This window comes from Homarus americanus, unplaced genomic scaffold (assembly GCF_018991925.1).
Source record: "Homarus americanus isolate GMGI-L3 unplaced genomic scaffold, GMGI_Hamer_2.0 scaffold11150, whole genome shotgun sequence".
Taxonomy (NCBI): domain Eukaryota; kingdom Metazoa; phylum Arthropoda; class Malacostraca; order Decapoda; family Nephropidae; genus Homarus; species Homarus americanus.
This window is the reverse complement of record NW_024720555.1, coordinates 2,031,846-2,103,934: the sequence shown is the minus strand read 5'-3', so window position 1 is coordinate 2,103,934 and position 72,089 is coordinate 2,031,846. Positions and strand designations below refer to the sequence as shown.

The window sequence follows — 72,089 nt, the reverse complement described above, 5'->3', positions numbered from 1 at the left end:
TGCTAGTCCACGGACTTGGCGCACCCTCATTCGCTGTCACGAGCATTCAGACTTTCACAAGGGCACGAAGGGCCTGCGATCATTGTGGTAACCCTGAGGCTTTGGAAGGGTCTCTAGTTGACCTGTGGCTCCCGTGGGATCCCTCTCATATGGGGCTCCTCAGGGGCGCCTATGAGGTCCCCAGAGGACCCATAGCTCTCATGGGGATTTCTAGTATATCCATAGGGCTCCTAGGGCCTCTGGTGGTCATGTATACCCAGGGGACCCTATAGGTATTCCCTCGTAGGGGCCCCTAGGAGATAAGTGTTTGTCCAGTGGGGTCTCCAGTGGCCCCTGGGTATTCCTGATAGTCCCCTGGAAGCCTCCTAATAGTCGATTGGTAGTTCCATGGGGCCCTGGGATACCCCTAGTTGTCTCGTGGCCTGGTAGGGCCTCTTAATAGACCAATGTCACTTGGGATCCATGGGGCCCTTGGGAAACCCTGGTTGTCCTCTGGTGCCCTGGAGGACCGATGTTCTCCCAAGGGGTATCCTTGATAGTTGTATGGGGCCCTGGAGGTCTCCTGGTAATCAATAAGCCCCTGGACTCGTTTGGTAGTTCCTGGGGTATCTCTAGTAATCCCATGAGGCCCTGGGGATCCTTGGTTGTCCCATAGGGCTCCTGGAGAACTCTGGTAGTCGTATGGGGCCCCTAGGAGACTAGAGATACTCATGGGGCCTGGGGTATCTCTGGTATTGCCATGGGGTTCTAGGCCTTGGGTCCTTAGTAGGCCCAGGGGACCCCTAGTTGTCACATGGGGCTCCTGGGATATTCCTGGTAGTCCCCATGGGGCTCATGGCTCGACCAGGAAGGGCCTAGTACACCCATGTGGCCCCCTTGGGGATCCGTGGTTGTCCCATGGTGTCCCTGATAGTCGTATGTGTATAGATATGTACATACCAAGATATGTGAACACGCCTGACACCAGGACTCTTGTTACCATTCATTGTACCATTTATTCACATGTCTGTATTACTACATATTATTATAGCATGTCTGATGTCTATGCTTATGTCTAATGCCTATGTTCATTTACTATGTCCCGATGTACTATGTCTGTACCGCGCTAGTCGAGTAATTAGAAGACCTCATTTATTGTCCTAGGAATGTCTAGCAACTCTCTTTGCCTGGCTAGCTAATTTCCCTCAGATCGGCCTCGGCCTACCTACGGTCCGGGGTCCCTAGTAACCGCTCCTGTATCGGTTGGCTATCACGCCCAATCTTGTACACTTGTTGAATATATCTACTGCTCGTGCCCTGGAGTTTCAAGAACCTTGTCTAGGATTACATCCACCACACCACATGGCGCAGTTTGAGTAGCTCCAACACGACAGTTTACAAGCCTCAAGAGCCGGCCCCGTCTGTTTCCGGCCCGTCTGTTTCCCGCCCAGAAGATATACTCCACAGTGCCCCTGGATTTAAAGTGCTTTGTGACCTTGTGAAGTGCCCTAAGTGAAGTGCAGTGCCTTTCATGTCTCTTTGCTATGTTTCTGCGGCCCTACAGGTAGCAGACACGCCTCCAGCCCAGTTTCCAAGACAGCACTTCCGGCATACACCCCCCATCCACGGAGGCTCGCAAGCCACTGCCCGCGTCCCCTTACCACCAGCATCTCGCCCGGGCGCGCGGAGGAATACACCGCCGCCAGCCGCCTCCTCTCACTTCACAAATATTACAGTCAGTACTCTTTTACTTGCCAGCCAGTTCCTGCACTTAAGCAAATCCATTGGCGAAAATATAGCACTTCACCTTATTCTCCTTGTCTTTCCCATCGCAACAATACCAAGCACGAGATGTCTGACCACGACGATTTGCTGGGAAATTTATATGAGGATTATGAGGAAGACGACGCCTCACAGACCCTCCCACCCCCCCTCACGCCTCACACGCCGGGCGCGCCAAATTCAAAGGATGGGAGCCAGGATATACGTCAGTTAATCCACTTCCTACAAGTTTCTCAAGAGAAGGAAGCCCAAAGACGTCAATTAGAGGAGGAAAAACGACGTCAAGAGGAATTGTCAAGACAGTCAGAGGAATCAGCTTACCGTCTTCAACTTCAACAACAACACCAAGCTGATAACCGCAAATTCCTGGACCTATTGGAATTGCTGGCAACGAGGACGACTTCACCAGCTGCCACAACCAATTCGCCAGCTTCAGCCTCTTCATCTATCCTTCAGACAACGCCTCCTCACACGTCACCTATCTCCCCTAGGTATGCCTCAGTGTCTTCTCAACCACCTGTTCCAGTCTCAACTCTCGTCGACCTCTCCGTGCCTCCTCCACCGCCTGCCGTCTCGAGTACACCCCTGCACAGCAAGTCTTCAGTTCCCAGTCCCCCACCTCTTCAATCTGATGCAACATATCAAGTATACCGTCAATGGCGACGTCGTTTCGAAGACTTTGCTGTTATGTCTGACCTCTACCGAATGCCCCCTCATAAACAACTCATCCAATTAAGATCGTGCATTTCCCTCGATGTTCAACGCCTCCTAGAGCACACGCTAGCCATCCCCCCTGACTCCCCCAGGTCAGTGACAGAGGTTTTAAACGCCTTGCAGAGTCATTTCCGTGGCCTCCGCAATGAAGCTTTGCGTCGTAGGGAACTGCTATCCTGCAAACAAGCTTCTGGGGAATCATTCTCAGACTTCTATGCACGACTTAAGGACCTAGCAACCGAGGTGGACCTATGTACAGGCGATCCTGTAACCTGTGCTGAGATCCAGCTCAAGATGATCTTGCTGATGGGTGTACGTGACGAGGACCTGCTTCAGAAACTCCTCACCCTCGACGCCGCCTCTTCCCTCACCGACTTCGTCACCTGTTGCAGGTCGTATGAGGCCACAAGAGAGGCTGCCTCAGCTATACACTCATCGCCATCTCAAGTCCACGCCGTCTCCACCTACAAGAGGAATCAACGCCAGATGCAGACGACGTCCTCCCCACAGCCCCCGTCACAGTCACCAGTTTCTTCTCCCGAATCCTGCAGAAACTGTCAGCACCAGCATGGTCCAGGAAAGTGCCCTGCGGCTGATAGTACATGTCGAAACTGTGGGTTTCAAGGCCATTGGCCCCGCACACCTCGATGTCCTGCCAACAAGGCCTCATGCAACGCTTGCAACAAGCAAGGACACTTCGCCAAGTGTTGCAGGTCCACCAAGAAGCCTCCATCTCCAGGTCAAAACGTCTCTTCACAGCCCGACAGAACGTCCACACCACCGTCTCCCAAGAACGACAAAGGATGCCGACGCGTGGATGATACCTCGAGTGACAGGTCCCCCAAGCCCGTCAATGTTCGTCTGTCCTACGGTACCAACTCTTCCAACCTCCTGATGATACCTGACACGGGCGCGGACATCACGGTGATTGGACCAACACACCTGGACGCCCTCAACATCCCCAGGAGTAGCCTGTCACCCACAGCCATGAACGACGTGCTCACAGCGGACGGGTCCCCGATGTCTCCACCTTTGGGTTGCTTCAAGGCAACACTACAGCTCGGTCCCAAGTCTTGCCTTGCCACAGTCCACGTCCATGAGGGCATCCAAACCCCTCTCTTGTCATGTGGCCATTGTCAGGACTTGGCCATCGTCTCATCCGAGTTCCCAAAGCCCATCCTCGCTGTGACACACCTCAACAGGTGTGCAGAGATACCTGTTTCAGCCATGACCACACCTGCTGCCGCCCGGGAGTTCTTTTTTCGTCAGTTCAGCGACGTCCTTGTCTCCAAGCCCGACCTCCAGAAGACGCCGCTCAAGAAGATGACAGGCCCCCCGATGAGAATCCACCTCAAGCCTGGCGCGACGCCTTTCGCCATCCACACACCCAGGCCTATCCCCTTTGCCATACGGGACAAGGTGAAGGCGGAGCTCGATTCTCTGGTGCAGCAGGGGATCATCAGACACGCCGGTGAGGAGCCCTCCGAGTGGTGCCACCCTATGGTCTTGGCACCCAAGCCTGTAGGTGTTCGCATCACAGTGGACCTCACCCATCTCAACTCGCAGGTCTCCCGTCCCGCCCATCCATCGCCTACGCCCATCCAAGCAGTCCGCAGCGTCACCCCGTCTGCAAAGTTCTTTACCACGGCGGATGCACTACATGGGTACTGGCAAGTCGACCTGGCGGAAGAAGATCGCCACCTCACTACATTCATCACGCCCTACGGCCGCTTCCAACACTGCCGCGGACCCATGGGCTTCGCAGCAACGGGGGATGCGTACTGCCTCCGTGGGGATATGGCTCTGCAGGGTGTCACCAACTGCGTGAAGGTCGTAGATGACATCCTGCTCTTCGACGATGATCTCCTGGCCCACTTGAACCGAGTTCATCTGATGCTCACAAGATGTCGTGCCCATGGTATCACCCTGAACAAAGATAAATTTGTGGTCGCCGCCCCCCAAGTTAACTACTGCGGCTACAACATCTCGCCAGAGGGGATCTCAGCTGATGAGGAGAAGGTCAAGGCCATCAGGGACTTCCCTACTCCAGCGAACCTGACCGACCTTCGCTCATTTATGGGCCTGGTAAATCAGCTGGCCGACTTCTCCCCTAAAATCGCCACATCAGCCCAACCTCTACGCCCCCTCATGAGCCCCAAGCGCTCTTTCCTCTGGACTCCTGACCACGACCTAGCGTTCAGGAATGTTAAGAAGGCGTTGCTGTCACCCCCAGCCTTGGCACCCTTCGACCCGTCCTTACCAGTGGTCCTCCAGACCGACGCCTCCCGTCTATACGGCCTCGGATATGCCCTCCTTCAAGACCACGGCCAGGGTAGACTGCGCTTAGTTCAGTGTGGCTCCAGGTTTCTGACGGACACGGAGACCAGATACGCCACCATCGAACTAGAGATGCTGGCAGTCGCCTGGGCTATGGCCAAGTGCCGCCTTTACCTGTTCGGCCTTGGGCATTTCACCCTCATGACGGACCATCGCCCGCTCATACCCATTCTTAATCACTACACGTTGGACGCCATCGAAAATCCTCGCCTCCAACGTCTCAAAGAGAAGACCGCCCCTTACGTCTTTACAGCTGTGTGGCGCGCCGGGAAGCTTCTGTGCATACCAGACGCCCTCTCCCGAGCCCCTGTTAGTCGCCCCACACCTGAAGATGAAGTCGACTGTACCACGGCCGCTGCTCACGTTCGGTCTTTAGTGACACACACAGCCACTTCTCTTGCTGACAAGACGACGACGACGCCCTCCATCGAAGACGATAGGACTCTCCAGGAGCTTCGCATCGCCGCCGCTCAAGACCCGGCATACGTCCAACTCCTCGACTACGTCTCCGCTGGATTCCCCACCAACCGCTACGACATTCACGCCTCCGCCCTCCCCTTCTGGAAGCTAAGGGATAGCCTCTATGCGGACGGAGAGCTGGTGTTGTACGGCCCCAGGATCGTCGTTCCCGCTGCCCTCCGCCGGCGCACCTTATCCCGCCTCCATGACAGCCACCGCGGCGTTGAAGCCACCAGGCGCAGAGCCCGTCAGACCGTCTTCTGGCCTGGTATTGACGCCGATATTAAGAGCACGGTTGAGGCCTGTGAGCCTTGCCAGCAACTCCAACCCAGCCAGCAACAAGAGCCGTACCTGTGCAATGACCTCCCAAAGCGGCCCTTTGAGTCCGTGTCCGCCGACTTCTTTAATGTGGCCGGAAAGTCTTTCCTGGTGGTCGCCGACAGGCTCTCTGGATGGCCCGTGGTAGTTCCCTGTGGTCGGGACACCACCTCTTCCAGGGTCATCCGGATGTTTTGTTGCTTCTTCCGGGAAGTCGGAGTGCCTCTCCGCCTCCGAACCGACGGTGGGCCCCCGTTCAATAGCCACGAGTTCAAGAGCTTCGCCGAACGCTGGGGCGTCCACCACATCGTCACCTCCCCTCATTACCCGCAGGCGAATGGCCACGCCGAGGCAGCGGTAAAGTCCGTAAAATACCTCATCCTCAAGACAGCACCGACGGGGAACCTGGACTGCGAGGAGTTCGACAGGGGCCTACTGGAACTCCGTAACACCCCTACCCCTGCCGGACGCTCTCCTGCCCAGGTGTTGTATGGCCGCCCCCTTCGTACTTGTGTGCCTGCCCACCCCCAGTCCTTCTTAGATGAATGGCAGATCAAGGCGGACGAGTGTGACCGCCGTGAGGCTGCCCGGATGGCCCAAGTGACAAGCCACTATGACGCCCAAGCCCGCCCCCTTCCCAGGTTGGCCGTCGGCCAGCAAGTACGAATCCAGGACCCGACGTCACACCGCTGGGACAAGGTTGGGGTCGTCATGGGCCGTGGCGAGCCTCGTTCGTACCAAGTCCGCCTCCCCAGTGGTCGTGTGTGGTGGCGAAACAGACGCCACCTCCGCCCAGTGCCACCCTCTAGTGACGAACCTTCCTCCCCGTCCCCTGTGTCCCCTTGCCCAGACCAGGAACGAAGGTCGTCAGTTGATCCTCCCATTGTCCCTCGCCGCTCCCCCCGACTCATGGAAAAAGAGTCCGTAGCCGCTCGAGATTGCACTACGAGCGTAAAGGGGGAGGGAGGTGTATAGATATGTACATACCAAGATATGTGAACACGCCTGACACCAGGACTCTTGTTACCATTCATTGTACCATTTATTCACATGTCTGTATTACTACATATTATTATAGCATGTCTGATGTCCATGCTTATGTCTAATGCCTATGTTCATTTACTATGTCCCGATGTACTATGTCTGTACCGCGCTAGTCGAGTAATTAGAAGACCTCATTTATTGTCCTAGGAATGTCTAGCAACTCTCTTTGCCTGGCTAGCTAATTTCCCTCAGATCAGCCTCGGCCTACCTACGGTCCGGGGTCCCTAGTAACCGCTCCTGTATCGGTTGGCTATCACGCCCAATCTTGTACACTTGTTGAATATATCTACTGCTCGTGCCCTGGAGTTTCAAGAACCTTGTCTAGGATTACATCCACCACACCACAGTATGGGGCCACTGGGGACCATTGGTAGTCCCATGGGGGTCCTGGAGGCCTCCTGGTAATCCTAATAGGCCCCTGGAGGACCCTGTACTCGTTTGGTAGTCCCATAGGGTCCCTGGTAGGCCCAATGGGAGACCCTTTGACTCATGGGGCCCCTGGGGGATCTCTGGTAGTCCCACTGGGCCCTGGGATCCCTGCTATTCCTTGGGACTCCCATGGGGCCCTTGGTAGCCCCTGGGGGACCCTTGGTAGTCTCATGGGCCCCTACGGAACCTCTGGTAGTCCTATGGAGATTCCTGGACATATACAATATGGACGACACCACGTGCCTCGTACACCATTGGAGGGGAGGGGGTTATTAATTTTACTTCTATTTCCAGCACGATGTAGTTTCAAGATTAGACACGATTTGGTAGAGTAACCCACTTAAGTCACAGAAAACGAATTCTTTTGTACATTAAAGAAAACATTATCATTTTACTCCAACACGCTGGAAAGCTTCAAATATAGGTTGGACAAAAAGGACTAGAACCGCTTAAGCTTCTCGCCAGAGCCGTCCCGAGGGATACGGGGTGGGAGTATGGGCGTATACACTTGGAAAATATGCGTCCGGGCCGTTGACATAATTACGCGTGTTACCGCTGTATTGTACCACCAAATGCAAGATAGTATTCACGGGAATACAACTAATATACCGCAGTTATTATCGTAGTCCTAAGGAGTAAAATGTCATAAACTATAATCTGGAAATCCACCATCATTTGTTCAAGAACTGATTAAACCAATCTTGGATCATCTTTCGATATGGTATCACCATCTTATTGATTATTTGCAAACTTAATATGCATGTCATTATTAAAATATTTAATCACATAGAAATTTTAAATCAATTTACCGTAAATAATAATTACTAGTCCACTTTAATCTCCCATAAACAACTCCAGTTAAGAGTGTGATGTACTGTACACAACATGTGGTTTTGTTTACAGTCTTGCTAACAGCTGACAACACGCTGCCTACCGTATAAACCCCTAACATTACCAACAACTGGCTGTTTACCAATTACTTGCCAATTATATTCAGCAAAGTTACAAGTTAGTCAATAAATATAAATAACAGATATGCTATATGGTTAAATTAAAACAAATGTAGGTATATTTTAGATATTACTGCATCAGCCGCTGCTCAGTCCTCTAGACTATGGGACAATTATTGAAGAGCTTCTCTTTTGTGTCGGCCCCATAATAAGGTGTTTTCAGGATCAGGTCAGGGGTCGAACACAACAGTTACTGATGAACACGAGTACTGTATCTATCAGGCTAGGGTCTGGGGATCTGCGATTTGGGGTAAAATTATCGTTTTGGCCATCCACCTATTTGGAAGTTGTTCGCATCAAAAAACCATCGGAAAACCCTAACCTAACCTAACCTAACCTAACCTAACCTAACCTAACCTAACCTAACCTAACCTAACCTAACCTAACCTTATAACCCTAAACTTCGCTAGATGACCGAAACAATAATAATACACGATTTTTATACTTTGTTACATGACCAGGTTAAGTTACCGTACATTAAATAGCTTAAACAGACGACCGTCCTATAGTAGGATGTAATCCATTATACAATATATACTTTCCCTCTTTTCACTTCACTTGGCATTGTTGAGAGTTATACTGGAAGACTAGAGTACAGGTATTGTGCAATACTGTCTTCCAGTCCAACGGTACCCACCTAAGAATGCTTTAATGCACCGAATGAAAAGCTTTCTGAATTAAAATGCATTTGTGGCAACAAGCTTATTCACAACTTTGCTTATATTTAGGGAAGAAATTAGGGTGAAGGTGGAGCTAACAACAGAAAGAGTTGTTCGATTTTGTTTATTTTTCCCACAGAACATAATAGAGCCTGACCTAACCAAAGAAACCTACCTAACCTTACCTAACTTTTTAGTTGAGGGTACCAATGAAAGCCACTTTTTTTAAGTGGCACGGTGAATTTTTTTTTGGGGGGGGGGATGTTAAGAGTATGGTCGGACCAAGACGCTCAGTTGTTGCACTGAAACAAAGAGCGGACAACAACACGCAACAAGACAGATTTCTTCTAACACAAAGCATGTAGAGACATCATTTTAGTGTCATGTGATCATCCTCCACACCTTGCCCACTACAGGGAATTTATGAAAGATAAAATAAAAAATTGCCGTATCATTTTTCTTGCTTATTATCACCCCAAGAATATCTGAGAAAAAACAAATGTAATCATACAACTCTCTCTGGTGTTAGCTGTCTGCTCCACTATTACTGAAATTAGTTGTACCACAAAGGAAATAACTTTTAATGATCTTGGGCTAAATTTGATTTAACTAACTTCAGAGTTCTGTTTAAACAGACTACAGGAATGGATCTCTGAACATGGTAAATCAAAAGGAACTTGAATGATATTTATAATGAATAAATATCTAGGCATCTTTTGAATCCTTCCAGAATCTTTGACAATTACAGCCCAGTCTTATATACTAATAACACTTGAAAATTACAACAGCTACAAAAATATTACTTTTAAAATCACAAAAAGTTCACACCTCAATCTGAACACATCTGTATCTATATTCTGAAATTACTGTCCAGTATTTATTTCAATTAGGTAATCCTCAGTCTAGGAATTTGGACTGTAATATGAAAGTAATTACCCCAGAAATGGTTTATAGAAAATGAACCAACCAAAACCCTAAAATATAAAAGACAGTACTGTAATGGACAATATGGGTGAACAGAAACTTTTTATTGTAAATTTATTACAAAAAGGAAAATGTGGAATAAATATGTAAGGCATTACAAATTATTGACAATTTTCACTGGTTAAAATGGGGCTCATATCTCTGTGAAGTCATAGAAAGCACTGGGCTATGGTGGCATCTTTTGTCATAAGATGTCTTAATGATCAAATAATAATTTACAAAAAACTGCATGCCATAAGGAGTACAGCTCCCTATAAAAGTGCAAACTTGGCTAACACTTAGACAATGATATAATATGTACTTTTAATTTACAATATGAACATATCACTAACAATCACATATGGTAGAGTATTAGAAATATCTCGGTATATATTTAACAAATGTTCTCTTGTAGGTCATCATGCCAGAAGGGAAGGAGGAGATATGCGAGGGCTGCACTGTGGTTATTCAGAAGGGCACTTACCTTAAGACATGCCGTGTCTTACGGGGCAGGTCAGTGATTGATGATTATAATTTTTACATGCACGCTAAATGGATCAGTCAAAATATGTCCATTGTAAATATGAAGATAGAATAAACTAGTCTTAACCGCATATTTATTTTTACAGGACCTATGCATTTGGTAAACGAGGTGGTGGTCAATTTACTTTAAATATTGAAGGTGCTCTTGGCTGCCTATTTGGGTCTTCCTTCAAAATGGAGAAGACATCAAACAAACTGTTCAAGATTCAAAAGACAGAAGACTTTAGTAGCTCTCTTGATATTGGTGAGTCTCAAATTTGAAATACTGTAGTGGCTTCCTTTACACTATTTAGACTGCATTTAGATAATTTTTTCACTTATCTCTTTAATGAGACAACTACTGCACTGAGAGTGAAAGTACTGTACCACACCTTAGGATGACATGACAGTGATTAAGCATGAATTAATTATTTATCAAATTATAACTATTGAATTGTCACTTATGAAAAATAAGAGTAGGCCACATTTATAAAACTGACTTGAAGGAAAAATAATATTTTCTACACAGTGATGGAGGGAGGGGAGGACAACCGTGACCTACGAGATGATGGCCGGTCCCAGAAGTTAACACCGGAGGAAATTATCCAGCTTAAAGATTCGGGGTTGACAGGAAAAGAGGTAAGAACAACAATTTTGCTGCCATCATAAACTTATCCATAGTCTTTATGAAAGGCTTTTGATTTAAGACTTGGGGACTAATTTTGCATCTTATGTTTTTAATGTGCTCTATTGAATATCCAGTTCAATTTTTCTACTAAAAAAGCAGCTGCTCATTGTTTCATCTTCATAGATGACATTATGGTCAGAGATTATGAATGCTACTGATCTTTAGTATATATATATAAATCACTGTGGGTGCGCATGATCTAGGTATATGCTGATAACCACAAGGAAAGAAGAAAACACGAAGTTCCCAAGCGCTTTCGTGTAATTCACATCTTCAGGGGCGAGTACAGACTGTCTGTACTCACCCCTGAAGATGTGAATTACACGAAAGTGCTTGGGAACTTCGTGTTTTCTTCTTTGCTTGTGGTTATCAGCATATATATATTTCTTTTCAGGTCATTCAGACAATCACAGAAAGTAGTACAACATTCAAAGATAAAACAGTATATTCCCAAGAAAAGTATGTAAAAAAGAAACAAAAGAAATATGATGAAATCATCGTCATACACAGACCATCTATACGACTGCTGTGTAATATGTATTACACTCAAGATCCACTTAAAATATCGTAAGTATTGGCTCGGCATTTTATCACCCCAGCATGCTTCAGTATTAGGAATGATTATGAGCACATGGCATTTCTATCTTTTATGAGTCTTCAAGTTTAATTGTGCAGGATTTTAATGATGACCCCAACAAGTTACATGTTGCTGCAGTGTTAGTTTTTAAACTGCAAAGGAAAACATATTGTACATACAATAAACCTTCGGTATTTGTGGGGGTTATGTTTTTAAAAAACTCTCACAAATGCAGAATTTATGAATTTAAAAACTTGGATCTTCAGTATAGGAAAAAGGGTTCTACTGAACATAGGGAGGAATGGTAAATGTTTAAGAATACTGCAATGACCAATACATTACATTACCTATAAATAAAAATAAATTACAAAGAATTATTTGTAACTTGCCTTTAACAATGATGATGATGGTGGTGGTGGAGGGGAAGTAAAAATGATGACTCCCCAGGAGATGCAGGTGGCTGACTTTGGGGAAGGAGGGGGCTTGATTGGTGTTCCTGGCTTCATCAGCAACACAAGGGAAACCAGAGAAGTTGTTGAGCCTCTGGCCACAGCTTCCTCTGGCAGGTATTCATGGTGGATGGTTTGATTTCATCAAGCAACTTCTTTTGTCAGTGACTCAGTGCACAATGTAGAAGTTCTTCCATCACTGACTGACATCCAATGTCAGATCATTCTCCATCACATTCAAAATGCAACTGGTGTAGTATGCTTTGAAGGCTGCTGCTATATCACCTTGATCTAGGGGTTAATGTATAGAAGTTGTATTTGGAGGCAGAAAAATCACTTACACCTTTAGGTGCATGAATTTGATATTGGGCGAGTGGTCTGTGGCATTGTCATTGATGAGAAGGAAGTTAAATACCAAGTTCTTTTATTTTAAGTTATTTCCACTCCATGGACCAAGCAGTCCTGAAAGCATTCAGGGAATAATGCTACAGTTACCTGTGTCCTCTTGTTTATGAGCCAAAACTTGGGCAAGTGTCATTTATTTTTACCCAGTGTGCACATGGGTTCAAGGAACTGTACAGATGTAGTGTAACATTGTGAATTGAACAATAAGAAACTTGCAAATGGTCAAGGTCTACTGTAAAGAAATATTCAACCCAGGAGTAATGCTTGCTTAAGGCTGTCTGTCATAGCCGATGATGAGTGTTAAACTAGGGATGTCGGCGGTGCCACTGAATGTGGTTGTGGAATCCAATCTGCAGACTATGACACACTGGGCAGAACAGCTCCGGGTAAGGAGTGCAATTGTGTTTCCTTTCCCTACGTGCACATCTGACTCTATTATGCTCGTTCTCGAGATGTAAAGTTGTGTTGATGGAGATGATATAATGAAACGGTTTGCCTGTGCAGCGAAGAGATTATCTTGACAGTCGGGGTGCGCTGACCCGACCACCACCACCAGCTTGGTCCTGATCGCCAAGTTCCATTGGCAAGAGTGGACTCGAGATGACCTTCGGGTGACCGTGAATGCAGGGGACTGCCAGAGCTCCAGTCAGTCGGAGTCTGCCTGACGCAAGTCACCCAACTGTGGTATGTGTAGGGTGAGCTTCCCTAGCCTTATGTTCCGCCAGACTAATCCACAAGGCAATAGGGAGGGGGTGGGGGTTGCAGTGGTTGGTAGGCGTCAGGGCGTATCCGCACGCAGGCGGGCCTGCACACCGTACCTCTGGGGCCCGCTGCTGCTCCGAGATCCCTTACAGAATTTGCCTGGGGTCGCAAGACACCCAGTTACCGTGCGTTGCCACGAGGAGGCACTGAAGGGTCTTGGTGATGGAGAGGCTGTGTACCGGCAGGGAAGAGACTTACACACTCTGCTCCCCCCTTTCACCACGAGGGCTAGCCGGCGACAGTAGCTGAAAGCGTAAGATTAGCAAGCAGAGCTGCACCTTAACACTAACTTAGCACTACCGCACTAGACGCATCACATCACCCTTATGAAAACTATGTACAGGGGGTCCCAACTTATGAACGTCTGACTTATGAATGGCCGCTGATACGAACGGGGTTAAGCTTGAAATTTACCGGGTACAGTATTTTATTTACCTGATGACTTATTTTTTTTTACTTTTATTTACTGTATTTTGGCATTCTATTTCTTCTTTTGACCTAAATTAAGAGATTTTAGATGTATCTTAGGCTTAGGATTTTAAACATTGTTCTATAAGTACAGTACGGTATGTACGTAGCGCGTGCTCCGACTTACGTACAAATCCGACTTAAGAACGTCCTCGGAGCCTGTGAGTAACCCGGGGACCCCCTATAATGTTTATCAAAATTACAGTGTAAAGTTTTAATTCAGATGTGAAATTAATGCTGTAGTCCAACAACCCCAATTCTGAATGTTTATGAAGTGTGTCTGTTTATGTTACACATATTTTGAAACCAAAGGATGATTTTGTATAAATTTCCTTGAGCAACAAATTTGATAACAGGGTATTGATTTAAAATAATCATCTTACAACATTTTAGTTTGAAGTTGGCCAGGAATCATTGTGGTCTCTTCTTCAGCAACCTTCGCCTTGATACGTTGTCTCAGCTGCTGTGTCATGTTAACGTACAGCCGGGTGGTTGCTTTGCTGTATTTGAATCCGGCACTCAGGGTCTAGTGACTGCTGCCATGTTACATCGTATGGGCACAACAGGACACTTGGTTCAAATATATCATGGAAATCACCCACAGAGGTAAGGCTTTTTTCATACTACCTCTTTTATTTATTATCTTGCCTTCCCCTCACAGATGTACACTTATCCTTATATTTTATAACTTGTTTTTATTTATTCAAGAAACTATCTTATTATCTACTTGGTCATTTACCCATTAAAATCTGGAAGTTTGAAACAGAAGACCTGTTTTATGACTATCATTGGGTATTAACTCAATTATAAGTAGTGTACTTCCAAAGCCTGGTGGGTTTGGTCCAGGTAACCCCCCCAAAATAAGGTGGCTGGGATTAGTCCCTCTACCCTATAGTAACCGTTACCCTCAAAAGAGGAAGACTACCGGTCCAATCGAAGCCTGGAGGGAAGTACTGGACACATCTCAATGCTGTTACTAGTGTTGGACTCTATTCCCACACTTACTTCCCTTCATGCCAGGGAAATAATCTAGGCATGGAGTAATCTGAAGTATTCCATCCAACTAAACCAGGCTCAGATGTAATGCTGTGTGCTAATTCATTGACCAAACAAAATTCCCAAAGAAAACTGCATTCTTGAAAGAAAAACAGCTGCAAGTGCACACTGTCATGCTAACATTAACCAGCCTTGCATTGAAAAATTTCAAAACAATATTCCCTGATAGTCACACATCACCTAACAGTTGTATGGCAACAAAGCTGTGTACTGTACCTTGAATATTTGTAAAGTATAAATACCACACACACAGTTTTCTGACTATATTCCTGGTTGCTCTTTACCAGCCTTTGTGGCGATTTTATCTGACGCTGTATCACCCTACACCAGAGATGCGGTAGACCTCATGAACTTCACAACACAAGAACTGGAGGTACTCTCATTTATCAACTTGACCAAACTACCAGAGGTTGCTCAAAAACAAGAATCTACTGCAAATGGAACTGAAGAAATGGAGATTAATTGTAAGTCCTATGATTATATAACAATGTTTATTCTTTGATGTGTGTAAGATTATCCATATTCAGTATAAAGTAGTATTCTCACCAGAGTATGGATAATTTTCTTAAGTCATCCTTGTTAATATTATTAAACATTTTATCATTGCTGAAAACTTAAAAAAAATTGGTAACTCATTTCAGCTAAAAATGAAGATGATAAAAAAGGAGAAGACATCGATTCATTAACTAGAGTAATAAAGGCAGAGAACTCTGAACAAGCGACGGAGAAAACCAGTGATGATGCAGAGGGTAAGAAAAAGGAATTTACAAGGCCCCGCAAGGTAAGTCATGTTAACGTGTCCTCCTTTTCTAAATTGTTGTCTTTTATTGTGAATACTGTACATAGAAGCTTCACTATATCAGACATGTTTTATGTTACAGCTGCTGCACTGTATATGTGTTATGCTGTAGAATAATAACTGAAATAAGTTCTTGTTTTTTTTTTCCAGTTTGTAAGAAGTCAAGTACAGGATGTGCAAGTATCATCAGCCGTGCTGCGTGAATGCATCGAAGGTCTTGTTGTGGCTTGTCGTCAGTACCCCAACAACATCACAAGAGATTTATTGCAGTACCTCAAACCTGGTCATCCATTTGTTATTTTCTCTCCTTATAAAGAGGTATGTATAATCACCATTTGTTCCTACACCTTGTTGAAGTTTTATGGCTTTATACACGATGTTTGGCTCAGTGGCGGATCTAGGATTTTAGTGTGGGGGGGGGGGATCGATTTAAAATGTTAAAAATCAAAATGTCAAATATTTCTCATTCTACTGGTGTATATACACATCAGTGCTAGTACAGTTAAGCTACAAACTCAGATATACAAGTAATTCTTTAAATGTTGTATAACGGGCACATACAAAAAAGTATTATTTTTGTCTGATCACAGTACAGTGGTCTGAGCCTCAAAAAAAAAAAATTCATTGGTGGGTGGGGGAAGGGGGGGATGCATATACCCATACCCCCTAAATCCACCGCTGGTTTGGCTGAATCACTAAGATATGAAGCACCATCACATCTCCACTTGGGTTTACACTAAAACAAAACATCTGTAACAAGCAACACTCATCTTACTTCCAAGAACAAATGCTTAATAGACTGCAGTAAAACCAACATTAATTAATACACACATTTATGTTATCTTGATAGTACTTATCCTTTTCAAGTTAGTCGACCCTTTGGAACCTTCTCAAGAGAGCAGGAAGTAGTTATTTTCAGTTTAAATTTGTGACAGGCTATATTTTGCTCTAATAACATGAAACTGCAGGTACTATTCTATCTGTGAATGATCATTTAAACCCCACTCATTACTACTTCCTCAGCCTCTGATGGAACTCTTTATGGAAATGAAAGCCCAAAATGGTACAAACCTACGACTTAGTGAGACGTGGTTACGACACTACCAAGTGCTGCCTCAGCGTACGCATCCAGAAATTAACATGTCAGGTGGTGGTGGATATCTTCTTTATGGCACAAGAATCATGAAGGAATAAAACGGTGAAGACATCTTATCATATTTTAAAAATCCACAATAGACAAGGCAAGGTTGTTAGGTGGCAACTATTAAGTATGGTCAGCAAGTACCCCTGTACAATATTCCCCTTTACAATTATGTAATGGTTATTCTTGGTCACTCAATGAATCACTACAGTGCTATTCCTTTTACCCGAATTCCAACTACTGTACAGTAAAACCCTCTTTACCCAGTCTCTTTTTAACCAGATTTCTATTTTATCTGGACTAACTTCTGTTAATCCAGATTGAGTCTGGATTAACTGGAAATAGTTCGGATCTACCCACATGGTGTCAAAACACTTTTGAATCACTTGAATCTATAACTTGCACTAATTTTATGTTATGATAAACAATAAAATTGATACAAAACACATCATAAAATACAATACTACATATTTTGTTAAAAAAGAGTGCTCCTTCCACTTTCAAATCATTCTCTGGGTGACACATTAGAGTTCAGCCAGGCAGACAATCAGCTGACTGCAAGGCGTGTGCGATTATGTCCATAATGTTACATCGGGGGAGTCGGCAACGCAACGCAGTTACAGCCTACTGCCTCAATGAGTCCACGCATACATTCACTTCCCACACACTGTATACACACACACACACACACACACACTCTCTTCATTTTTCTTATTTTAATTTTATAGTTTAATATTATATTTTCTTGACTTCTAAGTCACATTAAAGTGGTCTCTCAATTTTCACGGGGGTTACTAACACTCGGGTCTCGGGGAGATGTAACAGTATGGCTGGGAACGTGAGTGAAACAGAGGAGAGGCAGGAAGCTGCGGTCTGCTGTAGTGATGCCCGGCGGTTTCTTCCGGAAACTCGTTCGCGCTCAACTGCATATGAAATCGGTAATATACAGTAATACCTGTTGCAATGAAAATATATCTCTGATGAAAATCCATGAAGTCAAAATCACAAATAAAAAATCCACAAAAAAAGGAACTGCGCTGTATTGTAATGATTATTCGACAACTTTTATAGTTTCATTACATGTAACGATCACAGGCCACCTCATCCCCAATTTTTCCTTTCCCAGTGAGTCATGCTATCGCTGAACCAGATTTTGACCTAATGTTAATTATTGCATGTTCTTGTAGGCACGTCCGGGTATCAAAACATCGTTGGACTCGATGAGTTCGGATAAAAGGAATTGCACTATAGTATAGGAAAAGAAAATTTATTTGCCAATTCTCCTGTTCTTTGCAGCACCACTTTGTAATGTCACCCTTTATTAAAATCCTATTGTTGTTACCGGTGAATGCTGCTTTTATTTTGCATCTTCTATTTATCCAAGAGACACTATTATACAGTGTTCAAGTTCCATCTACTTTCCTGTTTGTATATGCAGTACTTACAGTTAACTCTTGTCTTTTAATTTGTTATTCCATAATTGTGAAGGAAGGTGGTTAATGAGACATTAATTTAATAGGCTCACCAAAGTGTAGAATTCTTGAACCTGTGAGAGGTGTGTTGTGGTATGTTTAACACTTGATGGTGAATGACCAAAGATGTTTGGGGATGGACTTGCTACATGTACAGTACAGGAGAAAAAAAAATGCCGAAAGTTATGTACAGAATGTAAGAATAGGCATATCTTGCAGAGAATAATGTTAAATTTGAGAACAAGTCGTTATCTACGAAGTTATACTGTGGAAGGATGGTGGGAAAAAATAATCAATGGAGGAAGTCCCTCATTTGTTAATAATTCCATGGGGAACCAAGACAACCAATTTGTTACTTCAAGATAAATCTTTAAAGGTTTTTAGCAATATTAAAGTATTAATATTAGGCTGCACAGCACAGTAAAACTTCAATTTTCTGGATTTATTATTGCATAAGATGGTCCAAAACAATGGAATTTTAAGTATATACTGTAATGAAACTACTCCTACCATCCCCTCACGGTACAGTATAATCTCGTAAACACAAACTGTAAGGGAACACCTGCTGGGTAATGTGAAGTTTGCCTTACTGTAGATTATATATATTTTTTATCTACACTACTCCCTAAGGTAGTAAGTATTACAGTGCTTTTTATATTTTCAGGAATTGTACACTACCAGGTAATTTATTGTGCAGTGAAACCTGTGACTTATGTGTTTTAACACACCAAACTGTAAACAGTAGTTACTTTCTCCCCAAAATGTAATCACTACAGTACAGGTAATCCGCATATATATAGTACAATAATTTAGATTGCAGCAAAAGTAATCACTGTCGTAAAATGTTTGGGAATTTGCCAATGGCGTACAGTACAAGAAACTTCTAGACGTGGAGAGAAGAGTTAGTTGATGCTTGAGCATGAGAGGGTGAACATGCACCTGCCTCTCAGTTGTATTGTACAGGTATAAGTACAGTCTTGTGTCATATCTATTTGTCTATATTTCATGTTTTTTAATCAATTTATATTGTATGATGCCGTAAATATAATTGTACTGGACTGTATGTATTTATAAGTCTTTTTATTAAGCTAAAGTGTTTCCTAAATAAAAAATCAGACCAATTACTCTCAAAATTCCTTCCCCACTAATTCATTGTTACTTGTGGGGAAAATGGGTTTCACATAATAAATAATTGTGAGGGTTGTCAGGAACAGAACCTTTGTGATAAATAGGACTACCTGTACTGTATCCTTTTTCACAAATATTTCAATAGTAGTATTTTGCCTTTACCCTTCAAAAAGTTAAAATCATTCACCTTTGATATAAAATGTCTCTCTGATAGCATTCCATCTAAGTCATGCACCTCATTAAACTAAAGGTCTTCACTTAGCTACACCAAAAGCAGAAGCATCCCTGACTCTCTTACTGACTACAGTGACCCCTCGTTTAACGAACACCTCGGTTAACGTAATTTCGATTAACGAACTGCCTTCCATAAGGATCTTCAATTCGGTTAACGAAAAAAAATTCGCTTAACGAACTTCTTACGAACCGACCTCAACATGTTTTCGCTTGCACTGACCGGGCAACCAGCTTTAGTATCAGTCCGCCAATACATTAATCGGTTCTAGGGCTTAAATTCCTTACTATTTTTGTAAATATCAAGAAGTTTATACTATTCAATAATTTTAAAAGTTTAATATTCAATTTTTTTGTCATTTTAACAATTATTGAACGAAATTGAAGGTAAAGTGACTAGTTTAATGCGCGGCATCCAGCCTCTTAACACAGCAAACAGGCGTCAGTCTCTCTCTGTTTTCACTGGAGGTAACATCTTGCTTGAGACTCTCTTCAACTAAATGCTTTTTGTCTGTGTTTCCAAGCAAATTATTGGTCATTTTGAAATATATTTTATATATTGACAATATATAATGCAGTGCAGCATTGATTTAAAGAAAATAATCTTGAATTAAACCAGAGAGCTAAAATTTTATGGGTAAAATGGCGCCATGGGGTGACTTCTCTTCCACCCCAATGCCTTCTTTTCTTCCTTCTCCTCCACCCCATTCTAAATCCCATCATCATCATCATCATCCAGGAGCCTTCTACATACACACCTCAAAGTAAGTGAACTTTTCTACCATTTTTGTTGAATTTAGGAAATTTTCGGTGAGCTGGGGCCATTGCAAGCCCATTGAAACAATGGTTTGGAGTTAGCGAGCGTTTGAGTTAACGAACGAGCCTTCTGGAGCAGTTGAGTTAGTTAACGAGAGCCACTGTATTTGCCTGTTAACTTGTGAAAGCTGGTCACATAAAATGATAAATGTCATTATTTTTATATTATCAAGCAATATATGAAACTAAAGATATTTTTTAAATAACAATTACAGTACATTTTAAATTAAAAGTTAAAAATTTAAGTTTTAATCATATAAAGCAGTGTGGCTAACAGTCACCATCCCTAGACCGTAGTTCAGTACGGGGTATTTTGTATAAAATATTGTGTCCTGATTTATATTTATTTCCTAGACAATAATCATCACTTGACTGTGCAGGGTAGTTAATATTTAGTACAAGTGTTCAGGGCTCTGTATTTGTACACATCCTAATCTGCCGAGAGTTTGTTTGGTGTCTAGGTTTGCATTGTTATGATCGTCAGTTGTTCATATGATACAAAAAATTTTAATTATGAATATTCATAACAATATTTAAGTCAAGATTATAATGGTAAACATTATTCAGCAGATTTGGTGACTTTCATTACTTAGATAAGTTAATAGAACATGTAATACAATACCTGTGAGCCAACCACGTCCTTTGCTTTTTTTTTATTATAATTTCCCAAAAAGTGTCATGAGTGAAATTTTTTTTTAAATTATGAGTACAGTATAAAGTTTTGTTCACTTTTTACCAATAAATAACAAAATGTCCACGAAACATTATAACTACAGGCATCCCCCGGGTTACGGAAGGTATGTCCTTGAAAATTTGTCCGTAACGCGAAACCAATTTTCCCTTTGACTTCCATTATATAATTGGAGATGCGTTCCCAAGGAAATATTTTTGGCAAAATGACGTAATAGAAGCACATTTATGCATGAAGATAATTTTTTTTAACACATACATTGATTATTTTAAGATATAATATGATAATAAATATACAAAACACTTGAATTTAACTTACCACAAACGATGTTGAGTGCTATGTAAGGTGAGATAAGGTGGTGCAATCGGATTTACTGGGAGGGAGACGAAGGGGCACTACCTACTGACTCCTGCCTCGCCTTGTACAGTATTGTAGCAACCACCAAGAAATCCACACAAAATAAATTCTATAATTTCTGTGAATTTTTTCTAATAGTATTGAAAAAATAATAAGTTAAAAAATTTATCCAATTTCCGCAAGGGCGAATTTTTGGTCCATATCCCGAATTTATTGGGAATAATTTCCCAGATCCTTAAGAGCGAATTTCCGTAACCCGGGGATGCCTGTACATTAAAGTCGACCAACATTTCACCCAAATGAGACCAATAGTCTAATAAGTTACAGTACTCATCAATGTGTCATACATTTAAAGTTTTTAGAAATTTAATTCAGTGATTCACAGTTGTTAAGTACTGGTAGTTTCATTAAAAATTCACTCACAGTAATTATTACATAAACACAACAATAACTTGTCAAAACAATGTGGGAACAATGTAAACACATGAAAAATGAAAGTACTGTACTGTGTGTATACAAAGTGACTGCTTATTTTCACCATACTACAGGTATATACAGTATTCATACATTTATAATCTCTGAGTTATTCTACCAAGGGAACTTTTTGTTTCTATAATATAATACCAAGTGTGATTTTTGTAAGAAATTTCTGCCCAATAATTGTGAACCACCATTCTGTAACCTGTCATAATTTGCCGAGACAACTGCTTCGCCACTGAGGTCACATCGTATCACTCCACTGTTAATTTGAACATCATAATAAAAATTCCCTGCACTGTTTTATGTTCTGGATGAGCAGTTGTCAGGCAATATGAAATACTGTACAGTACAGTACTTCCTGGACCAATACTGTCATTTCCAACTTTCCAATCCTTTTAATGTTTGGCCACATAGAGAATTGCTCCTCACACCTTATTTAACCTAAAGATTAACCAGGTAGTATTAGGATGCTCAATCATCAGGAGACATCAGCTGGTGAGGGAAGGCCGATATCTTTTATAATTACTGTACAACTTTAAACATTGTTCTTTGCTTAATATCTTCTTAAATTGATCATGAAAGTTCACTAAAAGAAAAAAAAACACTGAATTATTGTTTTTACAAAATCAGACAGTAAATACTTTTACATACACAGGAATTTTATTTTTTTTCCTGTAAATAACACAACAACAAGGTAAGGAAGATGGGGGGTGGACCAAAGACTTATGGTGTATTATATAACAAGGATAACCCAGGCTCACGCGTAAAGGGTCACGGAAACCCTACTTGTCAAAATAGATTTACTGACTGGAGAAATTCAAGTAAGGAAAATGAGTTGAATTTAAAAAAAATAAGTTGACAGCTGAGGGACTAAGGAGGAGGAACCTACCAAATCACCTGATAAATGACTTACACCATTAATATCTTTCAGAGGTACGGTATCTATTACATAACTTTCTAAGACGTATTATGTCTACTTAATGATTTGTGAAGATGTATTCAAAATGTTTTTCAACTAAACTGAAAGGACTGCCTAATGATAATTTACCCCTTGTTCATTATAACATCATTACTTCACCTTCTTCATTAAAAACTTTCCCAATTAATATACTGTACACTTTACTGAAAAATCTGATATTGGTACTTTGGGAAGTGTCTAGACCCACAACAACTCAAATTACTGAAGACAAATCTAAATATTGTCTCCAATTGCTCTTCCATTCAATTTATGCCACTTCAAATATACTTAGTATACTTCAAAACTATGTTTTGGATATGACTCCCAACCGAGTTCTACATACACTAGTGCACTACTGTACTTCTATGGTATAATTTAGTTTGAAGTATTATCTACAAAATGTGCTGCTTACAAAACTTGCTAAACAGATGTGCCATATATGGAGCATAAGTTGCTCTTGAGATGTGTTAGATATACAAAATTACTAATTGTTTAAGATGACATCAAATATCTACAAAGAATTTACAACTGGCACTAACTCACCAAAATGGGTTCACTGTGGCACACGGACACTTTTTTTATGGCACTCGTAGAAGAACTTTGTATGTGGTAGAACTCAACCTATGAACACTCAGGAATTTTGTGCAGGTTTCCTACCCAAAACTAACCGTTTCCTGACATCCACCATTTCAGCTGCAATGTAAAATAATATTCCTTTACACATACAACAAGAGAGACATGTGTTAAAATAACAAGCAAATTTTGGTAAAGAAAATACAGATACATTCAAAATTCTCATGTTAATAATTAACGATGAAGGGAGAAGGAATATATACAGATATGAGTTAATTCACAAAAATAGATAAAAATTACATATTGGCAAGAGGTTAAGTATTGTATCTTACTGGAATTACAGCAGTTATTAACAATATACATCTGCAGAATAATAAGAAAAATAAGATGATGATAATAAACAAAAACAGTAGAATCATTGTATAAATAATGTGCTAAGACATTGTTTGGCAGCAAGGATTATGTTCCCTCCTTAGTTGACAGCCTTGTGAACACTTTCTTCACTCACAAGTAACCAGCTCACCTCTACCTTCAACCTATAACACTGAGACAACAATTATCAGTGTTGTTCCATAATAATAAAGTGACAAATATTGGACCTTACTTTATAATAACGATCCTCAGAGGTAAAATTACATCAATGACTCGTCAACTGACTGGTACATCAACAGTGATGAGATACAGTAGTACCTAAATTATGAACAATAAAGTACAGTACATGGACACAATATGACTACAATACAAATAATCAAATAAAAATAAAAATAAAATACAAAATAAAGTTTAAAAAGAACACAATATCCCTGACTACCATTCACAAAAAATACCATACATCAACATTCTTATCTTGACTGAATCATTTAAAACCAAAGAAAAAAAAGTAAACTCCTTATTCATTTCCCTTCAGAGGTAACAATGTATGAATCATGAGCTGCAGTGAAACATACAAGGGCGAAAATTCATCAAGAATGGGATTTATCAGTGAGACCAATCCCAGGGAAATGCATGAAGAGTGGATTGAGATTTATCAGTGAGACAAATCCCAGGCAAATGTATGAGGACTGGGATTTATCTACAAGACAAATCCCAAAGACAGATTACCTATGACCCTCTGGATTACTATTAAACTGTCTATTTCCCAATACAGTATTATTTTTATAACACAAAAATCATGAGCATTGTGTACACGAAAACAAAGCTTAAAATTCACTTAAACACTTTTATGTTCTAAGAATAATTACTTTTTCCTATTATTCCACTGATCTAAACTAAATTCAAATGAAATCTAAACACTGTGATGACAAGTGATGGGTAGTATTTAGATAATAAAGACTGATGATTAAGGGTAAAATGGATAACTTGATAACATTAACCAAATATGGTATTATAGATTATGTATTAACTTTAACAACGTAGTTCTCTATGTGGAAGACTTGGGTGAGGAATAAATTTAGGTTCAAGACATAATTAAAATAAGTAAAGCACCAATTGATAGAACAGATCGGCTGCTACAATGTTAGTGGAACAGCTTGCTGGCTATCACTGTACAGTACATGCAGTAATAATGCAAATGTCATTTACTTGTCTATTAAGGAAGTGGCTTTGAATGTACAGTTTTTTTTAGGAATTCAAGGAATTTAGTTCAGAGCAACCCTTATTATGAAATATAGGGCTGTACATATCAATGGTCCATGCAATTTGAGGAATGCTGTAGTTAGTATGTGTAATTCCCAATGTCTGCTCTCTTTTCTATAACACTGTTATGATCAACCAAGCACAGAACTCATCCTACCTGACCGAAATACCACTGTTACAGTTTGCCACACATAAATACCCTGAAATGAACAATATCTGGAAGACCTGTTCATGACTGCAACACTCCATGATGGGCCTTACAGCTTATTATTATTAATCCCTTCTTAGCATGCTCAGGCTCACCCGACTGAACAATACACACACAAGCAATACATATTTAAGAGTTTACTCTAAGCAAGCACCTATGCACTTCTCTACAAGGTAACTCTGTAAAGCATCTAGCACACTGTGTTAGGATAGCTTTGGAAAGGCTCCACCTGAAAGGCACAACAATAATTATAATTTTGGATACAATGGATACTGACCAGCACAGGAATGGAATTAAAAAGCAGTAGAACCTTAATTATCTAATGCCGAAATCAGTGAGATACTGGGGAAAAGTCTTATTGTCTTTACCTCAACAGCTGGATGACACACTATACTGTAGTTATTACATTAAACTTGCACTCCAACTTCACTCATACTTCAGTGCGTTACACCACATGTTTGCTCCACTGTAGATTTTACACGTCTGAGAAATTGATGAAGTAGGAACAGAGTTCTTATCTAATAAACTATTAATGCTTTGTCTGCTTAAATGGGTTACACTATTACCTTATGAGAACATACAGTACTGTATTATGAGCTAGTTTGTCATGATATTTACATGTATATATTTTTATTTTGGGTTTCCTAGGCAGCCGTTTCAAATTCTTGGATTTTTTAATGAACTTTAGTACACACATGCACGCAAGCACAGACACACACTGGAGAAGAAGGAAACAGTCGAGTAGGCTTCCTTAGAATACTGAAATATGAGATATTATTTTGATTAGGTATTCCAAAAATTGTCAAAAAGAAAAAACAGAGACCACAATTACGAAGAAAAAATTATCTTTCAATTTCACCTAGTATTAATATTCAAGAGTAATACATAATAAATCATCAGATTCTCACTTTAAAAGCTGAAAAAATTCTGTATTTTTTATATTCATCTTCCTCTAAAACTTTAGGAAATCACAAAGACTACATTGTTATTTTCATCTTGGGTTGGAAAAGACAAATTTTTTAATGCCTTATCCTCAGATGGGAAAAGATAAATTGTTTATAAAAATGTGCCATTCAAAAACAGCAAATTAGGGAATGATGTCGTCCTTCTCTTGTGCATCATATACCTTAAGTAACAGACTAAAACACCATAGCAAAATATGTACGTAAGATACCGGTGTGATTTCAGTAATTGGCGTCTCCAATTCTATGAGTGGGTCTATTGTTAAAATATGTACAACCGTAGACTGAACTGATCCATGAACCAACACTTCTTCAGTTTATTGTGCAGAATTAATACCTAGCATGACACGCTACGGTGTAAACAATGTGCATGTACATTATTAAAAAACTGGGTGCAGTACAGTACAGGCAATATCCAAAAGAGCAAATTTGGGGGTGTTTCCTTATTCTCATCACTGGTACTGATGAGAGTTTTTGTGGTAATATATTAATCAAGTGTATTTTTAAGTAGGTACTGTAATATAATGAGAAGCAGGACATTTTAGGGAAAAGTACTGTATTACACTATTTGCAGACGCTTAATTTGTGAAACACCATAAATAATTTGATTGATAATAAAGGTTTTACTGCAATACTCTGCTAATGTTAACAATAACAAACAAATGCATATAAATTTTTCTCTAAAAATTTTCAACCTCTATTTCCCCAATAACTCAGTCAGCATTCACAATATCAATAATTCTTTAAACGTTATTTAATAACAATAATAATAAAAACAGACTTTTGTGGCAATGGTTAAACAAAAACTGTGGTACAGAACAGTAGACAGTACCATATTTTCATTTATTCTATAATATTTTAAATCCAAGTAACAGTGCAAAACTTTATTGCCCTGCACATTTCATAAAACTTTTATTGAGCAAAAGTCACATTTACAATAACTTTTTGTATATATCAACCATATTCTGTTGCCACTACCACAGTGCTTAATAAATTCTGTAGTGACTTTCCACAACATGGAGAGCCTTCACATCATGGAGGCGATGACACTTGTATATCGTACACAACATTATTCTGTTATCACTATCACAATCACTCTATCTGATCATATATTTTCTGATACCCAAGAATAAATGTTTGTATTATTTCCCCTCATGCTTCTTAAGTTTACTGAATAATTCTAAAGATAAAAATAGCTATGCATACACCAATAACAGTTATAAGCACCAATGTATGTTTACAATGGTGAACTAGTAGTTACAGTACACAGATGACATAATATTATACCAATATTCAGAGATGTTCAGATATCACTACAAATTATATTCATTTTACTTGAGGCAATTGCCTAATTATATGTTAGGTAATCATATTCTTAAGTGCTTTCTGGGTTCCAGACAGTAAAGTGCCAATCTCTGAACTTTGTTACTTTGCTGCCTGCTTAATAAATAATTTCATAAATATTTTGCTGCCTTCAGCTACCTTTCAGTTGAGTTTTATAAGTTCAGCTCTTAAAATATAACATCTTTATCAAAGAACTTGATCATTTATCACATTTCATTTCATAGCTGAAGGAAGGAGACAAGTGACCTGCAAGAGTCTCCCACTAGAACACCTTCTGGCAGAGCTGTGTTCTCCATGGAATATTTATATTCTATCTACATTCTATGAGCAAGAACATTGTCCTGTCTAATTACTATAAATTTGCTGTATAAACAGCTACTTATCTAGGTGAACTGGGGTTAGCAAGATGGAATCTCAACCTATATATGGTAGTTTGCTTTAAATTTCCAAAAAGCCATCAGATACACTAGGCCTAACCCTGGAGCTGGTTCACTTAACTCAAACCCTGAGTCAGAAACTTGGGTGACTTTCTTCAATTCTCACATATTCCAGCCAATAAGGAACCTACAGTATCAGGGAGGAGGATGGGATTTTGCGTAACTTGTCTCTTCCTGTCAGCCAAAAAATGAGACTTTGTTTTGTTTTATTTCTACTCAATGACCCAAGTGACAATGGTAGAGAAAGTCCATCTAAAATATTAAAACATAGCTAATATTATCTTGGTAAAGATAATGCATACTTGAATGGGAGAATAGCAGAGCCCCTAGACAAATAAAAGCTTAAATAAAATTAAAAGGCCGAGCTGTACAAATAACACATCATTGGAGTTTAGCTACGAATACATGCACATTAAACATGAACACTTGCACGGTAGAAAAAGAAGATGGTATATTGTACACACAATACCAATCACCCCATAAATAATGTTTGTAAGGAGTGTGTGGCAAAAGATTTTACAACCAACATCAGAAATAACAAAGTGAAAAAATTATCTTGGAATCTTCATAAGGAGAGTTGCAGACTCCCTATGTTAACACAGGCAGAGAAGATGTGTGGACTGAGGTTATAGCAAGCTAAGACTAAGAGGCTACAAATAGACCCAGGGTACACCTCAGTGTAGAATTGTTTATTGGATTATCAAGCGACCACCAAATTAGAGTTGAAACTCCACCTCTTAACTCCAGTTCAACGAATTAGGAATTGAATAAACAATTTACGGTGATCTGACATAACAATATTCTTGCCTCTTACACTGCAGATAGCCTCCTGGACCAGGTAGACTTAGCCAAGATGTTCTAATTGGGAAATCTTATTAGTCACTCACTAGTTGATATACCCATTGGAAAAAATAGATAAATAATAATCTCACACCATTCCTTGATGATAGCTGCATCTGTACCATATCAGGGCCTTCCAACATTTTCTAATTTGTCCATAATGCCATTTCCTCTGCCATGGTATGTAAATATTGAAATGTTTTCATGAACTCAAACTTCTTAATTAATATGTAGATTACCCAAGGGCAAAACAACTTGTGTTTTCAAGCAACATACAGTAAATTAACACTAACTATTGACATAAGCAATTCATTCTCCACTGAAAGAGTATTTAATTCTCTAAAATCTGATACACTTATTTTTCAAAAATTTTGTAAAAAGAAAAAAATTGCACATGATAATAACAGTTTCAGATCAACTTTTAAATCTGTGTCCCAAAAGAAAACTTAGATTTCCACAATAAAGGCACCACCTTAAGCCACAGTCTAAGTGAAATAACAGTCTACTGCAGATAAGCATTCTGTTTTGCTAATTATTTACTGCTCTCCACTTGAGCACCACATTCTTCACTGCCATATACCGTACACTTTCTGCCTGTGAAAACACTTCAGGTCCTAAAAAGACTAAGGTTAATACAATAACCTCGGGTTATTTCACAATTCTTCACTAAACGTTTTTATTTCACTCATCCAAAATTACTGCCATTTTCCTAAATATTGCAGGAAATTTTTTGTTTTGTAAGAAAAGCCACATTGGAAGCATTTCAAATCAACCGTCACGGCAATAATATTACCGTGCTCTCACACTTCCCCAGCTGCAGTCACAGCATCACTAAGCCAGTGCTCACTCACACAAGGACAATTATTCTTACTTCCACATTCCCCTCTTGTTTACCACATAAGCCATCTACCAAGATGTCTAAACACTCAGCAGCTGCTTCTTCTTCCAGTTCAAGTGCAAAATAGAAGAGAAAGATTTTTAAAACTTTAGAGGAAGTTAAAATTTGGATGGTGTTGACCATGAAGTGAGTCACTTGTGGCGTGATTCATAACCTGAAGACTGACATTATATTTACTCATATTACTGTACGTATATTGGAAACAAACAACAAAATAATTATTATTCCTGCAAATACCAGTAGTGTACAGTGTATGGTAATTACCAGTAACAAATATTCATATTGCACTTACCATTGTAAAACAAAACACCAATGATCCATCATATAAGAACATATCTCACTACCAGTATAAAAAACATTACTGTGTACAATAACATAAATGGTTTTAATCATCTTTAAATTAACATTCCAGTAATAAATATTTGCAGTTACTTTTAAGATACACAACATCAATGTTCCAGACAGAGACTACAAGTGGCACCAAACCTCATGTTTCTCTAGGCAAGCAGAGTGAAGACACCCCTGGCTGCCTACAACAGAACTATGAATTATTGATAGTAACAGATAATGACGATACAATAATTAATCATTTCTCATAATTTTTTACCATTTTCATTATTTTCCCCATTGGTGTACCAGAATGCTGTTCATTTCTTGCTTGTGTTTAGAAAATAAAACCTTTTACTGGTAAGCAATACTTGGTGAAATTTTCCTAAGCCCAATCTGTGGGACACCCGGTCAGTCTGCGGCAACAGGCTGAGATATATTCTTTAATACCGGTAGTATGTAATTTTTTTTTTTTTTTTGTACAGTTTTTTTATTTTTTCCATGGTGTATCAGGATGCTGTACTGTATAATTATTACCAGTGTTTAGTAAGCACTAAATAAATCATTTAAGTGCTTGGTGAATTTTCTTGGCTCTGCTCCCCAAGTTTTGTTTTGAATTGCGTCTTTTTACATACTGTATTTTTTTTTTACGGTATGTTCTCGGTCCCTAACTCGTGAAATAACCCGAGGCAAATGTAAAGTCACACTGAAACGGATAATTTTTGTTAATACAGTACAGTGTTCATGCCAAATCCCTATAAGGGACATTAAAACTCTCGCTGCCATGGTATATTATCCCCTTGCTGCCACATCTAAGCATAGTGATGGAGATTCCTCACATCTGAATTCTTCTAAATCTTCATGCTTTTCTTCCCTCAGATTAAAAATGCAACACTAGAATAATCTAATCTGAAGAATGTTCTACTAAATGCGTAAAATTCTTTAATGGTTCTTCTAACACTTTCAAAATAGATATACAGTAACCAGAGTTCAGTCCATCTCACTATATACACACTAAAACTTCCTTCTGTTTGATAATTCACCAAATGAAAACACTTTGGTTCTAAGTTGTTGTTCTGAGCTATAACTCACAGGAACACAAAGGTTTCTGTTTTGTTTTCCTGACTGGGATACTTATATATTAAGCTGCATAAAGAGCAAACATAATATTTCACTATACTAATGATGAATCACAACAGGAGCAATAATAAACAATCAGGAAAATATCTTGATAAGACTTTCCTTCTACTTTCAGTCACACAAACACAGTCGCCAGGCTCTCCACAGAATGCCGTAAAGACTTTGGTTTTCCCTATTTGAACTACAACAGTCTTGTGTGCGGCAGGATGAAGACTAAACGTGACTGCAGCGGAACAGGAAGAGGAACGTGACCCGTGCCATTGCAAACATTTCACATTATTCAACTGGAAGTACACTATTTCTCATGATTAGAGACAGAAGAACCAAAGTAATATGTTCATATTACCTTCACTAAGCTTTCACTGGAAGTGTGTTACTAACACCTTTGCACCTTTGGCTATGTCATAAGCACATTGTATAACCTGCTGGGTGACAAACTTTGGATCAAGGGTGTGGGCATGGGACACCAGATGTCCGCAGCACTCGCTCTGCAGTCTGCCGGCACTACTCACCAGCTGGCGCAGTGCTCCCTGCACCCCAGGAGAGCACCGAGCCTGGGCAAAGGGAGAGATCTTTATGAAATATCAAACAATATAGTAGATGAATTATTAGAAAATGATGTTTAAAAATACAACATTCATTTTCTGTAAAATCTTCACAAAAGTGTTTCAGAATTTCTTCACAATACTGCACAGTACTTATATATCAATAAGTGCCACAGATAGCTCTATGACGTTAATTTAACCATGTGTAACAGATATACAAACTTAGTGGTGAAAAAATAACAAAATTATATTGTATAAAGATAAGTAAGTATAAAGTAGAGCAAAGTAAGCAAAAGCCATCTGGTAAGATTATCTCTTTACTGTATAATAATTCAGAAGAAAAAGATATTATAAAAAAAATATATAAAATACCAGTAAAAAGAGCATAAAATGTCATTTATGGGTACAAATAATATACAAGGAACATTACTATACCATATGGTATTAAACCAGTGAAATATTCATGAATACTCAGTGGTGAATTATATAATGTCACAGATACTGGAACCTGGCAGGACAAAGGTCTTTCTAAAACAATACAAAATTTTCTAAGAAGCATTGCAAGCTTTATCTTGAATGGCATAAATATAAGCCTTTTTGCTGCAGCGAACTACTAGATGTGTGCTGTCTAGAACATACACCTTCACTGAAGTAACAGAGGGACAAATATTTTTAACATTCAACCATTTACTGCCTCACCTTTTGAAAAATTCCTTGACTCCTCTAAATTTATTTTGATTTCCCTGTTTGCAAACACACATGTTAAAATAAATGCTGATGAGGATCACATAAAACATTGGGTTATTCAAGGTTTTTTATGTAATACAAACCTACATTCAAATAAAATAAACATTATCAGTGCCGCTTCAAAATAAAGAGAAAGGATCTCTCTCCATGACTAAAATTTTCACTCTTTGATAAGTAAGAGAAAACCTAAGAATAATAAAGAATAAGTCCATATTTCAGTGTGAAGATGACTGCAACTTGATTAACTTAAGAGGAATCTTTATGTATCCCTCTACTTCACTATATAATTTACACTAACTTTATTAAGAAGCTGTACATCAAGGTAACACAAATAGAATCCTGTACTGTATTTAGATTTCAGCCTCCATACATCCTCACATTAAAAGTATGATCTCAGAAATATGACACAATTATGCTTATAAACTGTGCTCATTAAATATGACAACAGTATACATGAAACTACTGCCAGCTGTTTGTGTTAAAAAAATAATCAGGAATGTCTGTTACCAAATGGTCTCAAATATACTCAGTTTTTCTTTAATATTCTTTCTAAACAGCTAACTACACCTAACTCAGAGATTCAACTGTGTCCTTGCTGGGACTGGTTGTTCTCAATTATAGCCTTTCACATACTGTACTGTACTGTGCTGTACTGCCAATGTTAAAGTTCATGAGATTCTATTACCTAATGAGATCTGAGCAGCCAAGGTGTGATCCCGAGTCAAATTTAAATGGTTGTTTCAATATAATGATGGAATGACTCTGTCTAATATCAACTGTACCAATGTACCATTTTCAACCACTGTAAAAAAAAAATAACCCAGACTGAAATTTGTGTTAGGTACACAATTGTATAATTTCTAATAAAATATAGTAATACAGGTACACAATAAAAACACCAAAATTAGCATGGATATCTATCTTTCTCCTGCGAACTAGCTAACCAATTTAATTATTTTTTCTATGTGTAAATGGGAGGACTAATTAAAAACTGATATTGAAATATATTCTGGCAAAACCCAAAGGCGAGTAACTCTTGTAAATCTGGGCGACTTCCTTGGTTAGAATCCCACGTATCAGCTGGGTTGATCTACTAACCCCTTTGGATAACTGATCACCCTTACCTGCCCCCTAAGCCATCAGCCTTAAGTGAGGGTGACAGGACACAGCTATAGTCTCCAAAAACAATAGGTCTTATCAGAATTGTGATCTGCCCAATTAATTACTCACTTGCCAATGGAAATTACCTTTCATGCCCTTTATGAATGACTTTTTCTACCATTTTGGTTTATTACCAACCCACAAGAAAACATGTCTAAATACAAATCTATTCAGTATTTAGTTGTCCTGTCTTTACCGAGTTGTATGCATGATCTTCACTTTTATCAAATGTAACGCCTTCCTGCACCCTTGAGGGAATCTCTCAAATACTCTTTCTCTCTGTGTGTGTGTGTGTTTGTGTGTGTGTCTTTATTTTAATTACTTGAAAATAATTACCAGTGCAAAGTGCATGGTATTGTAATAATACTCAGTGAACACAGTAAATAAATGAGTGAGCAAGAGCTCATTTAACTAGCAAAATGAGAAGTTGCATGATAACCAAAAGTAAGGTGGCAGTGAATGCTGAAGTTAAAAGTACTCGGTAAAGAAAGCCAGTATATATGGTCACTAACAAAAACATCAATCCTCGTTAAAAATCCTCATCCACAAGAAAGTTATTAGAGATCAATGTTAGCATAATGTAAAGCTCATTCAAAAACCTACCTAATTTACTTTGGTTTAATGTAATAAACAAACAAGTCAAAAATGAAGCTAAAGTTGCTGAAATTCATTTCCTGTACTATTAACTAAAAGTAAAAGAAGCTTGTCATCTGAGTTTTATGTGAAAGAAAATGTTGGAATTAATATAAACATATTTCATATTAAACAACTGAAAGCAAAATAATCCCAAGAATAACAAGACAATGAAATGAACACAAGTTGAGAAAAAACTCATTTCCAAATCTTAACTTGACAGACACCAAAATACCGTACATCCAAATTAGAAAGAAACCACAAGGTGCAGCACCAGAAAGCACTCATACTGTTTATTTAGATTTTAGTTTCCTTGAATGAGGTAAAAAGCAGAGCATTGATCATGATATCTGTCTCCCCACGTGTGTCAAAACTGATGGGGTAGTATTGAATATTGTGATCATTTACTTGGAGAGAAACTTAAGCTATTTCTGATAACTTAGGAGACTTACCTTAGGAAAGATGGCATCCATATCTAGCACTGCAGAATGGATCTGGTCAGCACATGGCATGAAGGCCTCCTGCCGTCCCTCTTGTGCTGATATAAGGAGCTCCTGGATTCTCTTTGTGATCACCTCTGTCTTTCTAACAACCTGTAAAAAAAATAAATAAATAAAAAAATAAAAAACCTATCAATTGTAAAACAAATGACTCGATGGATTTTTACATACCAGTTTTAGTTAACATCAATTCTATAGAGCAATAGTAAAAAGGAGTTGAAGCAGTTGTCAGCAAAATAAATGTAAGGCTTAAGGGATTGATCAACTTCCTGCAGAATCTTTAAAACAAATAAGGAGGAATGGAATCAATTGTTTGACTAAAATATGTAACTCTTACAATGGATTCCTTCCCTGTGATTTCAATAATTCAAAGAGCTTAAACAACAATGCCTGCAAAATCTCAATGAGCAGAATTTAAGATAAAATCATAACTACTCTAGACTGAGATATTGGAAGATTAAAATTGATTTAGAAAGGGAAGAGAAACTAGAAAAATAAGAGAGAAAAAGGGTTAAAGATACAGAGACACAGAGAAGCTCATCTCATTAAACATTTCATTATTGCAGTTTTATCTCACCTCTTCCTGAGTGGGAAGGCCGTAAGAAGGATTGAGGGGAGTTGTTTCTGACGGCTCAAGGCTTGGACTCCTGGTTCTTGTGTTGTCATATTCACCAGACATTCGCTGAGTAAAAAGGAGTAAGACAGTTGAAATCACACCAGTCCCTAAAGCAAGATTCTCACTAGTCCGTTCCGACGGCTGTCTCTGACTTCAAGAAAACAGCAGTCCGTTCAGAAGGGGGAGTTAAAATTTAAACAAACATGAACGATGATAACCTTCACTATGCCTTCTTCCTCACAGCTACACAGCTAGGAGAAGAGAAAGGTCAGAGCAATTATTAATTGAGATGCCACTTCATGTTGAATTTTTACCTTATTTACCACTGGAGGTGGCTATGCCAAGGAAAGGAGGCCGGTCGTTCGTGTAGGATCCCCCCACTGTTATTGATAATTTTGTCGAGGGTTATTTTAAAGCCCTGTACTGTACTATTCTCAGTTCCACAGTTTGGGTGGGTGGTAGATACAGATGCTTTATGGAGAGGGAGATAAATATTGATGGCTGCTTCATTATATTTACTTTATCTATTTAGTTAGATAATATTTATTATCTTATTTATTCATTAAGGTTAGGTTGGGTTAAAACTCATTTCTACAGAAAATGAGTAGTACAGTATCACCTTTGGAAAGAGGAGTAAAACAAACCACAGCAAACATGTTTTCTGTACTGTACGTACCTTCAAAATCTGTATTCTGTATTGACTCTTTTTATTTCCAATATAAATGTTTACTATGCATATATTTTAAGAGTGATTATATTAATTAAGCTGAATTTCATTGTTATTTAAAAAAAATTTTAATGTGAATCTTTGACTAACTTCAACACCATTCAGAAGAGCACCACTGCTTTCTGTCTGAATGGGCACATTAGAAACAGGCAGCAGACATTCCCGATTCACAAATGAAGTTCACAAACGGACCGGTATATCATCGATGGCTATGTGACGTCTCAGATGCCCTCCAAAACAGGCTAGTGAGAATCAGGTTTAAGTTTCTAAAAGGAATAAAAAATTTGATTGGATTTCATAATATCTTAAGACATTGTGATTACTTAAAACTGAGGTAAAGTCTAACTCACCACTGAGCCAAGCTGATATGATGTGGTTCTTGCTTGATCCATGGGATGACACTGTGGGGCAATACCGGGTGGTCCCTGGCGAGGCTCAAACATACTGAAGGGCCGTTGTGGAGGTCCCCGACTTGATCGCATATTAACCTACGAATAAATTGGTTAACTATTTCAATCTAATTTCTAAAATTTTCCTTACAGAGCATTTACAGAGTACACATCACATACCCAAATTATAACTCTTAATACATATGCATGTATATAACTGCCATACAAAGGAGTCATTGGTTACTTCTGAACTAATCATAATTCTTACCACGCTTCCACCAGTCACTTCTGATCCAAGCATATTTTTACCACGCTTCTTACCGGTCACTTTTGAATTAAGCATATTTTGTTACCACTCTTCCAGTCGCATCTGAACTAACCGTACTTCATACCACTCTCCTACCAGTTACTTTCAATCCAAGCATACCTATCATCAGTCTTTTATCCTCCCCATTCACACAGTCTGCCCAAACAAACTTAGCAAAAACCCTGATTGGTCATCTGTCTGATCCTTCTTTCTGATTAAATAATAAACTTGACTCTAAACAACCATCACAGACGTACAATCGCAGTCATTGCTTAAATTGCCTCATTTGCACAGATGGAAATATGGTAGCAAAGGAAACAACTGAATGTTACATATCCCCAACATCCACTTGTGTTTCCTCTGCTACCATACTCCTATGCTTTAGTACTTGCCTGGTTATCTTAGCTTTTATTTATATATACTGTACAGAACTACAATATATTCATGACCTATTAACACTTTGGGGTGGGGTGGGTGGGTGTTGAGGAAAATGTGGTACATAATTTCATTTTGTGATACAGTAGAGTAAACCCTTTAACATATCACTGTCCCATCTGTAAAAATTCAATCTGTAATTTTCAGTAAGTAGCAGGCTGGCCAAATGCAAAAAAATAATTAAAAAAGCTGATTCAATATGTCTTGTTATTTCATATATCCTCTGCAAATAAAAGGAGGTTCTTAAAAAAAAAGGAGGTTTTTAAAAAATTAATAAAAATGGGAAAAAATCATATGCAGAAAAAAAAAAGCACCTGCGGTTCCACATCTCCATTGTGGAGACTCTGTGTCATAGCAGACGGGTAAAATGGTAGTGGTGGTGTGGATGAAAGAGAAGACGGGCCCAAGTTTCCACCTACCCCTCCACTGCTGTACATAGACCGCAGACTCATGTTCTCGTCTCGCAAGCTTTTCACCTGTGTAAAATATTAAAAACAAACATATGTTATATTGTATGCAAATCATGGTGTTCTAGAATTATCACAAACTTTAATCATAAAAGTAGCATTAATGACAACACTACGGTGATCATATTAGTTATAGAATACTACTAATGATAACAGTAGCAATAATACTGATACATTACAGTAATGTACTGTATTATACAGTACCGAATTCCTAAAACCTAAATTTTTTTTAGAGATTAGATTTTCTCTTTACAAATAGAAATTATCATAATTTTCACAAACAAACCAATTCATCTCGGCAGAAGACACTCAAGATTTCACGCAGGAGCTCAAACTTGAGTTCCAATAATCCCGTCACGAATCTCGGAGCAATCTTTAATTCACAAGAATCTGAAAATATGTATCTCAAATAACTAGTATCAAAGCTATCTTATTACTCCTGAAAACCTATGGTCTACATCAAATCACCTGTAGACACATAGGCAACCAACTAATCAGAACTATGACTTCTGTATGCCACAGCTGAGGCCCCACCATCTATGAATCCACCGGTAAATCTGAACGAGTACAAGCCAAGACAACTAGTCACATGTCGAGTTTCAGCTGACTAAGTACAGACCCTAAGAAGGCAGGAGGGGCACTGAGCTGAATTCTATTGAGCTCCACCTGTTAAAACAACTTCAGTACCAATCCTCCATTTCTGGTAATTAGCCCTCGAGTCAGTTGGCTCTTGCATTACAAAGCCATCTAATACAAAAGAGAGGAGGGAATTGATAAAACTGTTTCGAGACTGGACAACCAAAAACTTCCAAAGAAAGTTGATCCATTGTATACATTGGGCTGAGTCTGTGCTTCCCAATTCACTTACAAACAAGTTTAATTTTATCCCAGATTTTCCCAGGATAATGATTCACTGAAGTCCAGAGCCTCATCCAGAAACAGACCAGAGGTTAATTCATGAAATCCACAGCTTCTACAAACTGATGAAACTTAAGTTCCTACATTTCCCAAAGAGAAATCTCTGCTCCAAAATAACAACTTTGGGTGAAAAATCCCTTCTATTTTCACGAAAGTTCTCAAGAAGCCATATTAACAGTATAAACTACTCAGAAATAACCTCCACAGGAAGGTACAGTACAATTTCCCTTTCAGATGCCTAAGAAAACGAGGACCTTAAACCTACCAGGTGGTGTTTGGACACTTGGTTCTCGTAAGAAACTTTGACACTAAAAATTTAACAGATAAAATATAGATAAAACACATTTGTCAAATTCATAAGTTGAGATACTTAGGTACATAATATATATACTTACTGTACTACTGAGGAACCTTGTTCTAAAATCAAGAAAATGCACATTTAATTTTTTTACTCGGAAACATTAATCCCATATTCCATTACACAAACTATAACTTTTCCTATTACTGATTAATTGCTTATACGCACATCTTCCTTCATTGTTTATGTAGACCTTAGTGTACTTACCACCAGGTTTGTCTGCATATAGTTATTCCTCATACTTGCCAACCCTTCCCCATAATGGTGCAGGATAGCCAGAACCAAGAGAAATAAACTCTCTCTCATTCAGTGTCACACCTTATATTGCCAAGATGAAATTGTTAACTGTAATATGAACTGAAAATAACAAACAAATCTTTAACTTTGTCTTTTTGATATCAATATGTATTAAAAGGAACATATTTTGGGGGAGTTTACTGTACAGGGTATTATGAGTGAATGTATGTATAAATAATTATTTTTTGTATTTACATTAAGTAATGATGAATGCACAGATAATTAGCTGGAGACACCACATATTTATGACTAAATATACCATTACATAAGCTCTTATAAATATTGGTAATAGGAATCCTGCATTTTACAAGTCTTTTGACTATTCTGCAGCTGCAGACTATGGATGCAAGGTCCTGCTGTTAATGAATTGCTTAAGATTACTTCTAAACTTATAAAGCAGCATATTACTAGTTAAAGACTATTTAAGTAAAATAAGGCACATACTGAGCTTTTTATTTATTGAGCCAATTATTGTGATTGTTTTTTGGTCCAGGAGAGCGGGAGGGGAGGGAGCGGTCAACAAATAAAGCAGCGATAAATTATTTAGCACCAAGAAGTAAGTACAATACTAACTGAAACCACTTTCCTTTAGACTGACGGCAGTTGTGGGACGGTGTTTGTTTTCACATCAAATAAATTCCAATAATGTTTTTTCATTACACCTCATATTACTTAACTGTCTTAAAAGACTCACTAGATAAAGAGAAGCACTACAGCCAAGAAAGAATACAGGTACAGTACAGTACAAGTTTTTGACAAGATATTTAAAGATATAGAAATGGTTAAAATGTAATATTATGAAGAAAGTTTAATTAGCTAGGAACTATTAAGAGATAAATAATTACTAATAAGGCACAAAGCTAAATTCATGTATAATTCTCTATTACCAAAGTGTTTTTCTAGAAGTTGGGACCCAATTTTACTGAGTGAGTGTGAAGCCAGATAATACGAGTGATGCAGAGGCAGGGTTGACCTCCATGCAAAACAGACATAGGATTTGCTAATATCAAAATAAAAAAATGAGAGACTACGGGAAAAGAAACAACACTAACTTTGCGCTGAGGTGACGCTGACTGGAGGTACGATCTCTCACGAATCAGTTTACGCACCTAAAGAAAGCAAGAATCACATTATCATGTAAGAAAAAGCCACTACATGCAAACCTTCACCATTAAGAAGCCAGGAGGAAGGAGTTATAATGGTCCCACTTTTAGTATTTTATTATGACTGCGATGACACTCTGGTTTCTGTCAGTTAACAAGCAAAAACCAAGACCTAAAAATAGTAATTTTGGTTCATCTATAAAAAAAGGAATAAAAAAAACAAGAAACAAAATAAAATGTATTTCAAATAGCACCAACAAGACACACAGCCACAGTACAGTACCCATATTAAGACTAAAACAACAGCATGCCTTAGTAATTATAGAACAAGACCACCAGAGCCTCTTAATAAATCTCACCCAACACAAAATAAATGCACATAAGACAAGACTACCAGTATACTGTATCTCTTATTAACCCCCACCCAATGGAAATTAAACATTAATAAGGAAAACAAACTTACTACAAATAAAAAACAAATACGAAAGAGGCAAGCAGGCAAAATGACGGTGTATTTTGAACTTTTACCGTGTTCCCCATCCAGGTTCTTCCCCAAATGAAAAATTGAAGCATACATCCCATTTTATAGTGAAGTGGACAAACTACTGTAAATGGCCTGTGATACCCACCTTCTCAACACATCCCTAGCAGAATCTGGGTTGGACTTGTATTGCCAGGGTACACTACCCATGTGGCAATATTTGTGCAGCAAGAAGTCCTTCACCTGGTCAAATCTAGGTTTCAAACCTTTGATCTTGTGGTTTTCTCAAAGACAAGTGAAGCTTCAGTTCAGTTGTTGAAAACTGTCAGCCTGGTTTGCATATTCAGTCAGAAAAATAGTTTATACCTTAACCCTCTCAGTTTCCATGAATTTATAACCATTTATTAAGGGAGAAGGAAAGAAAACTAGGTCACTCATTTAATTCCCTCAGCAAAAGCAAGGGAATTAAAATTTCATTTATGGCCTATGGGTCCTCAATGAGTGACCAAGATTCTATATAAGCTTAGGAATGAAATGGAAACCATGTGACATGTCAGTAAAACATCTCAAACAGGAAGCACCCCTTTAATGGTTTCTCTGCCTCAATAGTCTGTACAGTATATGCAATTGTTTGCCAACTAAGAAATCTGTACAGTATATAAATAACTTTGTACAGTACCTGTACTGCATACCAGAATAGACTACACTGTACACTTATATCTCTTAAAATGGCAGCCATCACCAGTGGAAGTTAGCTGTAGGGATGGCGGCAATCAGTAGTGGAAGTTAGGTGTAGGGACAGCGGCTAGCAACAGTGGATGTTTCATGTTCCTTGCGCATAAGGGGAGATAGAGTAGGAAACTCTAAGCCACCAGTAAAGAGTTAACATGTCAAGTACGTACAAGACAAAACTTCCTCAGTCATATTCTTTGTCACCTGTAATGGGCTGATGGTTTTCTTACAGCATTAATATATTTCTAGTAAGGTAATTAGTCAGTCTGTATTTAATTTATCACTAACATTCATGAAAAACATGAGGCTTAATCTCTCTGGTAAAACTTGACCCCACTCCCTGTCCCCCTTTCTCTTGCAGGAGAATTAGGACATGTTTGAACTTATTGAAACCCCAAGTTTAACTGAAGACTGGTGAAAAGCCAAATTAACTCACCGTTACAAGTAGTAATCTGGAGAATGTAACCATTTCATCATCCTCATATCAAATAGGAAATTTGTAACTATCTTCTCTTTCCTTATAAACACTAAATCATTCTCTTATTATTAGAAATTATCGGTAATAGTCTGTCCCTCACTAATGAGGATGGTTGGTCTTAAGGACATTGAAGCTATTTGTTTACAGTGTAAAAGCTGCCACCAACACAACAACCAGATCTTAGTTGGCATGACGTGTAACCCATTGTCATTTGAGAACCCACGAAGACCTGACAACTCATCGACTACTCTGGCTAATGCATTAACAATTAAGTGGCAAAACACATAATGAAACATACTCTAGCTCCATCCTGCCCAATAATCTGAATCTAGGTCTCTTCACTTGCAAGACAAGCATGTAAACCTCTACATCCATATTACTAGTGGCAGATAATAATCATTCCATCAGTAAATTGATATATGGCATTCCCAAGTATGGAATTCTTCCTACTTTAGTAATTCCTAATACAGTAATTGAAATTAGAAGAAATATTCTAACACATAATTACCCACTGTTTTTAATATATAACCATTCTGATTGATCATTCTACAATTTATAAACTATAACTTATGTAATTTTATTATAATGTGGTTAAGATATGATCAAAATGCAGCTGTCAACAAAATAATGTAAAGTATGGGATTTTTAATATAAAGTACAGTATTACCAATGACTCACTATACAGTATTCATATATAAACTAATTCAATATAATTACTGTACGAACGGTTGGATTTACTGTAGATTAAGAACCAGTGTCCTCATTTCCGGATGAATACTTGTACTGTACATGTGTGTGTGTGTGATTTCCACTCCTGCCTAGAGTTGTCGCAAACACCATTGTACTCTGAAGATTTATCGTGAAAACACTCTTTTTTAATTGGTTATTTGATTTTGTTGATGCATAATTATGACTTATTTCTAATGATTTATAAAGTGCATAACTAAATATTTGCAAAATTCAACCAAATCAAAATCCTCCTAAACCTGGAAAGGCTTGAACCCCTATTATTTGAAGTTGTGGTGAGATTAATGATATAATCAGCAAATATTTTATGCCTAAATTATCTTTAACTGGCTCTTCCATTACACTAAGTAAAGTTACAAAAAATAAAGGATAAAAACTTCAAAGCTACATGCATGGATACACAAAGTACACATAAAAGAGATGTGGGGGATATGATGTCCATCTGGCTGAGGACAATGGGTTGGGACAGCCTCTCTATCACCGAGTATCTAAATTTCCACTTAGTGCAACGTGTCAGATTGGAAATAATTATAAGAACTGCATGTTTCAGATCCTTAAGTATATTGCTGTATACTGTACTGTAGAGAATATGATTTTAATGCCACATGTTCAATGAAGTAGCAGAGAGGTCAACAGATTTTATTTTGCCAAAATATACACATATCAATGGGCATACACACATGCATATTCAAAAACATACAATGTGTCTCTACTTTGGTTCAGTGGATAACGCACTAGTCCTATAATTATTGAGTTTAAGCTGTCCAGTATTGTTTACGACACTGGGTAACTATCAAGAGAAATAATACCAGTTCAGGTCACTACAACCTTGTTGATGGTGTCATTTACTTACCACCCAATGTTAATTAAGGGAAGCTAGAATATCTGAATGCACACACGCACGCACGCACACACACACACACACATGCACACTCTCTCTGATATTGTTACGTAAAACCAAAGTAAAGGAGAGAGTCATGCTGGGTAAAAATAATAATAATCACACTGGCACATGTTCCCAAGTTTCATTAGGTCACGGCAGCTGTAGGCGAAGTTTCTAACTGGTTAAAAAGGAAAAAAAAAGTACAGATGCAAGAAAACCCAATAACCTTTTACTCACAGTGGAGCTAAGTTCATCAAGCTGGGAGCGCATGTGGGCATTGTTGTTCTGTAACTCCTGTATCCGAGCTTCACTGGACTCTAGTTTCTCCTTCATCTCCAAATAAGCTTCTAGGCTCACTGCTGACTCCATCCCTGACCCCACCTCACTGTTTGGTCCACTGTACTGCAAATACACAATATAGCCATTGTTATCCATTATCTTCTATGTATAACAATGGTACACCACTGAACAACACTTTAATGAATCACCACATCAACCTAATGTACCATAACATAATACTGAAATAAATAAAGCATTATAAATACTGTATAATATAAGCATCAGATGAATGAGACAGAATTATCTGACTTAAAAGATGGTGAACTAAAGAAAATCAAAACAAGAGCAGAAAGTACGACAGAGGGAGGAGGGGAGACAGGTTTTAAGTAAACTCAACATGATTGGATGGAAACACAGTTGAAATTTTAAGGATAAGAGATAGAGCAGACACACATACACACTATATGGCAAGAGAGTACAGGCTATGCATGGGAGGGAGGGCATCGAGGCAATGGTACAGAGCACGTATAGTTCCTGTGTATAAAGTAAAGGTGGTAAGAGTTAATGTGGAAATTAAGAGGAAAACATTGATTGAAGGCACCAGAGAAAGGTTAGTACAGTATTATTAATGGCAGAATTATAACACAAACCAGGAAAGTATTAGTGTAGGTTTAAGATTGAGAGAGGTGATGTGGATCAAGTGTTTGTGTTGAAGAATAAAAGTTAGAAGCTTTTGAAAAGATGGGGAAGTATTAGTATTTTTTTGTAACAAGCCTAGGCTTAGGATGGGCCACTCTCAATGGCTCAAAACAATCCTATGACAATTATTGAGTAACAATAATAGACTGGCTTCCTGAAAGTCTCCTGGAGGATGAATCTTAGTACAATCCCTCAGGGCAGAGTCTGTTGCAGGGACATACACACAACAATTGCTACCATGATCGCACCCACGTCTCCTCACTACCCAGCATCAGTTCTCTGCATGTATGGCAAGCATCAAATGTTTTTGGTTTGGTTTTAATTTACACATCACAGCTGAGCAGCTACCTAGGAACTTGCTATATTTTAATGCTTATATGGGGGATACACCAGTCTAGTGTCCCCTTGTGTAACACAACTCAGTTTATGGTCTTCCTGGCCAACACAACACAGTTTAGTGTCTCCCTGGCCAACACAACACAGTTTATGGTCTTCCTGGCCAACACAACACAGTTTATGGTCTTCCTGGCCAACACAACACAGTTTATGGTCTTCATGGCCAACACAACACAGTTTAGGGTCTCCCTGGCCAACACAACACAGTTTATGGTCTTCATGGCCAACACAACACAGCTTAGTGTCTCCCTGGCCAACACAACACAGTTTAGGGTCTTCTCCTACAACACAACACAGTTTAGTGGTCTCCCCTGGCCAACACAACACAGTTTAGTGTCTCCCTGGCCAACACAACACAGTTTAGGGTCTTCCTGGCCAACACAACAGTTTAGTGTCCCCTGGCCAACACAACACAGTTTAGTGTCTCCCTGGCCAACACAACACAGTTTAGTGTCTCCTGTCTTCCTGGCCAACACAACACAGTTTAGTTTAGGTCTTCCTGGCCAACACAACACAGTTTAGTCTCCCCTGGCCAACACAACACAGTTTAGTGTCTCCCTGGCCAACACAACACAGTTTAGCTTACCTCCCTGGCCAACACAACACAGTTTAGGTCTTCCTGGCCAACACAAAACAGCTTAGTGTCTCCCTGGCCAACACAACACAGTTTAGTGTCTCCCTGGCCAACACAACACAGTTTTCCTGGCAACACAACACAGTTTAGGGTCTTCCTGGCCAACACAACACAGTTTATGGTCTTCATGGCCAACACAACACAGTTTAGTGTCTCCCTGGCCAACACAACACAGTTTAGGGCCCCTGGCCAACACAACACAGTTTAGTGTCTCCCTGGCCAACACAACACAGTTTAGGGTCTTCCTGGCCAACACAACACAGTTAGTGTCTCCTTCAACACAACACAGTTTAGGGTCTTCCTGGCCAAACACAGTTTATGGTCTTCGTGGCCAACACAACACAGTTTATGGTCTTCATGGCCAACACAACACAGTTTAGTGTCTCCCCGCCAACACAACACAGTTTAGTGTCTCCTGGCCAACACAACACAGTTTAGTGTCTCCCTGGCCAACACAACACAGTTTAGGGTCTTCCTGGCCAACACAACACAGTTTAGTGTCTCCTGGCCAACACAACACAGTTTAGTGTCTCCCCTGGCCAACACAACACAGTTTAGTGTCTCCCTGGCCAACACAACACAGTTTAGTGTCCCCTGGCCAACACAACACAGTTTAGTGTCTCCCTGGCCAACACAACACGTTTAGTGTCTCCTGGCCAACACAACACAGTTTAGTGTCTCCTGGCCAACACAACACAGTTTAGGGTCTCCTGGCCAACACAACACAGTTTAGTGTCTCCTGGCCAACACAACACAGTTTAGGGTCTTCCTGGCCACACAAAACAGCTTAGTGTCTCCCTGGCCAACACAACACAGCTAGTGTCTCCCTGGCCAACACAACACAGTTTAGTGTCTCCTGGCCAACACAACACAGTTTAGGGTCTTCCTGGCCAACACAAAACAGCTTAGTCTCCCTGGCCAACACAACACAGTTTAGTGCCTTCCTGGCCAACACAACACAGTTTAGTGTCTCCTGGCCAACACAACACAGCTTAGTGTCTCCCTGGCCAACACAACACAGCTTAGTGTCTCCTCACAACACAACACAGTTTATGGTCTTCCTGGCCAACACAACACAGTTTATGGTCTTCAGTTTAGTCTCCCTGGCCAACACAACACAGTGTCTCCCTGGCCAACACAACACAGTTTAGTGCCTCCCTGGGGGACACACTGCAGTTAAGTGGTTACCTGGGGGACACATAACAGGTTAGTGGCAACTTAGGTGACACCCTATTGGTCAGTGGCTACAAACCAGTTTAATAACCACTTGGGTAACATCCCACAGGTTAGTGGCTACCTGAGCAGACCACTTCCATGTTTTCTGGTAAGTGTAGCTTCCTTTTAAAGTGATTTGCTCATATAGCCATTAAAAAAAAAATTCACAACAAGAACTCTGTCTGCATCAATTAATCTGGATATATGAGGTTTTACTAGAATTCACAAAAAAGTTGCATATTGTAATACTGGACACCATGAGATGACTGAACTGGCCTAATGATCAGTGAAGAATGTTGCTCACCAATACTGTATAATTCACTACTATCCAAGATGTTGTAAGAGGCCCTGGTCCTATACGTACACAAAAAAAAAATCATAAAATATAAATAAAATTAATTGTATTACTGTCCACACTAACAGACAAGAGACATATCTATTATAACAACAGAAACTTTACTTCCCCCCACAAATATAATCAGTGCTACGATGAGCCAAAGACAAATACTGGTGGAAATATACACAAACAAAAATATGGTTTTCTCTTATTACTCAAGGATTTTTAATACTGGAGGAAGAAAGTATAGTTAATGAAATACAAAGAATATGATCAATTGTGGAAGTAAATTCCTTCATCATATAGAGGTAGTCAACACCACACAGGCTGCTTCATTAATATTCACGTCATGCAACTTCATATTCAAACCTGCTTAATTGTTTTCTTGTTAACTAATGTCTTTACTTCTAAAAAAAATAATAATATTTATAGAAGACAGAAGAGACCTCAAATATCAGGAGAGAATCTCACCATGCAGTACTTACAAAATACTTTGTCATTTTCACACAAATTGAACTTTCAACTTCAATGACATCATCAATCTCTTCAACAAGTGCAACAAAAACTACAACTTGCTTTTTCCACACACAAACTGACACAGCCATGGCCAAGCAGCAACAACAACCTGAGCCAGTTGTGTGGTGGGGCTGGTGAGCAGCATAAGTAATGAGGTGGGTGGGTGGGGCAGCCATTGTGGCTTAAGGGCAAACACCACCACATCCTTGTCAACTGGCCAATGTTGCTCAAACTTACACAACTTTAAGGTGCATTACATGATTCTGTCTGATGCAAGTAGTAAAGGCATTACAGTCATGAAGATAATAATATAAAAACACTGAGGTGTGTGATTCAATTTTCTGCATGACTGCCTTTCTGTGGTGCCCCAAGAGTGTTAAATCCAAATATTCCAGCACAAAAAATACAAAATGGATACATAGTCATTTATGATAACTATACAGATTAAAACAAAACAAAAAATCATCACAAATGTGGAAAACCGCGGTATAAAAAAAAACTGAAATAATAATGTACAACAAGCCTATCAGCCATTCTCTTTGAAAAAACAAACAAAAACAAACTAACATGAGACAAACATGGAGAAGACCAAAGCAACGTGTCTCTAACTACACTAAAGAAATAAAAAAGGCAGGACTGCATTACTCATTGTGCTAATATTGTACTGTACTGTACTGTCATCTGTGATCTTAACCTCTGATACTAACTTGAATTTGGCATTATGTCCTTTGTCTAATAACACTAAACATCCAGGTGAACTTTCATTGATACTGTACACCTCTTGGCTCAACACTTATGGACCACACACAACATTTAAAAAATCTGACCTTCAACTATGACCTTAATCTCTGATTTAGACTTGAACTTATCTACCGTTTGTCTTTTTTAAACATATACTCCTGTGAAGTTTCATCAAATTATCCCAAACAATTCAATAGTTAGGGACCAGATCCTAAAGTAGAGAAAAATTCCCCCAAATTAACTGCTAACCTTCCTGACGCCGCCTCGAACTTTGAGAGAGACTTGTATTTAATACCCACATTGACATTCAGACACATAACAAATTGAAAACATTCTTAATGCATTCCCAACTACCTGTATAGTGAGGGGAGTATGTGTATACTCGGAGGAGAATAAAGAAACTCACCAGTGTTACTTCTGGTTCCAATTCCTGTACCTGTACTCCCAAAGTTTCACTCTCATTTCACCCTGAGTCTGGATTATTTTATTTTTCAAGAAGAAGAATCACTTAAAATTTCTGAAGATACTGCATATGTACAGCACTCCAGCTAAGTAACCAATCCACCTTATCTGTGGTATAACTGAAGAGTAGAATGTTTAATGTGTAGCTATTCAACACAAGAGGAAATATGATAAGAGTTCAGTAAAAGTTTGTTGACCTTTAAATACTAGCTAAATTAATCTTAGATATATATTCTGCAGCTTTAGTTTCAATTAAGCAACAATAATTAATACTGTACTTACAAGCTCGTCTAGTTGATGCTGTCGTCTCTGTTCTTCCAAAATCTGTTTTTGTTGTTCCAGCTTCTGGTTTTGTTCCAAACACGAGTAGTCATCTTCAGATGCCACAGAGTCGTACAGGGGTTCCCCGTCATCTGTCATTTCACCTTTGTTGTTGTTGTTGGCAGTTATGGTATTATTGAAGGTAAGTGAAGATGGGCCTGATGGGATGTCTGTGATAGCAGAGGTGATGAGACCCGTGCTTGATGTGCAAGAGGAAGTATCTGTGACAGCATTAGTGGATAGCCCTGTGCTAGAGGATGTGCCTGAGGAGTCTGTAGCAGAAGGATTGATGAGGCTTGCACTAGACGAAATAGAAGTTACGGAATTTATTACTTGTCTTAAATGTTGTGGGTCCTTGTTTACTAACACAGGGGAATAGTTAACAGATGCAGTCACTGATGTTGGGGGAGTTATTAATCTTGCATTTAAGCTCATGTTGTTGTTGTTGTGGAGGTTTACTTTGGGAGAGTTAGGCAGTGTCAACGTCACGTCACCCAAGTCTAGAAAGAGAAGAAGAGAAAAGAAATTGGTTAATGCCACATTGTTTACAACATGCTGAAATCATTGTAAAAGTCTATAATCTGGCTCAAGACATATTAAGAATGACATAAACAAAGCACAACACTAACTCCCCCAAACACCACCACCTGAAACAACACAACAAAAGCATGAGCAAAATGATCCACACAGAAGAGGGTTAATATTTCAATCAGTTAATAAACTTATCCACACAAATGTTTTTGTTTTGTTTTTCATACAGGGTGAGTAAGTGTCCACAGGCATAAATAACTACACACAGTTGCAGTACAGCATTATCGTGTTAATGTGGCATCGTATATAATCAACACGAGGTTAGTTGTTAGGGGGTTATCTGCGAGCTACAATATAGCTTTGCACTGTACAGTATATCAGAACTTTGCACTCTATGCTTTACAATGCTAATTCACTGCAACTTGCAATCATCTTTTGGGGGTTTTCGTTTATAGGGTACCATTTTATTTTCCTCTATATTAGATATATAACCTCGAGGAAGATTCTCTATCTCTCCCCATATTGATGCATGTTGGATGTTTGCCGCTACATTACGAGCACAAGTTACACACGGCTCAAGAATGGGGTTATTACAGGGCTCTGCGGGCCAACTATCCAGAGCATTAGGGGGAGGAGACCTTGTCACCTGACCGGGGAAGGGGTTTTTAAAAGAGGCTTGGCGACTCAGAGTAGAGGTTTTCCGGGTCACTGGTTTATGATGTGGAGTGGGAGGTTTTGGGGGTTTCCCCGATGGGCTCTTCCTCCCCTGCGATGGCTTTTTTTTGTCTTGAGGACCTTTTACCCCCTGTGCTGTGTTCTCCAGGAATCCTCTAAACTTATGAGTATCAACATTCCAAGGAGAATTGACTAAATTTCGATTAATTTGGTCTGGCTTCACGTAGCTTCTTGTTACCTGACTTCTACGAGGGAGCTCAGGAGTGCTTGGCTGAGAACGGGAGAACACTTTGGTAAGGCTGTGTCTGTGCTGAGCAGCATATTTGAGGGGCATGGTGAGAGTTCGTACCAATAACGACCGCGCTCCTGCTCCTGCCTTAGAGGGAGTTGTTGGTGGAAGAGCTGAAGCACAAGCTTTCCACTTCTGATGCACTTCATCTTCCTGACTTTGTTTAGGGTTAAGTAACTTCTCTTTAAGAGACTTCGAGAGCTGAGCTGCAAACTGACTAGTGGTTGGATCATAAACTTCATCATAATCGGCAAACTGATCACCTTCATCAGACAAATCACTGTTGCTACTAAATCCACTTGAATATTTTCTTCCAAGAGGTTTAGTGGGTTCACACTTGGTGCTATCCTGCCTACCTTCATGTTGACTTTTAGAATAATTTCCATGATGTGAAAATGGTGTCCAATGACTAGTTAGCAACTCTCCTAAACAACCCTCAGTTTGTCGTTCATCATCGTCATAATCACTACTATCAACATCGGCTTCTCCATCATCAACCCCGCCACCGTCAAGGGAGTCTTGCTCGTAACTGCCACCAGTAACATCTTCAAGGGATCCATTCACCTCATCATAAGAGCGATAGAGTGGGTTATTCTGGGTAAGTAGTAAAGCTCCATAACCTACACCGTTAGTGGATGTGACAGAGGGATAAGAATCACTAAAATGGACACCAGAGGGAGCAGACACACCAGATGCTAAGGTATCAGAGGAAAGAGACAAAGCAGAAGGCAGGGAGTGATCCTCAGGATTGGTGAACAGGTGTGTAGGAGAGGGACAGGCGAGGAAGGGGTCCCGTGCCCTGTCAGCCCTCTGGACAGCTGTGGTTACTGCTAGCGGGAAGAAAGAGCACACAATGAGGAAGGTTTCACAATAGATTCTCAATACACTAATCTAAAAGATAAAAAAAATAAATTCAAGAATAAAATGACTAATAAGCAATCAAAATAAATTAAACACCACCAAGTTTCATCTACAGTACTTGGATACAAAAATAATAAAGCACTGCACATGTTTCAAACTTTTACAACATAAATGTAAGAGAGTTATCAAAATACAGTACAACGATGTGCTTCTCTAACGCAGACATAACAAAGGATCATTATAACAAGACATTACATCAAAAACTATAATATACTATAGTACTGCACTGTATACTGTACTGTACTCTTTAACTAACAGGCTCTCTCAAGTATCCAGTACTGTGAGTAGAATGATTACCTTCAAATTAAATCAGGTTCTAGATATCATAATCTTATTGAGAATTTAACCATCGTAGACCTTGTTGCTTCCAAAAGCTATGGCTAGTGCTGCATTCAATGTCCAGCTACCCAGAACCCTTAGTGCCAGTGTTTAAATGTTCCCACATGCTTTTGAATATTGGATTTTTGTACAGTATTTCATCCTAAGCACAGGATGTTTTAAGAAAAGCTGGAATTTAAAAACTGAATATGGGTCATATACTAATAAGATAGGATAGGATGACTTTTATAATTTAAATATGGAGTTTACAATGGCAATGAATTATGAATGAAATAAAATAATTTACGATGATAATATTTTTCAGAGTGCATGCAACTAAGGAAACCAGGCTGCCATCCTCATCTCACTCAGGACAAAAACTTGGTAAATGAAAAATCAGAAGCCAAAACACTGTTGTTCCAGTAGAATGTTAAGATAAGTTGAGATAAGTGAAACACTGTAGTACTAGAAATTTATGAATAAGGGAAAAAAAAGAGGTAATTTAGCCACATAAATAGGAATGAGGAAGTAATAGTTGATATCAATGGATAAACGGGGGGTAAGAGAGCCTGGGAACAGCAGAAACTATGAAGAATGAATTAAATTAAAATCAGAATCCATAAACAGATGCAAAATCTTAGAAGACCAACAAAGAAAGTCTAAAAATGTTTAAGATGGAGGGCAATGGTCGCCAACCCCCAGACACAAGCATGGTACCTTATTTGACTGACTACACGCTCTTTTAAACTCTTACACTAACATTTACAATTCTTCTGAATCCCCCAACATTGAGTGATCTGTAAACAGTAGTAGAATCACTTCCCACTTGCTTTTCTCTTCATTAATCTTGCTTTCACATCTTTTACTACCCAACCAAAAAAACACAGATCAACCTTAGTTACAATAAACGACACAACTCGAGTCACAAAACACAATCCTTCGTCCACATACCTTTATCTTTGGGAGTTGCACAAGGAGACGAGATCCCTGACTGACGTCTCTTAGCATCAGACAAAACATCAATAATTAAAGTGGCAAACTCTCTTGCATTAAATCTGTGAAAGGTATATTTTCATTACATTAGGTCTTTATTACTAAAATTAAAATTACGTTATGACAAAAGCACAATCTTGTTTATTGACAAACCTAGTGCAGCTTGTGAAAAATTACAATGATGCTAAGAATAAAGTTCACCGGGGTAACAATTATACGTAAACCTCCGCTATATCACAGCTGTGAGTCTCATGGTTTGCCATTTCACTGCAAAGTACTGTAATTGGAAAACACACTTTTGTCAAACATTCAGGACCTTCAATTACTGCAGTCTGTGGCAGGTCAGTGAAGGTTAGGCACCCTCTTGCCCAACTGTGGATATTAACTATGCATATTTTGGCAATAGCTAACTGCAGACATTTTGGTTATCAGAACAGTATCTGTGGCCACTTCAGCCATAGTTAATTGTGGAAATATCAGCTGAAAATTCTAGCTGTGTTTACTGAGGTACAGTATTTGAAAATTATTAATATTAAGATGATTAAACAGGTAAATGGTGGAAACAACAAAACAAATATGCCTGCCACACGACATGAGTCTAGATTCTCAAATATCTGTATGATGATTATTCCTCATAACTTAAGATATAAGAATGTACCATACTGCTAAACCACAAAAATTGTCCCCCCTCAAAAAAGAAAAATTTACACTCGGTCTACCTTAACTAAATACCTGTACATTCACTATGCACCAGTCAAGAGGCTAATATGATCATCTTTTTACACAGTTCTTTTCCTGCTTGCATGGGTTTACCATTACAGTGTTACCTGATGGCAGTTCTCCAAGCTGAACAGTCTCTTGCATACAAAATCTTTCTAAAGATTCTTCACCATTATTAAAGTATAGAGGCAGCAGTGATCCTTCCTATACATCACTCACAGCATAACCTCCCACACTGCCACCCACAACATAATCTTTTGCCACTCTTGTAAGATGACAGAACAAAACAAACTGCCAATGATGTGAAAATAAGTTCCACATACAGTACAGTATAATAAATATAACTACAAAGATAATTTTATTAATGACTAAATGAGTACCAGTACATTATACAGTAATGTACTAAATGAAAACATTAGGTCAGTGTGATATGCTGTAGTGAGAATGAACAATTCATAAGAACAGGAATTACCAGAGCTGTTATTTGATACTTCTCGTCAGACTGAGCCTACTTGAGTTATGTCGCTACCAGACATGACCAGAAACTCCTACTTCAGTCTTACACTTTTCACTCACATCCCACAACACACTCACCCATTCCAACACCACCATCTAAACACTTACCCACCCATCTCCACATTCACCCCTACTCCCCACACCCATTCTTAAAAACCCAACTCAAACCTGTGCCCAATCACCCCCACACACGATCTCATGAATCCCCATCCATTAAGCTCCATACCGCCGTCCACTTCCCTCTGCATCCCACCAGCACTTATTCCCATAGCTATCCCCTCCACACACACACACACAGTTACCCAGATACCAGTCCATTTGGTGATGATTTTCATTACATCTCATATTGTGGAACATGCACCAATATAAATTTTCAATGTGGATTGACCAGATTGGGGTGAACAATATTTACACAGTCTGTATGTAGTTACATTAATCCAATACCTGTTGAGACAAAATTTGCTTGTTATCCATGGACAAACTAAAATTTTCCAATGGATGCAAGTGTCAACAGTGTCAAGGACGTCCTTGTTTCAAAATACAACCTTGTTTTTTTCCATGAAATTCAGGTCTACAAGTTATGCAGTTGGCTACTATGCCAAAACTACTGGGACACATCACTATGATATAGCAGGGCTTTGCTATATGATAATATAAATTAGGTTTCTAACCAAATATGCACAAAGGCAATACAGTACATTACAAACTGCTTTGGAAATTCTATTAATGTAGTTTATAATATCTTTCAATGCAAGAGCTACAGCAATTCTAATAAATTGTAAAATTACCTAGCTAATTTTTGTCGACCTTGGTTTCTGGTTGAAGAGTACTCTGGGTTGACTGGAAGAAAAGGTACTGTGCAGCGGTCACTCACAAGAGCACTCTGGTTCTGTAGTGACAACCAAATGGAATCTGTCTCACGTCGATCCACCTATGAAAAGAAAGTAAAGAAAAGAAAAAAAATGAGGGACCGAAATATAAAATCCTATTTTATGGCCGAGGGGAAGAGGCAAGTGAACTGCATACACAGCATATGAAGATAAAATACTGTACAAAACAAAATTATTGGAGCTCTTGGCACCAAATATTGTCCTTATATGTACCAACTAAACTGCACTGATCGATGATACTAAATATGTGAAAACCTAATCCATGTCTACAGTACTAATAAAATACTCAGAAACTAAAAGTACTCGTGGTATTTAAAATGAAATACCTGTACAGTCTTAAGCTAATGCATAGTGCAAAAAAATAACACTCCACATTAAGAGAGACAGGTGTTATGGATGCAAGGAATCTTATACCAGACTCTGTTACTGTTGCAGCTAAAACAGGAGATGGGTGCAGGGAGGATATGAAGCATGAGTAGCTGTACTTGGCATCATTAAGTGCAGCTGTAAGTCACCTGAAGTCATTATGAACACCTGTGACTCATTTGGTGTCATTTCAAGCAGCTGCAATTCATTTGGGATAATTATGAGCACCTGGAGAATGCAGGCTCTACCAATGGGTATTCTAGGTTTGTTATCTTTCCTACCTCTTGCTCAACGGTCCACTGTGCATAATAGCAAAAGTATTTCATCATTTTTCATACAGAAACAAATTCCGACAAAGTTAAGGTACTTAAAGGTATATTAAGTTACTGTTGTATGATGAATGTGGAAGTGATAACCATGATATTCAGGAAATCACATTGCAACAGTCACAGCCATATATGAAAGAATAATAATCTTCACGACAAAATTATTCTTTTGTACTGTATAGTAATTAGAACACTATTCAAAGGTAATGTACTTATTGTGCTAAATGTAACATCAAAATAAAAGAAAAATGAAAATGTGAACAAATGCATCTTGTGTGTTCCAATATCATTTACTTCACCATAGGCAAAGATCACACATACAGATCATTAAGATATAAAATTAGCACAATATAGTGCAGTATGTAAGTATTTTTCTCTAACTTCAACTTAGCAAAATTTATTTCATTCTCCTTTTATAATACTGTACTGTAAACATACCTCATCATAGACATCACAAGCCAACTCTTCAAACAAGTGATTTGGTAAACCCTGGAGTTTGATTCTTGCTTCCTTGGCCAAATCTGACATGTCCAGGGAGTCAGCCATTTCTGGTATGATCCAGTGCTGATCAACGCCATGGTCAGGTTTTCGGCCACAGAGGTAGAAAGCCAATCTGTCTGTCAGCTCATACTGACACTCTATCAAGTGTTCAGCCAAATCCACATGGTTAGATTCCCTGGAGGAAGAAAAAATTGATTCCACAAAAATAGAGACTTAGTACTTCTACCACACATTAAACTTATTTTTTATAATCATTTAAAAAAACTCATGGCTGGAGTACATGCAAGTCATATTCTACAAAAATTTATTACAAGCTATTAGTTACTTTGTGGGTTTTCTTATTATACAGAAGGGAGTGTCTCAAGAATAATATCGTTCAGAAAAAGAAAGCTTCACCCATCATGGCTTATTATCATACAGTACAGTACACTGACATACACAGCTGCTGTACTCTGTTCATTTACCTTGAAACTTTTAATGTTTGTATTTCCAGTCAACAGAAAATCCATTTGACTGTCCATCATGTATGTTCTATCTGCACCTTGTACAGTCGGTTAAATAAGTTCACAGAGACCCAACAAGTTTAGGGTTGGGCAAAATATCTGGTAACGGTGTGAAACCTCGCTTCCAAACACACGATATACCCGTACCGTACCTGTCACTCAAACGAGGCCTCCCCTATCCCCCTCCTCCTTACCTTTACATTATTACCAGATCAGTTACCCTACCCTATACTTGTCAGGTCATCTGTGTATTTATTTGGCCAACTGTCCCTTTTCCTAAGCACCTCAATCTGATGTACACAATCATTATTATCAGTCCACATCCCTTTCAATATATTGTTAGTCAACATGTCAATGTTATATACAGTCACATAAGACTGACTGAAATATAATAAGTCATAACTCTTAATTTACAAATATCTGTAATGTATACACAGCAAATTATAGCAAAATATCATTAATGTTTAAATTAATCCAACAGAGAAAAATTGCTTTATCTTGTTCTATAAATGAAGGAAATTAATATAAAAAGTATATGTACCTAGCATAGTGTGCAGGTGTGTTGCCCTGGGAATCCAATGCTCCTGGGTCAGCTCCATATACTATTAACAATTCCACCTGGGATGCTTGTCCAGCCCGAGCAGCAACGTGCAAAGGACAACAACTTTTTTCCTGTAGTAACGAATAAATCAGATTTAGAAACAGAAAAGTTAGTTAGGTTTAGAGTTTTAATAGAATAATAGGAGTAAACCCAGACTTCATGACTCATAATCCTCCTCAGTTAAATCTTAATAGGTGTATCTATTTCACAACTATCTTATACACTTATAGGAAGTAAGAGTTTCAGTGACCTTCCTACCTTGTGATAATAATTTGGATCAGCTCCTTGAGATAACAACCGCAGTGAGGTTTCTAAGTTAGCAGTTCGAACACTGGAATGTAACTGCCGACTAACATCCCCATCATTACCGCTTGGATCATCCCTTGAAGGTCTGTATACAAATGATAACATCTGATGTTTTGCCCTGATGAAGTCAGCTTTGGTTGGGCTGGAAAGAGAAAATAATTATATGAGAAAAGTAACAGTATAACTCAAAAAAATTATCACCGTAAACATATCACACAAATATTACTGGTACATCTAAAATTAAAGAAGGATCAATTGCATGCTGTTTTCCATGTTCAAATAAAATACGTATACAGAATCCTCTCTAAAGTCTTTGTTCACCACAAGTTTTCTGCAGTAGGGAGCTACCAGGAGGATTAAAGCATTGTACATAAGTTATATCACCATTGTTTTATGGTCATTTTCCAAGCTTCCACAGGTTAGTTACGACAAGAAAATCAAATCTGCACCTGTCAGATCCTGTGCCTGTGGGGAGAAATGAGAGTTTGATCCAGTATCTTATTCTATAACAAACCCAGAGAAGAGTGAATATGGAAAGAAGGTTTTTCAGTGTTCCTCCAGTAAATTTTTAGACCATGGTGTCTAGTGGTAATTCAAAGCTCACTCCCTCTTGAAAACTGTCGTTATAGATCAGAGTATAGAGGCTACGGTTTGCTTAAAGGCACGAGTGTGATGAATATTTTTTTTTAATTTGCCGCAGACAGCAGCTAGTTAATTGTGCACTCCATACTCATCCTGTGAACAGTAGCAACAAAATAAGAGAGTAGAGGCCACCAAGGGTGTTTATCAGACCACCGTGATCAGAATATTATGGGACACTCCTCACTGCTTCTCTTATAAATAGGTTTTCTGGATCAAACCCTCATTTGCAACTTGATGATAGTTTGAACCAGCTCAAGAATCAGATGCCAGCTACCAAAAGAGAGGTGCAAACGAGCTTGAAGTCCTGTAGGACATACAGTACATCCCATTGGGGAGTCTGCAGGATGGGACAGTACTGTACTATATAAGAATTTGAAATCTGAAGTTAATAAACTGAGGCAGTCAGTATATCCTCTAATAGTGAAAGCTAAAATTACTAAACTGTAAAACACTTATTATATTAAGTTATTTTCTACAAGATGAGCTTCCTGACATATATTGTAGCACATGTACATACTGAACTGGGTCCTTGGGATGTGGTTTGCGTCTTCCCGTCTTGGCAACACTGGGATCGAGCAGTGTGTGCTCCCATATATTGTTGGCACCGCTGCTGTATAAGGTGTGGACCATCTGTGGTATAATAAAAATATTTGAGTATTACTCCAAAACAATAAAATCTTAGTTAATCTGTATCATGAAAATAATAATAAGTATTATTATACGAGAAAATAATATGACATACCAGTAATTATAAGAGTTCAAATATAACAGTGGGGCAAATATTGTACAGCTGGCATGTACAGCACTATAATGATTATCTCTTTTTAATAATTTTCATAGTATGAGGGGGTGCTGGTGGTAGAGTGGTACCGCTCTTGCCTTCGCAAGCGAGATGTCACGGGTTCGATTCCCGGGCCGGTGGAAGTTGTTTGGACACTCTTCCTAGCCCCCATTAGTCCCTGTTCACCTAGCAGTAAAGTAGGTACCTGGTGTAAATCGAAAGTTGCGAATTCGTATTCAGGGACAAGTTGTTGGAGCTTCCAATAACTTGATGACATAAACCATTGACTCTTCAGGCTTCTATGCCCTTGACTCTTCAGTCTTTTACTTCCTTAACTCATGAGACATAAAGGCAAGCATGAACTTAGCATGTTTCCCTGTTGGGCACTGTAAACGCTTCTGTGCTTCACCTTACACAAGGATGTAGGGAAGTGCCCAATTAAGAAAAAAAATAAAAAAAATCATAGTATGTCCATTCACCCTTAAGACACTAAGGTAAACACATTCAAAACACCGCAGAAAACACAAGTACAAAACTCACAGCATATTGTGTTGGATTCCATGTTCCTTTCTTGAGTGACTTGACTTGAGATATGTGTCTTCCAAGAGACCTGTGTACACTGCAGCACTCATCACAGATTAGTATACCTCGGTTTATTGATGCCCAGCCCGGATCTGGAAAAAAGATGTGTACAGTAACATAAGGCTCACCTCCCAATCTTTGTGTGCAAGACAGACCTTAGCTAACCTTACCATTAAGAGTGAAGCCTATTAAAGTCGACAATATCTATGGGATTACCTTTAGATAAGACAACTATGCTAACCTAACCTAACGCAGGTAATGGTGAAGGAGAAGGTTAGTACTCGAAGGAGTTTATAGAATTGTACCAAAATTTCTGGAGATGTTATTTGCATGATACTACACAAGAAAATTTGAGCAACAATGCACAGAACATATCATAACCTGACCTAACTTACTTTGATATCAGGTACCAATGAAGGCACTTTCTTGAAGCGGCATTGTGTAATCTGCTGTTGCCAGCGCCTGGTGGTATCTGCGCTGTTTGTTTACAACCAACCCACTCGGTCCGAGCATACAGTATTCTCAAGTCCACATAAAACGTAAATTACACCATGATGCTTTGACAAAGTTGATTTCATTGGTACCAGATATCAAAACACATTAAGTACTTTCTGTTTAATATGGCGGGGGTGGTTAGGAAATTAGGTAAGGTTAAGTAGGTTTCTTTGGTTGGTTAGTTCAAGTTCTATTAGGTTCTAGTACATGTCGCCTCTATTAAAATACTTACTATAATGATAAGAACATCTGTAAAAAAAAATTAACCAAATCAAACAACTCCTTCTGGTGGTAACAGTGCTCTCATACATTACCCAAAGAACTTTACTCCGCATATTGTTCGCTAGATGGAGGTTTCACACCAAACAGACCCTGATTTTCTTCTTCATATAGTCCAATTAAATAGAGGTTTTACTGTATTCATGTTTAAATCTAATGGTTCCTGTCTCTCTCGTCTAACATGGATGCTATTAATACAAAACCGTTCATTGAGATCCATTTAAAAACGTCGGAAAATAAGTGGCGACCCTCTGCTTAACCTTCCAGTTACCTTCACACCTGGCTCCTGTACCACACCTCCCCTATAAGGACCTTCCAGTTACCTTCACACCTGGCTCCTGTACCACACCTCCCCTATAAGGACCTTCCAGTTACCTTCACACCTGGCTCCTGCACCACACCTCCCCTATAAGGACCTTCCAGTTACCTTCACACCTGGCTCCTGCACCACACCTCCCCTATAAGGACCTTCCAGTTACCTTTACACCTGGCTCCTGTACCACACCTCCCCTATAAGGACCTTCCAGTTACCTTCACACCTGGCTCCTGCACCACACCTCCCCTATAAGGACCTTCCAGTTACCTTTACACCTGGCTCCTGCACCACACCTCCCTATAAGGACCTTCCAGTTACCTTTACACCTGGCTCCTGCACCACACCTCCCCTATAAGGACCTTCCAGTTACCTTCACACCTGGCTCCTGCACCACACCTCCCCTATAAGGACCTTCCAGTTACCTTTACACCTGGCTCCTGTACCACACCTCCCCTATAAGGAAACACTCAGAGAAGAAATCAACAATAAGTTTAAAGACATAATGTGGCATCCCTGTTCTCACCTTTACCTGAACAAATTTATTAAATGTAACTGCCAGGTAAGTATCTTTAGACGTCACCCAGTTATTGTGACAACTATCAAGGATTAGAATAGATATAACACATTTAAAATATCTGATTGAGTAAGACCATATGCATCTATTTTAAAATATTGTATAGGTGTAATATATGGGAGGTAAATAAGGTTGGGTTGAGAGAGGAGGGAGGGGTGGAGGTCTTACCTGGCGCCCCACAGTCTGCACACACGTCCTGCGAGGTCCTGGGCTTGGTCCTCGCCCCTCCCCCTACACGAGACATCTTGCTAGAGGCCGCATCCTATACGGCCACACCTAACACGCCCATGGTCAGCCTTAAACAATCCTTATCTGAAAAAGTTTCTTAGTTTCGCTCGACTTCTGTTTTCATTCACGCTCCGACTAGTATCGACACGGTCTTCTGAAATTCTATAAATACATAGTTTTTATCCATATTTACATCTGAAGGCATTTTAAATAATATAAATGAATATTTTATAAAAACGATATATTTTGATACGTCTTTCAGCGAAGGAAAAACAATAATAAAATTTATTAAAAAAATATTGGAACCAGGGTTGGGAGAGCAGGGAACAGTTAGTCCCCAAATTATGTTACGTTATAACTGTGTTAATGGTGTATGTCCTTCTCTTCTCATGACCTGAAAAAACATATAGATAACAATATTAATGCTATATGGTGGATATATCTCGTAATTTACGAGATAAAAGATCGTAAGGGGAAGAAAATCGTTTTCTCTGACAGTATCACCCCTGTATCGTTTTCTTTGGCAAAATACTCTGTACAACTAAGAAAATTTAAAGAAAACTTTCTAATTGTACCAGCCCTTCTAAGACTTAAGTGATAAAGTCAGTTTAGAGAATTCAAATTTTAAATTCATCGCGTCTATAGACAATGCAGGTATTTAACATACAAGGACCGTGCAGGCATATCATATACCTAGACAATGCAGGTATACAAACAATGGTAAACAGTAAAGCACTTCGACCAAGGTTAGCCAACAAAACCATCAGTTACTACAACACTAAACAGTACTACTTATCATGAAATTATGTCATAACTTTTTGCCTAATACAGGTATTAGCTTGTTTTACTTCGCCGCTGATCGGCTCGTTAGCCGCTTGGACGGTCAGTCACATTTCTGTTAAGCACTGTTGGCAAGTACTGGGCATGCACCGGCTCCTGAAGGTATCTGTAGGTGCGGCGGTGTTGGTCAAATCATGTCTTGAATGACCTCACACTCGGTGCCGTCACAGCACTTCGGCAGATTGTTCCAAAAGATTTCAATTCTCACTCCGAAAAATTTACCCTGACATTTTTTTTAACTTGTGGCTTCTTCAACCTTAAGTTAAACAACACTCGACTAAGTACTGCCCTTAGAGATGTTTATAAACTTCAATTAAGTCACCCTCCAAGCCCTCTTGATTCATTGAATAAATAAAATCACTTAAATCAAACCTTTATTATATTTTAACCAACAAGGTGGCAGGATTCGCTACACACAGGCAAAGTAAGTCCTCCGTACTCAGTATCGCGGCACATGTTCTACACGCAAAGGGCAGATTTTTCTGACATTCTCCTGTGGCCGTGTAGAGTACATCAATGTCAGCACACCATAACCATCATCATCATCAGCAATAATTGTCAGCACAGGTGGCCAGCAACAGTAAACAGTCAGCAAGAACAGAAAGTCAGCAACGACGACATTACCTGTCAGCTATGTGTACTTTCTTTACCCCCATGGAATGTGTACAGGTGAACACACACATTCATTCGCTGTTATCCTCACTATCTCCGCCTTTCATCCTCACTACTATCATAGACGTATTCTACTGTATTATACCATCCCCATGTCTTAATCAAACGAGAAACTGTATTAAAACGGCGCCATTACTGTTACTTAATACCAAAGAGCGTCTGTAAGAAGGTTTTCCACCACGAGTGACTTATAGCAAATTCCCATGACGACCACGGCTATAGAGACCACCTGTCCTTAGCATTCCAGGAATTCCAACCAGGTAGCGCGACAATGGGAATATTCCAGGGGGGCAGACCACCCCTCCTTTCCACCATCAGCTGGCGGTGGTGGGATGGTGGGGCGGTGGAAGGGAGAGGGCTCAGAGAGAGATGTAATCAGGGCTGCTGGTAGACTCCGTCGTATGTAAATGAGCAAGACTGGAAGGAATGAATATGAAAAGAACTTGAAGATTATCTCTTGGTTTGAAGGGTGTGTGTGTGTGTGTGTGTGTATGTGTGTGTGTGTGTGTGTGATCATAATATACAAAGGGAGATCGCAATAATAATAATAATAATAATAATAATAATAAGTCATAATGGTAAATACATAAAGCCACTCTGCACTGCATCCACTAGTCATGAGGTGATCAGCTGTCAAACATCTGATACAAGGTTAATTTTAACAACATAACTAACTTTGGTAACGTATAAGCTAGCGACTCCTCAAAATATTCTCCAATAATCTGAAAGGTATTTGTCAGGTGAAACCAAACTTAACGAAAGAAAATTATAAAGTTACACGAAGTTAAGGAGAGAATCGTGTCTACAGGCGGACAACATTCTTTAAGACAGCCTTGGCATTACAGTATGTACTCAAGGTTGTGGAGGACTGCGATTTTATCATCTTTTTACTCTTGATTTTCCTTTGAATTATAAGTGACGTTCACTAGCTAAACGTAGACGTGTGCCATAACTGCTAAGCTCCTGAAGAACGGGATCTTGGTTCTAAGTTTTAATCTGACAGTGAATTTTCGAAGTAGTCGACTGTTAACGGTGCTGGAAAAAATATATCATCCAACGAAATATATATTTCATAGAAAATATTCCATGGTTTTCTGTCATGAACTCTAAATATTCCTCAAATAATTTAGTCATTGCAGCAGTATTTAAAATATTCCCACTTGTATCAAACTGAAAAGCGTGTTAACCGAACACCTGTGTGTGATTACTCATATTAGCCTTTTACTTCTAAGTTAATACTAAACTTACTGACACGAAAATTAACTTGGCTTAGATATTGCCCCCAACCCTCGCCAACTGGAGCATCTACCTCGGAGCCGCCCGTTCCAGCAGCTGTGTGGGGTGGTGACCAGCACCTGCTGACCTTATTGTCATCATTCCTGAAATTCCAGCGTGTCGGTGGGGCGCGAGGGATGCCGTGGGGCATTGTTCATGTGTGCTAGTCGAACTTCAAGATTTCTAAGGCTCATTGTTCCACTTGGGTAGGACCATATGCGGGGCAGGTGGCGGTGGTGGCGGCAGTCACTCCTTCCCGCCGTGTGTGTGTGCAGGTCCTGTGCCGCGCAAGGCCAACACATGCCCAGGTACCTCTCCTCCGAGGGTTTTGTTCTGACTTTTATACCTAATTATTCCCAGGTGTTGTGTCATGTTCCTCGGTCAAGCACTGATGTTACACATAAATTAACTTTACCGTTAAGAATTTAAAAATCTCATTCATCTGTACGACACACTTGAAACACTTCCTGTGTCCACTAAGGTCCACTAAGGAACGAGACGCTTTCTTCTCAGTATCTTCCTTACGGTACCACCGCTCACACTTCACTCAACTTATATGAACAACTTCCAGTCGTCATTATTTAACAGAACAGTCTCGCGTTAAACACTTTATTAAAATACTCCTTATCAAAAAATGTCTCATTTCCGTGTAACTAAGACATCATGTTAAAGCGTACAACTCAAACTTCAACACAACATGAGTTTGTCTTCTATAGCTACAGTACTACAAGTATAACTACGATTATATTTTAACATTACTGAAATATAACATTAACACAAATTCTATTCTGTAAATCTTGTCCATGAATATAAGCGACCAAGTTGTTATATGATCCTTAAGTACTGAAGGTAAGTTAAAGTATCATATGAAGACTAAACACCCCCAGCTTAGTTCACCTGACGATTAAACACCCCAAGGCTACCTGGGGGATTAGGTTAGGTTAGATTAGGTTAAACTAAACATAATTAGTCTACGTCACGTCACGAATAATTATACGCAATCGGGTTCTAAACCAAGCGTCTCCCTAATTGCACTAAACATATAACTTTCTCTGTATTTAGTATAATTTCTTAGCAATACCAATTTTAACTCAGATATAAACTTACAATACCATAGACAATTTATATAACTTCATGGTAGAATAAAAACAAACATGAGTAAAATAAATCGATAATCATGATGTTTTGATGCTCAAGTCAACATGAATATTATTAACGTAGAAATATATTAAAAATTAATTAACGTAAGGTATTAATAATCATTAGTGTTAAGGATGATATTACGTGCAGAAAGTGATACCAGCTCCTCTCCTCATCACACCACCTATCAAATACCCACAACAGATGCCCGTAATCCAGGACACAGATATGGCATCACTTTCATATAGCTCGCCTCCCCCCCCACCCTCCCCTGTGTCGGGCCTAGTGAGCGTATCATGCTTGTGGTCACCTCGCTAAGTTGTCAGGCTTCATTCCCAGGACCCGTGACCCTGTGTCTGGGCGGTCCTGTTGGCGGGAAGGTTGCTGGTGTGCGAGACTGCGAGCGGCCGTCACCCAGGAGCCTTGTTGATTGGCGCCAAAAAGAGGAGGCTCGTTTTCCCTTGATGTTGACTTGAAATGTTTCTTGTATCTACGTTACCTCTTCGTATTTTTTTTCCATTTCATAAGTATATCTTCTTTCTTACACTCTTTATCTCTCTGTTTACACGTTTTATTACACCCTTAACCGTGATAGAGCGGGTTACAAAAAAATCAGCGTAAATTATATACTTGTCAGCTTACTGGCCAGTCGGGTGGTTCTGTTACACACCGACAAGAACTGGGCATGTAAAGGGTTTTTAAATGAGCCAGTGTTGGTCAAGTCTGGTTTTATAATTATGAACTCACAATTGATGCTGTCACAACATTCCCTGACGGCTGCTTTTTCTTTTAGCGCCCATCTTTTCTTTTTAAACTTCAACTCAAATACTCTCTTGGGTGTCTCATGCCCGCCATCTCGAGTTAGTTGTTTCCCACAGCTAAATATTCAACAAACATAACGATACCTTTTCCCTATCTGTCCTCAACCACAACTCGCATCACTCATCTATATTTAACTGACAAATGCTAGACCAAATGCTAAATATTTTATGGTGGTAACTCTAGCTTCACTGATCCTCTACCGTGATAGGTTGGGTTTGCCAGGGAGAACAACTCTGGTATTAAACGTGAGCTTATGAATCATGGCCGTGTCTACCAATTGGCCAATGAGACAACAGCAGACAATATAGACCATGACCTAATTAATGAACTAATTAAAATAAAAAGTTAAAATCATAAACCCTCCCTTCTCTCCCTGATCAACACCCTCCCTTCCCTCCCTTCTCTCCCTGATCAACACCCTCCCTTCTCTCCCTGATCAACACCCTCCCTTCTCTCCCTCATCAACACCCTCCCTTCCCTCCCTCATCAACACCCTCCCTTCTCTCCCTCATCAACACCCTCCCTTCCCTCCCTCATCAACACCCTCCCTTCTCTCCCTCATCAACGTCACCCCCTCCCCTCGCCTCCTCTTCCCCTACAAGTACTCTCTCACACGGGTCGGGTATTTGCGGGTAAAATGAGAGGTTATAGAGACCCGGGCATTACCCATGAGGCGTGTGACCCGACACCCCCGCACCTGTGACCCGCTGACCACTGACCGCGACCTGGGGAGGGGGCGGGGGCGGTCATCTCTTCGGGTTTCCCTGCATTGGTCGTCTACTGGGGTGGTCAGTGTGTCCTGGGGGCCATCTCTTCGGGTTGCATGGTCGTCTACTGGGTGGTCAGTGTCCTGGGTCGTCTCTTCGGGTCTCCCTGCATTGGTCGTCTACTGGGGTGGTCAGTGTGTGTGTGTACAGTCACATCACTTATGCAGAAACGGTTACAGGTCATTTTAGGACATGTGAACCATGGGTCTCACGGTTTCAGCCTAACTTAACCAACTGCACCCTAACCTAGCCTACTGTACCCTAACCTAGCCTACTGCACCCTAACCTAGCCTACTGCACCCTTACCTAGCCTACTGCACCCTAACCTAGCCTACTGCACCCTAACCTAGCCTACTGCACCCTAACCTAGCCTACTGCACCCTAACCTAGCCTACTGCACCCTAACCTAACTTAAGTTAACCTACGCTAACGTAACCTACTCTACCCTACTTTAACGTAACCTAACATCCCTACCCTAACCTAATCTAAGCTTCCCTACCCTAAGCTTTCCTAATCCAACCTAAGCAAACCTAATTTACCCTAAGCTAAGCTACCCTAATCTAACCATAACACGATGAGCACTGTCCTGAAATAACCAAACACCTTTCGCATCTCACAGCATTTCGACTATGAGGGAATAAACTCTTCAAATCTAGTGTGTATATTTTCCTTAGATTTACATTTAGATTTTAACCCATTTGAAGATCTCCCGCCAAGATGATCGACAGTAAACTTATTCTTGTAACCGACCAGTACAATCTTAACCCGACGCTGACTGTAAACAAGTGATCAAACTCTCCAGGGGCGCTCACGGCTTTCCTCTCCCTGTCTCTGTCACCTCTAGGCTCTACTCCCCCCCTCTATCTTTGTCACCTCTAGGCTCTACTTCAACTCCCCCCTCTATCTTTGTCCAGCTCTCCCCTCTCCACGTCGTCATCATCATCATCATCATCATCGTCATCAGTCTACTGTCCACCCCTTTCCACTTAAGTCTCACCCTTGTAGATAGTTCCCCACCCCCTTCTTTCTCTCTCTCACCTCCCCCCTCCCCCCGTGCTGGATGGGGATGTGGGCGTGATGAAGAGGGCGGGCGAGCGTGACACATAGATCACCGCAGCCCACCACCCCACTTTAGCCATCTGATCCACACGCTGCCCCCCCACTACCCTCACCCCCCACACACACTCTCACCTCTCTGGCTTCCCCACTCACATGCTTGGGACTGAATCATGTTTCTCAATTACGCAATTCATTTCTTATCCTTTATCATACTTCAGAGGCCCCCCCAAAAAGTAAAAAAATCCCCAAATTATAATATAATCCCCCAAAACCAAGTGTTAAAAATACAAAACACATTACACAAACACTCTTCAACTCGCAACATATACTTTTGTGTTTCATTTAAATAATATAAAAGTTAAAACACAAGTACATAAGAACATAAGAACATAAGTAAAAAAAAGGTTTAAAAAATAACAGAAAGTTCACATAACACACAAGACCAACGTACAGTAATATTACATCATCTCTCTCACACACACACATACACACACACACACACACACACACACACACACAAACGTGGGTCCTTGTGTGTGTTGATTGAGCCGTAATGTCACACCTGAGGCCCGGATCACTACGTGGGTCAGGTAACACCATCTTGTTATCAGGTGACGCTTGACATCTCCACCTCTCACCTCCTCCTTCTTCCTTTCTTCATCTCTCTCTCTCTCATTTTTATATCTATTCTTCTTTATTCTTTGTTTCTTCATCTCTCCATCTCTCATTTTTTTATATCTCTGTTTCTCCTCCCCCGTTTTACTTCCTTCCTTTCTCCTCCACCTGTTTCTCTTATCAGCTCAACGAGTGTATGTCGCAAAGAAACACACACACACACACACACACACACACACACACACACACACACACACACACAAGAGCCTCAGCAGATTGGTGTGTGTGTGTGTGTGTGTGTGTGTGTGTGTGTGTGTGTGTGTGGCTTCATCATGACCCGCCTTCCCCATACTAAGTGGGTGGCCCTAATCAGCCTCTGTCTAGATCAGGTAGTTAGGAGTCTTTACCCCGTGTCTCGCTTGGACCAACGAGTCCTTAGGCCTATCTTAAATCACACCAAACAGCCTCATCCTCCATCTTAACTGTTCTGGCCTGACACCGAACCCCCCTTCCCCTTCCCTACCCATCCCTGCCCACCCTGGTATCATCGTGTATCCATTAATCAACGTGTTAAATAACCACTAAGGCAGTATAATCACCCCCTCCTCCCCCCCTTACCACACGACGAAGGGGGAACCTCACCTACAGACAGACGCTGCTGGTGTCTCTCAGTTGTAGACGTTAATATCCAATGGTTTGTTTATTTACTTCTTTGAGTAACACCTTCGGACAGTTACTATGGGAGAGGAGACTCGTGTAGGCTTCCCAACAGCTGATTAGTGACTGAAAGAGGTGGATAAGAGTGTGTGTGTGTGTGTACCTGCTCTTCACTATACTTGTGGTCTTAATGGCGGAACACGACCTACCACTGCCGTTCTCACCACTGCACAAATATATGAAATTATATTCAAGTTTCTTCACAAACACCAACACAAGGACAGATTTAGGTGTATGTGGTCTAAGAAAATTTGATGTACAGTACAAACCCGGTGTGTGTGTGTGTGTGTGTGTGTGTGTGTGCATCATGACCTGGTGAGGATAATGACTTACCTGAGGGACCAACTTCTCACAACAAAGAACTAAACGTTGCAAAAGACAAACAATAAATAAAAATAAATAAAAATATCCTAAAAAAAGCCTGACCTTAGAGCACAGAAGGAGGCGTCTTGTTAACGCCATTCGTCTTCCGTGGCTGCAATTGGAAATGCAAATGAACCAATCAGCTTGAACCATGGCTCACGCTCACCTCACTCTCACACACTCGTAAAATACAAACCACCACTTGAGTATTAACGCAACAACAAATGATGAAGTAATTACCTAACACACCTCCACCTGCCTCTTAACACCGCCGCTTCTAGGTTAATTCGTCTAACACCTCTGTAAGGTGTTCTCAGTTAGGTTAGGTTAGGTTAGGGTGGTATAGCGTTAGGTAAAGGTGTTTAATCATCAGGTAAGGCGACACATCACACCTGTAAGGGATGTTCACTACTATACCTCGATAATGTAGATAAATAAGTAATTACCATTGCAATAAACATATTTGCCAACTAAACATAATCCTAACAGCTCTGTCCTCTTGATCAACCTTTTTACTGTACACCCCAGGCTGTACTGCTCCCCCATTATACTTATGTTTATCAACTCCACTGTAATTTATATATATATATATATACATATATCTTGATAAAATCATACGGGAAAAGGGATTTTATCAAGATTTATCTTATCCACGTTTTCATTGTGGATCTACATGAAATATATATATATATATATATATATATATATATATATATATATATATATATATATATATATATATATATATATATATATATATATATATATATATATATAAGTAAAAATAATAATTATTGAAGTGATAACCGTGGTAACATGTTCTTATTACCACCATGCTATTGTACTATTCCAGATGATACTAAATGTTACATAATACTTCCTTGAGATAAATGTATAGTATATATCAGGTGCCTCAAAGAGAGCTCAGGTTCTGAACTGGCTCAGCCATGTTAATATTGCTATTATTATCCACTCTGTATCTGTGTTTTTCTGGCTAAATAAACCGTTTCAATTCAATAGACAACCAGGACTCAACACCCCGACACCCACACAGAGACACAAGAGGGTCACCCCACCTCCCTCATGTAAACAATAAAAATACTAATGAAGCAACCTGGGAAAATTTAGACAAGACAGTTACGTGATCTTTTCCTGTTGTGATGTAGAACGAACACTTTTTTCCCAGGGGGGTAATCCGGCCTACAACTGTAACCTCGCTAAACAGGACACAGTGAATGACGTCATCTGTTGTTTCATTAAATTACAAACCTGGACTACACTGTATACACCTTCAGGATGATGTAGGTCCTTTTACAGACATACACGTTCTTGGTATATCGTACGTCACTGTGTGTATATCTGTGACTTAGCAGAGAATTACATCACGTATTACCTTCCATAAGTCTGTTACGTATAATGTGTATAATTATCATCTCTTGTCATTACTAAATTTCCTGATTAGGAAATAATTAAGAATTAAAATTAAATAATTGAAGGTCTACACAGCTAACCAAACACTCTCTCACCCAACCACCCAACCAAACCCTCACCCACACGGCCAACCAAACCCTCACCCACACGGCCACCCACCATCCACACGGCCACCCACCATCCACACGGCACCTGACACTCCTTCTAACGTGTTTTTTTTTTCATTTAAATTTGAATGAAGAAGAATTTGAAGAATTCAACCACTCCATCTTGTTACCCCCATTCTCCAATACACTAATCACCCCCTAACCCCAACATACACTATTTCCCTATCCTTAAACACCCTGCCCCCCACTTCTCTTCCATCCTCACCCCCCATTGACTCCCTCCCCTATCCTCCCATCCACACGGAGACAAAAGGAAAAAAAGGAGAATTCACCGGAAGAGAAATACGATGCTTCAAGTACTCAACCTCATCTGGTGTGACTTTAAAACCAACAACGGTAGTCATCTCTCTCTCTCTCTCAGATACTCTCTTGTGAGGCGAGAAGCACATAGTTTAAGAGGAGCAACTGAAGATTAGACACCCCGCCTAACTTAACACTAACCTAATCTCTCTTAATCTAATCTAATATAATCTAAGACAAGCTAATATAACCTAACCTAATCTAAAATAACCTAACTTAACCCCTAAGTACCGTTGAAGATGTTTACTAATCATCAGGTGAAATAAACTGGGGTGTCTATTCTTCACGTCATCCCAAACTCTATCTTGTAAAGCGAGAAGAACATATTTCATGGGCCAATAGAGGCCGGGGCGATGGCGTGAAGCTGCTGGCAGGACAAACCTCGT

The 72,089-nt window shown here is 39.6% G+C and overlaps 2 protein-coding genes across 9 annotated transcripts; one reads left to right on the top strand and one right to left on the bottom strand.

The window, feature by feature from the left end:
* The first annotated feature begins 7,522 nt into the window (after window positions 1–7,522).
* Window positions 7,523–19,157, top strand: LOC121860606 (tRNA (adenine(58)-N(1))-methyltransferase non-catalytic subunit TRM6-like). Of its 4 annotated transcripts, none has more exons than XM_042357803.1 (10): window positions 7,523–7,783; window positions 10,110–10,207; window positions 10,324–10,481; window positions 10,746–10,855; window positions 11,299–11,471; window positions 13,959–14,171; window positions 14,952–15,085; window positions 15,263–15,402; window positions 15,571–15,738; window positions 16,444–19,157. In XM_042357803.1, the coding sequence occupies exons 1-10, from the start codon at window positions 7,781–7,783 to the stop codon at window positions 16,612–16,614; spliced, it is 1,368 nt and encodes a 455-aa protein (XP_042213737.1). In that variant the 5' UTR covers window positions 7,523–7,780; the 3' UTR covers window positions 16,615–19,157. The 4 variants fall into 4 exon arrangements, with proteins under 4 accessions (XP_042213737.1, XP_042213740.1, XP_042213738.1 ...); XM_042357806.1 differs by having other exon boundaries at window positions 7,525–7,783; window positions 13,998–14,171; XM_042357804.1 differs by lacking the exon at window positions 7,523–7,783 and adding an exon at window positions 7,941–8,070.
* Window positions 19,158–23,477: 4,320 nt separating this feature from the next.
* Window positions 23,478–61,685, bottom strand: LOC121860605 (ARF GTPase-activating protein GIT1-like). 5 transcript variants are annotated; one of them, XM_042357797.1, is made up of 17 exons: window positions 61,476–61,685; window positions 59,602–59,735; window positions 58,798–58,910; window positions 57,591–57,780; window positions 57,273–57,403; window positions 56,166–56,403; window positions 54,934–55,076; window positions 52,868–52,971; window positions 51,367–51,507; window positions 49,144–49,682; window positions 43,820–43,984; window positions 40,211–40,267; window positions 37,433–37,594; window positions 36,338–36,475; window positions 35,222–35,326; window positions 34,597–34,737; window positions 23,478–31,612 (listed from the first exon to the last, which is right to left on the bottom strand). In XM_042357797.1, the coding sequence occupies exons 1-17, from the start codon at window positions 61,549–61,551 to the stop codon at window positions 31,418–31,420; spliced, it is 2,772 nt and encodes a 923-aa protein (XP_042213731.1). In that variant the 5' UTR covers window positions 61,552–61,685; the 3' UTR covers window positions 23,478–31,417. The 5 variants fall into 5 exon arrangements, with proteins under 5 accessions (XP_042213731.1, XP_042213734.1, XP_042213732.1 ...); XM_042357800.1 differs by having other exon boundaries at window positions 37,538–37,594; XM_042357798.1 differs by lacking the exon at window positions 40,211–40,267.
* Between the last annotated feature and the right edge of the window lie 10,404 nt (window positions 61,686–72,089).

Coding starts and splice junctions, on each gene's coding strand:
- LOC121860606 (XM_042357803.1), top strand. Junction 11,472..13,958: donor CAAGATCCACTTAAAATATC/GTAAGTATTGGC, acceptor ACAACATTTTAG/TTTGAAGTTGGCCAGGAATC. Junction 15,086..15,262: donor TGAAGAAATGGAGATTAATT/GTAAGTCCTATG, acceptor AACTCATTTCAG/CTAAAAATGAAGATGATAAA.
- LOC121860605 (XM_042357797.1), bottom strand. CDS start 61,551: ATGTCTCGTGTAGGGGGAGGGGCGAGGACCAAGCCCAGGACCTCGCAG. Junction 59,736..61,475: donor TGCAGACTGTGGGGCGCCAG/GTAAGACCTCCA, acceptor TCTTTTTTCCAG/ATCCGGGCTGGGCATCAATA. Junction 51,508..52,867: donor TGCAACTCCCAAAGATAAAG/GTATGTGGACGA, acceptor TCTTCCCGCTAG/CAGTAACCACAGCTGTCCAG.